The sequence below is a fragment of the Solanum verrucosum genome, unplaced genomic scaffold (assembly GCF_900185275.1).
Source record: "Solanum verrucosum unplaced genomic scaffold, falcon-dt-bn FXZP01000126.1, whole genome shotgun sequence".
NCBI classification, from domain to species: Eukaryota; Viridiplantae; Streptophyta; class Magnoliopsida; order Solanales; family Solanaceae; genus Solanum; species Solanum verrucosum.
The window spans coordinates 377308-449396 of record NW_026020033.1 but is presented as its reverse complement, the minus strand read 5'-3'; the positions used below and the strand labels follow the sequence as shown (position 1 = coordinate 449396).

Sequence of the window (72089 nt, the reverse complement as noted above, 5' to 3'; positions counted from 1 at the left end):
CAAATGATTAGGCATAATTCAAGCCTCAATTTGATCATGCAAATTTTTAAAATTAAGACTACTTTTCCACACTACCAGGACTCTGGTTGAAACAGGGATGGGCCGATGGTCCAGTTCTGCAAGATTTCTCCAGGTTCGACATCATGAATGGTCAATTTGCTGAGATTTATTTCTTCCTCTTCTCCATCCATGGCCACGAACAAATTTATTATTCCTTCTACGATGTGATCAAAGCTTTTTTTGGTACGAAAACCGTATTGTTTGACCCATGATGGTCTCTTCCCGAGGTAGGCTCATATCTGAGTCCATTGGTGCCTCTCTGAAGCTTCAACTGGATCGGTTCAACTATGCCATTGGACTTAGATCCAAGTCCATTCTTAGGCTAATATCCATACTTCAACTTCTCTAATGCAACCAGTTTTGCTGCACTTGACAACTTTGTATTACCTGCCTCTGCTTCCTCACCGACCTTTACAGCTTGCATAATTTTCAAAGTGTGAAAAGTGGCTCCGTCTAACTCGTCAACGACTGGGATAGAATTAACAGAAAGGATGGGATGACTGAGCTCTCCGTGGATGGTAACTTCTATGTGACCCCACTCAAACTTACACATTGGTGAAGAGTGGAAGGAACTGCTCTTGCCATGTGAACTCATGGTCTTCCCAGCAACAAGTTATAGTTGGATGATAGATCCATCACTTGAAATAGGATGGGAAATTCAGTCGGCCCCACCTACAATGTGAGATAGATCTCTCCAATGATAATTCTTTGCGCTCCATCAAAAGCTCTAACTTTCACAGGACTTTCCCTTATCTCTCCCATATTAACACCTAAATCCTTCAGAGTGGTGAAAGGACATATGTTGCATCCAGAACCACCATCAATTAGAACTTGAGTCACAATCTTATCACAACATTTGACTGCGATGTGAAACGTTTTGTTGTGCCCAGCCCCTTCTGCAGGCAACTCATCATCATGAAAAGAAATCTTGTTAGCTTCTACTATTCTTCCAATTGTTGAAGCTAAGGTTTTACTTGTGGTCTCTTTCATAATGTTCACTCCGTCTAACACTTCCATCAAAGCAATCCTATGAGCTTCAGAACTCATAAGCAGAGACAAAATAGATATGTGGGCTGGCGTCTTCTTCAACTGCTCTTCGACTGAATAGTTTTTAGGCTGCATCTTCTTCCAAAATTTTGCGGCTTCAGCATTGGTAACATTCTTCTTTGGATTCTATTTTTTTCCAAGATCTCTTTGATTTAGATCCTTCGGGGCATAACACCTCCCCGACCTGGTCATCCCTTGAGCTACGACAGTGTTGATCATCTTGTCATTAGCGTCTGATCGATATTCCCATGGGACTGCTTTGATGTTATATTTAGGCTTTCTAGCAATTAGAGTGGTCACTACAACTCTTGGGAGATATGTTTGGTCAGTCAGAGGTTCCCTTAGTTGAACAGTGATAACAAGTTGTGCTGAAGATGTTATGGCATCTGGTTTATCTATGTATGGATAGTCAGGTCCCCCATATTCTTCATCTAGAGTAACCATGTTGACTTCCCCATTCTCATGGTTTGGCAAGGGGTTATTGTTCACATTGGGAGGCGCTAGAGTGCATTTGATTACTCCTCTTCTGGTCAAAGACTCGATCTGGTTCTTCAATCCATAACAATCTTCTGGGTCGTGTCTTTGGATTCCTGAATGGTAAGCGCATCGCTTGTTTTCATCAAAATTATGAGGGATTGGATCAGGAAGATTTCCTTCAACTGGTTGCAGCACTCCCGCTGTCCTCAACCTCTCAAATAATTGGCGTAGGGTTCGGCAATTGGTGTGTAAGTGCGAGCATTTCTAGCTTCAAGATTTGGACGTGGTCTCGGTGCATATGCTGGTCTATTTTGGTGGATTGATGCTTGGACATGGACATATGGTCTAGGAGGATTTTGGTATGCTGGTGCTCGGGGTGGATTATAATGTGGTTGGTTATCATATACTTGGTATGGGACGTATGAAGTATGCGCATCAATTTAGGTATTATTGGGGTATCGGTGGGACGGTCCTCATTGTTGGTAAGTGACAGTTGAAACATCCTCCCTTTTTGATGCCACCAATGGAACCCGATTGTATAGCCCTACTTGCAGCTTGCATGCGACCATAGACTGAATCTTCCCAGATTTAACAGCCTTCTCTTTAAAGTCTCCCATCTTGACCAATTCTGCAAACTTCTGGCCCATCATTGATATCATCTTGTCAAAGTAGATACCTTCTTGAGGTCAAATAAAGTACTTAGAGAGCTCACTCTCATCTAGTGGTGGTTGCACCCTTGCGGTCTCAATTCTCCAACGTCGTGCATATTCTTGGAAATTCTCAGATGGCTTCTTCTGTATATTGGCCAATGAGAATCTGTCAGTAGTAATTTTAGTATTGAATCTGAAACGAGTCATAAAGTCCTAAGCCATTTCCTGCCAGTCACGTCATTTGCGAGAGTCTTGGCGGGTATACCAGGTTAATGTTTCTCCAAACAGACTCCGGATGAAGAACTTCATCCTCAGCTTATCATTTCTCCCTACATGACTAACTTGTCACATTATACCCTTAAATGTGTGTGAGGGTCACTTTTTCCATCGAACATGTCAAATTTCGGTGGTTTGTACCCTACCGGCATGTCAATGTCTGCACAAGTCATCATAATCCAGACTCTCCGTTCCTTTAGTAACTTTTAGGCTTTTCAATGCCTTTCGTAGACCCTGAAGTTGGGCATTTATCGATCCATCTTCTTTTAGTTGGGTATCTTTCTCCATTTCTGCATATTGATCGACCTTATACGGGACGTTAAGCATTGTTGGCACTGTAAACGTAGGAGCTCCAACGGCATATACGGGTGGAACATGTGGCTCATAGGGAGCGGCAACATGTGCCCCAAGTATCTACTGCATTGTAGGTATGGTAGGGTCACGATTGGAAAGGTCGGGATTGGTCCTAACTGCGGTTGGAGAAGTTGGTGGAACTCGATCGTGAGAGGGAGTATGTTGAGTTTGTTCTGGCTGATTTGGCAAGCCGACAGAAGACAAGTCAGCCTTTGCGAAGTAGATAGGCGTCTTGAAATTAGGGAAAGTGGTAGCCGACAGTTTGGCCAAGTCTCGCACTTGGCGTAATTCTTCCCTCAAGATCTCGAGTTCTTGCTCCATGCGAGCCATTTTCTCTTCATTTTGGATGTCTGTCATGTTTCGAGAACCTTTTGGGTTCTCAATGGGTATCATTATATTTGCAGCAGCGTTGAACTCGTCTTTATCGCTTATATTTCCTTTGGATCAAAGGTTGTATCGTGAGTCAGCCAGTTTGCAAGTCGACACAAATCAACGTACTTTTGGGATAAATAAAGAAAAGAAAACAAAGAAAAAGGGAAACTATGTTAGTTTGGGAAATATTGAAAGATGTAACAAATATGTAAGTGTAACACATATATACGCCAATTTGGCGACATTCAAAACGCGTCCTAATGTAGAACCTTTTTTTCCTGAGGTAGGCCTACGTTGCAATCAGTTTGATAATAAATTATCCATTTAAACACATTTTAGATTTGGAGCAAACATAACTTCATTGATTAAGATAGTCTTGGATGTTACATTGAGGTAACCAATCAGAAACGTAAGAACTGAAAGTACGGGGGGCCATAAGGCATACAAGAGAGATAGGCCACATGGTACTTTGCGGAGCTTATGAAAAAAGTTCAAAGAAAAAGACCATCGTCATCGTCCCCATCATAATATGGCCCTGGGTGGTACTCTGGAGACTCGTCGGGCCGCGTTCGGGAGACATGTCTATCACCCTTTCATCTTTTAGGTCATAGATGTTAGAATCCGTTTCAAGAAACCTCCATGTGGTCTTCCTCCATCCCTCTTCAGGGTCCTCATTTGGGTCTTCATCAGGGTCCTCCTCCAAGTCTTCTTCGGGATCCTCTTCCGGGTCTTCTTCCTCTTCTTCTTCTTCTTCTTCTTCTTCAACCACCTGGATTAAATAATCGATGGATCCACGAACAATCTAATTATACATGGATGTGGTGAATCCCATGCGATGAAGCACTGATTCTCCAATCCAATCAATTTGTTGGTTCTCTACAAACCCCTAGTTCTCTTGTACGCTTGGATGAGCCATATGACTCACAGTATTTCGCCAAGCGTAATACTCCGACGTACACCATTTTTCCTCTCCTATTTCCAAATCGATCATTTATTCCCACTCAGCTTGCAGATTTCTTATCCGTTCCAGCGAGACTGAAGTGAAAGCATCTTCATGTGACCACATGATTGACCATAACAGAATGTCTTGGATGACTCCAAATTGCCGCATAACCCAAAGAGGTACACATAGTTGAATGCCCCTCAGCCCAATTAACTCGATAAAGAAAAAATATCAGGTCCTCGAAAACGCCACTCGTCTTATCCAAGAAAACTTCTATTGGATGGCATCTCCTATAAGGTTGTTCAGAAATGTGCGCCACTCTTCCCTTCCTGACGGCGCGCCCACCCAATTTTGGAGACGATCTTCATGGCTCTCGATCCTGTTACGTGCACCCATGTAGAAATCCATTGGTGGATCACGACGATAGAAATGTTCTCTCGCCCAAATTTGTAGTTGCATACTGCATCCCCCGAAGAAGTTGTGCCCCCTAATGCAGGTTGTCATCGAACGAAAAACTTTGGCAAGGATCATGGGCACCAAAGAAAATCTTTGTGGATCATTGAAGATGTTTATAACCATCAGCAATATGTTGATGTCGACAAAATTGGACCTCATCGAGAACACCATAACTCCCAGAAAAGCCATAACAAATACTCTCGGTCTCATATGTTCCCATGCTCCGCGAGTACATTCAAATTCACGCTAATATTTATAGTAACCTTCTGAATGCCCGAACCTCTGAAAGAGATAGTCTAACTCGACCTGTCTGTTGTCCACATATCTCAATGACCAAAATATATGCAGATCCAGGAGAATTAAAAAATCACCTGTACATATAGCTGACGGGATCATCGGTAGCCTCCCTCTAACCGGTAGCTCGGTAATACTACTGAACTCCTCTAGTGTAGTAGTGATCTCAAAATCCATGAATTTAAAAGTTATGGTGCTCGGTTCCCAAAATCCCATCAGTTGAGTTACGAAGACTTTGTCGCATTGTGTTCCTAGAAGTGAAAATAATGCTCCCAAGTGCCCTCGAATCTCAGCCCCATGTATTTTGCAGATATTTTGCCATTAATTTTGTAGGATGTGTGGCGTTGAAACGACCATTTGGATATCTGGTAAGTCTTGGTTGAGGTTCATCTGAAAAGAGGGTAAAGGGTGTGATGAGTTTATTTGCTCCAAATCCATTAAGTGTTTTAGTTTGGATAATTTATATCAATTTCACATAAAGTGTATGTCGTCGAGTTTTAAAGAAGAGGGTGGTTTCCTAAACGCAATGGCAATACCTTATATTGTCTTGCCTAAGGCTATGCAACATGACATATTTCTAGAATAAGATTTTTCCTTAGATGACTGAGGGTGGGACTGATATGAGTTTATTTGCTTCAAATCCGTTAAGTGTTTTAGTTTGAATAATTTATATCAATTTCACATAAAGTGTATGTCGTCGAGTTTTAAAGAAGAAACTATTTGACATTTGGGTGGTTTCCTAAACGCAATGGCAATACCTTATATTGTCTTGCTTAAGGCTATGCAACATGACCTATTTCTAAAGTAGGATTTTCCCCTAGATGACTGAGGGTGGGACTGAGTAATTGCGAGAAGGTGCGCTATCTTAATTGCACCAACTCTGAAGCTAAGGAATCCAAAGAGAGTTTTGAATGAGTGAAAGAGCACCTCTCGCGTGTTCAGTTTGTGTATGACCAAAGACTCGATAGAATGTGCAAATGACAGTGTAAGAAAAGCAGTAACAAGTAGTGTTTTAAAACAAATAAGGAACACAAGCTTGGATTTCACTTGCGACCTTTCAGTCAAAACAATATATCAATTTGGTAAAGAAAACAAGCAGAAATAAACAAGTAATCACAAACATTATTCCTAAATTAAGTTTTCTAAGGTTAAAACCTAAGTAAGTATCCCCAGCAGAGTCGCCAAGCTGTCGCACCATATTTCAAACTAGCCAAAACAATTCACAACATAATATGGTTGACACATTGATTTTGAAATAATTATTTTTTGTTTTAGAGTCGCCACCTAAATATTAAGGAAAATATTAGGAAAACAATTTTTTAAATATGTAAACGTAAACTTTGTTTTGATTTGCAAAACCAGTGAAATTCTGAGTAAGAGTTTTGGTTACTCAGGGGGAAGGTATTAAGCATCCTTCAGAGCCTATCCGAAAATAGTTCTTAAACTCAATTAGGAAAATATAATTAGGAAAACTTGTTTATTTATTTGCTTTAAAATCAATGGTAAGTAAATTTTATTAATTTAAGAAAAAAGAGTAAAATACAAGGTATTACATACAGATGTCTATTAAACAAAATTAATAGTAGTATGTTTATCATACGGTAAAAAAAAAATGTACTAAAAAAGTATGACAATTTTGTATGTTGGAAAATATAGAGGTGTCTTATATAAATGTACCAGAAATAAATGTTGAGTTTAAAGGATGTGAAAATTTGTCATTTATATATATATATGGAATTAAGGTGTAAAGAAAAATAAGATAAGATAGAATAGTAGTATGTGTGAATATGTAGTAATATATATGATATATAATTTTGAATAAAAATACATAAAGTGGAATTTCCAAACAAATAAATAAATAAAACAAATAGCAATAATACTAAATGTCAAAATACTATATGAAGTTTGCGATCTTAAATATATTTATTGCACATGTATAGTATATGCATGTATGTTTGTTTTAAAAAAATGAACGTTTATTATTTTATTTACATGTAGGAACAAATTGATGATAAATTAGATGTAGTAAAATAATATGTATATTTAAGTGTAGTGATTTATAAATTATAAAAATAAATAAATAACATTCGTAAAAGGGATAGTAGATAAAAATAATAGGTAATAATGTAGAGAGAAATATAAAATTCATACCTTTTTGTGTATGATATATATATGTATGTACCTTATATTTTGAACCCGTTGACATATCTAAAATCTTAAAAATATCATGTTAAGAAATTAAAATATTTTAGCAATATGTGATTTATAAAATAGATATAGCAATAATAGTAAATATAATTTCTTCATAAAGGGGTGATGTAAAAAATATAAAAATGGGCCTAACTATAGGGACTTTATTCTATGGTTACATTTATTTTTGTTAAATATATAAGCCTACTTTCCTATTTATTTATTTGTTTTAAAAAAAATACTTCCACAAGTTATTTATTTTAAAGTTAATTGTTTTGCCTCATATATCTCTGAAAATTATTTTAGCTTATAAATTAATTTCAAATTTATTTTGGAGTTCTAAGCGATGAGTTAGGCCTAAATGAATAATATTTTAGCCCTTTAAAACTTCAATTGGAAATTTTGGATAACAAATTTTCCTATTCTTTAAGATAAAGGCCTAAGAAAATGTTATAAGTAAAACTTAAAATGTTAACCCATTTCCAAAAATATTTTGGATCATTTGTTCTAAAAGTATTTCCACTAAATTCACAAACAAATGATAATAGCTCACATAAATAATCTTCAAAAGTAAAAGACAAGCAGCTTAATATATCAAAACTTAAGAGTTATGTAGAAATAAGTAAAGGTTAGCCAACATATTCTAAATAATATAATTAAGACTCAAAAGAAAGGCCAAGAGTTATTGGACTCCTAATTTACGAGACTCCAAGTGTTGCGGTGATCCTAATTGCTATAGTCTTAATATTTAGGCCAAAATGAGTTCCAAAGTAGAAACTTCAGCCCTTGTATAGAGCAACAAACAAAAGCTTTGACCTCAAGTGATTTCAACTTCAAACTTCCTCGAAACTTGAATTCAAAACAAAAAATAGTAGGACCAGAAAAGATGAGATGAATATTTTTTGAACTCAAAAGCTTTTGTTACGGTTTTGCCTTGGTGATTTTCCAATCGTTCATGCATTGTTTTTGGACGTTGATGGATAATTTCGAATGAGAACCGAAGTCCTCATTTTATAGTCTATTTGGGGCTCCAAGAATTCAAAATTTGAATTCTTGGAAACGCAAATCTTAGAGGAAACGGCAAAGTAATCATGAAGAGGAAGAAAAATCTCCAAGAATTAACCTTTTCAGGTCGATTTGAGAGTGTCCAGTGACTGATGGGGAATTTTTTTTCGGCGACGCAGAGCCGGTTCTTTGACAGGGAGATGGGGGATCACGTTGGGGAGGTGGGAGAGGAGCTTGGGTGACCATAGGCGTCTGTGGAGAAGACACAACTAGGTAGGGGTCTGAGCAAGGAGCGTGGGCGGCCATGGAGAAAACGATCTGTCTAGGGAAGAAGAAAACGCGTAAGGGGGCTGGGGAAGAAGGAAAATTCAATGTTGATCTAAAGTATAGGGGACGATAGTGTCTTTTTTAGGAGATGAAAAGTCTTTCTCATTTTGGGTTGTCTGATCGTTTGATCGGACGGTCAAATTAATCAAGAGTTAAATATATATATATATATATAGAGAGAGAGAGAGAGAGAGAGAGAAAGAGAGAGAAATGTTGAATTAAATTGGACCCTTCGATTAAATTGGACAGTTGAGATCGAATCTAAAGAAGCACAATCCATGTGCTTCTTATGTGGCACGCGTGGATTGGCCAAATTAAAATGACTGATTGCCAAATTTTGCTCAAATTAGGTCCATTTAAATTATTACTTCTTCTTTATTAAATGACCATAATTTATTAAATTGAAAATAATTATTTTGCAAGACTAGCTTGTTTGATAAAATTAGTCACTCTAAAATTAAAATTAATATAAATTATTAACTCATTAATTAATTAAGCCTTCCTAATTTTGAAAAAATGTACGAAAAATATTTATCGCAATAATAGATTATTATTATTATTATCATCATCATCATCATCATCATCACCACCACCACCACCACCACCACCATCATCATTATTATATTTATCATTATTATTATTATTATTATTATTATTATTATTATTATTATTATTATTATTATTATCATCATTATTATCATCATCATCATCATTATTATTATTATTATTATCATCATTATGATCATCATTATTATTATCATCATCATCATCATCATCATCATCATTATTATTATTATTATTAATCATCATCATCATCATCATGATTATTATTATTATTATTATTATTATTATCATCATCATCATCATCATCATCATCATTATTATTATTATTATTAATATTATTATCATCATTATGATCATTATTATTATCATCATCATCATCATCATCATCATCATCATTATTATTATTATTATTATTATTATCATCATTATTATCATCATCATCATCATCATTATTATTATTATTAAAACTTTAGTTAAATAATTGTGGGGAGCCAAAATTGGATGTCAACACATAGTTTGGCTAGCTTTGGAATATCGAGTTTGGTATAGTTGGACCTTGGTTCAAGCCCCAAAGCTTTCGAACTCATTTCGAGTAGACTTGCGACTTATGGCTAAAACAAAACCTTGGGTGTGTGATCCACCTTTTGTCGGGATGGACTTCATTGGAAGTTTCGACATCTCTATTGATTCCAGATTGTCAAATTTGATGGGGTAGCACATTTTATTTGTGTGCACGGGTTTTTGAACCAATCCCAAGCAATATCCAAGCGGAGTCAGTTGGGACTATGCTAAATTTATTGGAGCTTGATGTTGGTGTAGCCATGTAAGCAGCCTCAGACTGCTTCAATGGTTAACGCTTTAGTGGTTGTTGCTTAAAAGGCCAGAGAGTCGCTTTATCAGAGCCTACCATCATGACCCTAGTCTCTTTAGTGGCCAAGTAACCGCTTTTGCGGCCATCACATGTAGTTAAAATCCATTTTTCAACTTTCATTTCGTTATATTTCCCTCAATTGTGAGACCTTGGGAGCCCTTTTGAGCGTGGGACTTGTTTTGCATTACCGGTATCTTTGGGGAAGTGTTTTGGCATGTTATTAGACTTGCAATTGGCATGTTAAAATCGTAAGTTTCCCTCGAATTTCCTCCATTTTGATTCATTAAAAGTGAATCCTCTAGTCTTGTGATGCATGATCTGGTCTACAACTTTTTGAAGCTCAGATTATACTCATTTTTGGGGCACAAGTTCCTTGAGCTGGTTAGGACCCATTGGCGGAGTAAATTTTGAAATTCATTGTGCAGGTCACACAATACCATATTGGCTCGATTTGTCTGTTTTCTTTTATTGTAAATTTTGTGTCTAAATGGCCGAATTGATGGTGGGTCATTAAGTTGATAGCGTGGAATAATTCAAAGGTGGCACAGAAGGCTAACACTTTAATTTAGATATTTTGGAGCGTGCATGATCAGTTTTGAGATAGGCTATGACTTATTATCCTTCGACTTTGTGGTTGTTCTTGCATGATAATTGGCTAAGTGTGGGGTTATTTTCGAGCATTTCTTGTGGTTTACATCATAATTTCTTTGCCTTAGACTTATTTTTGTTGTGTTTTGCGTAATTGTTGAGATTTTTATGAATTATCGATATCTGATTGTACTCGTGGGTTGAGATTAGGCTTGAATGGTCTTAGTATTATTGTTTAGAAGCCTTAGCCTATGTTTCGCTAGTGTTCCCTTAGAAGTCAGCTCTTTAGAGCTATGGGGTTTGTTTTGCGAGTGGATTAGGGTTAGATGCGACCTTTCAAGCTAGGTTGTGACCTTCGGGTATCCCTTTTAGTATTTAGGTTGGATCAGTGTGGTGAGTTATTATCTAGACTCGTTCAAGACCCTCTTTTTCCTTTGTAGCATTATAGTTGACTAGAGGTGAGATTCTGGGAGGGGTTAGCTATTGTGGTGGCTATTCTGATGTAAGTTTCTGGGATAGGCTAGATTTTGTATAGCTGATCTGATGTAAGATTCTGAGAGTTGCTAGGGCTTGTGTGTGGCCATTCTAATGTAAAATTTTGGGGTGGGACCAGCCCCTCCGATGTAAGATTTCAGGGACTGTTGACTTCTTATAAGACTTTTGACCTACGATTCCAGGAAGGACTACCTATTTCGATGTTTAGATTCTGGGATACATTAGGTTATATCAAGGCATTCTGGTGTAAGATTTTGTGGAGTACTAACCATTTCGATGTAAGATTTTGGGGAGTCTTAGATTCCCATAAGGCTTTCAATAGAATCCACGAGGGACTAGCTCTTCCGACGTAAGATCCAAAAGATGCTAGGTTCAAGGTGTGGGTTTTCAATTCATATTTCTGCCACGTAATATACTCTTTGAGTGTACCTGGTGGACTTATGTGGGTTCGACCAGGTTATTGTTTGCATACTTTACCATTGTTGTGCCTTTATATGTGCCTTTTTGGGTAATTGGGGTCCAACTAGGTTTACAATAGCCTTTATTGTTTTCATAATTTTCTATAGTAGTTTTACTCCATTGCATGTCTAGTTATGACTTATTGTCGTCCTTTCACCTTGTTATACATGCTTTTTAGCCTGTTATTGCAATCGCAAGCTTTGTCAACTTATGATGCCTACTGAGTACCCGTCGTTTGGATTCTCATACTGCACTCTGCAGATGCATATCCGAGCTTTAGTTGCCCGTAGTGATTCTCATGTTACTGTTGCTAATATCTCAGAGATCAAGGGTGAGCTTATTGGCGATCAGAATCAACTCATTTCCATCTGTACATAGCTTTTGACTAGTCTTTTGTATTTTGAGACAACTTGCGTATTTGTTGTATATGTAGAGTATGTACTCTCTTTTTGTAGTATCTTTGTACAGGCATTCACCAAGTTTTGGGTTGGATCTTCTATTTTTTTTCCTGGTTCAAGGGTCTGTATATTTATATTGTTTCCTTATTTTCATTGTTTCTTCTTGAAATGCAGTAGTTTGCTTCTTTTTATCTCTTTCACTCATTGGGCTTGTTATTGTCAGTTCTGGGCTAAGGGCTAGGCTTACCTACTGGTAGGGTTTAGTAGGTGCCATCAAGACCTCCGGTTTTTAGGTCATGATAGGTAAGTCATTCTCCAAGTAATCCAAGCTTCCAAATCATATTCCTTCATTTGATCTTGAATTGATAATAGGAGTACTAACCCTTGAACATAGGGCTTGCAGGAAAATATTTTAAGAATCTCACGAAAGGATTTCTTGATCATTCTTCATCAAGTTAGGTTTGTTCGTCAAGATTTGTAGAGAGTTTAAGGTATATGAGGCTATCATAGAGTGGAACTAAGTTCTTCCTCACGTCCAACATCAACAATTTTAGCTAGTAAGATCTAAGCTAGAGTTTTTAATTACATAGCTACGATCTTGAATTCATCTACTTCTAGTGTGCTTATTTTTTTATTCTACTATTGAAATAATTATACTCTATGTTGTTGATGGTTCATGATTGACTTAGGGCTCATGCAATTCTACCACATGACCGCCCTCTCTTAGTCTAAGTTATTTGAAAATCTTGCTACATTGATTCTTATGCATTATTTTCATAAATAAAGTATATCACCAATTTTAAAGAACCTTCAAGAACAAGTTCAAGAAAGTATATTTAGTTCAAGTGCATTGTTTTAGAAGAGTTTCAAGAAAGAATATTTATCCATCAAGATGCGTATTTTCATAAAGGAAGTATAGACAATCTCTTAAAGAAAGCATGTTCAGCTTTAAACAAATTAACCATATCTCAGTTTTGAGAAAATCATAGCCAAATTTTCAAAAAAATATAGTCAAGCTCTAAAATAAAGTAAAGTTCAGTTATGTTTAGTTCTAATGCAGTATCATTGTATAGACACAAAATATCATATTTTTAGTTTTTCTCCTAAAGTGGGACACTTTTCCTAAAGTGGATATATTTATAATCAATCGAGCACAATGCATGTTCTGGGGGTAGAATTGAGCACTAAGTTGGGTTAGGGTTTAGATCATCCAAACCCAAGAACTATGCCACCAGCATATGATCATGATTGTGCGGTTGGTTCGGGCGACTTCTTAGAAAACCCATGATAAGGGCTCAAAAATTAGATCCATTAGTTCAATTTTTCCTTTACCCTTTCAAGATATTGGATAATGCAGGCAAGATGTTGTATCATCATGAGTCTCACGCGATTGTTTTCAGTTAGAGAAACTTAACAAGAAACGTAAATTATATTATTTTCAGCATTTGCTACTATTGCATACGTATATAGTAGCAAGCTTGGTTGTTAAAGTACATATGTGTGCTTTATTATTGAGTTGACTACTTTGCAGTCAATATTAAGATTTACTTTTTCAGTTCAGCATACTTAGTTTAGCTAGTTGTTTCATTCATCTATTTTACATAGCATACATTACATGTACTAACACCATTCGGTGTTGAGTCATTTTATTATTATGCCAATTCAAGTACTCAATGGATGCATCATTAGGATCACTTTCATCCACCTTTCGTGAGACCTCCTTTCTTTTTGAGGGCTTCAATTTATCTATATTAATTATTTGTTGTTCGTATATATTATTGGTAAAGTATTCAAGTATCATGGGGTCTTAGCTCGGTAACCTATCTTCTATATATTAGAGGATTCATAGAAGAGTCAGTTAAGTTATAACTTTCAGCATTATTTTAAATATATATTGGACAATTATGTACAATGATGCTCCTACTTCAAACCTCACACTTCATCGAAATAGTGGACTACAGCCTTATATATTGGACAATTATGCACAATGATTATCATAGTTTGTAGCTCTTTATAATTGTCTCATTCAATATAGAATGATACTCCATCTAGTTTATATTAAGTGAATTATTGGAGTTTGACATATCTCTTAAGGAAAATACTTAACGATATAAATCAAATGCTACTTTCCATTATTACCCTTTTGATTATTTTCAAATTATTCTATCGGAAGATGTAAAATAGTTAAGAACCTCATAAATATGAAAAAAAATCCCAATAATTTTCCTGAAGTTTGAATAAATCAATTATTTTAAATTATGAAAACAATCCCAATAATTCACTAAATATAAACTAGAGGGAGTATATTGAAAAGTGTCTCTTCATTTACTTTAGTTTAGATTTTTTGAACTTCAAGTGTATTTGTTCAAAATTTTAAGATAGTACAATAATGATCGGTGATGAAAAAGATTAAACGGTGTCAACTATTCAAATGTTATTTATTGTGAAACTCATGAATTGATAAAAAAAACAGATTTGTACAGTTTAGGTAGGCACTTTTATCTTGGCCTTCTTTCTTCCTTTCTTCCCAAAACGTATCCCCCACCCTTTCAATTTTCTTATTATTTGTTGTTTTGGTTAGTATACACACAACAATTTCCCATCTAAATAATTCATTATAAAGTGTTTAAAGGTCTAATAGTATTTATTTCAATATAAGTTTTACTCTTTTTAGTACATATTATTTCCAAACGTATCCTCCACCCTTTCAACTTTCTTATATTTTTATTTTTTTTGTTAGTATAGACACAACAATTTGTCATCTAAATAATTCATTATAAAGTGTTTAAAGGTCTAATAATATTTATTTCAATATAATTTTTACTCTTTGTAGTACATATTGATATTATTTCCAAACGTATTCTCCACCCTTTCAATTTTCTTATTTTTTTATTTTTTTTTGTTCGTATAGACACAACAATTTGTCATCTAAATAATTCATTATAAAGTATTTAAAGGTCTAATAATATTAATTGAAATATAAGGTTTACTCTTTTAGTACATAAACTATTATAAGAATAGTTTTAGATTGAAGGGCAGATCGTTTAATATTTGATGGGCAAATTGGTCTTTTGATTTTTAGTTTTGAGGGTCCCCACTTAAAGAAGAAGTATGATATGATATGATATGATATGATATGATGATATTTGATATTTAGTACAATATTAAATGATTTTTATTTAATTTTTAATTAATTGAATGTTTAATACTTTTATTTAATAGAAGGGTAAAACGATAATCCAACTTTGCACTTTTGATCATATAATATAATATGATATGATGAACTGGTGGTCAAGCTCACATTTGCCCACTATTTGATATGATGAACTGGTGGTCAAGCTCACATTTGCCCACTATTTATTTCCCTAGCTAATTCTCAGAATTGGCTTTTATATAAGTTGGATATCAAAATTGTATATTTTTTTCATGCTAATTTTCATGACAAGGTGTATAGAACAATCACCCAGTTTTGTTTTTGGGGCAGTATGAAAAAGTATATCATTTGAAAAGATTTTTATTTAACTTGACGTAGAGTTTGAAAAGTTCAGTGAGGTAATTCGAATATGAATTGAAAAAGAGCACGTGTGATTTCTCAGTCTTCTGTAGGTAATTAACAAGTGACAATATTTCTTTTGTTTATATTTTATGACATTTTCATTACAAAAGGTGACTTTGTAGGGATTTCTTCTCTTAAGTCCTCATATTAGGTTTCAAACAAAAAAATTGGACTAACTAAAATACTTATTAGGGGTAAAAGTAGCTAGAATTAAGAAGGAAATTATCTTGACATAATGATAGAAATTGAAAATTTGATTGTCAAACCTGTTGGGAAACTAAAATATATCACCGTGACTCATCAAGACATTAACTATACTAAACATTGTTAGTTTGTTTGTGTTCTCACGTATAATCAAACATTGGGCACCCATGGAAAAAATCCTATATAACTTAAAAGAAGTCCACATACTACTCCCTCCGTCCCATTTTATATGTCACCTTTCGGATTTCAAGAGTCAAACAAGTCTATCTTTGACCGTAAATTTTTCATAGATCTTTTAAACATTTTGAATTATCAATTATTGTGACTCATAGTACTTTTTACGTAGTTTACAAATATATAAATTTCATTCCAAAAAAATTGAAGATTTCATGCGCAAATTACCGGTCAAACTTAAACTGTTTGACTCTCAAAAAATAAAAGGTGTCATATAAATTGGGACAGAGGGAGTATGACATTACAAAGAAATAAGAAACAAAATATTATACCTCCAATAAGTATAAAATACGAACACAAAGCTATGACATAGTCTACATGTAAAGATTATGTTGATACATAATCTTTCAACTGGAATCAGGTGGAAGTATCCTATAGAAGCAAAACTCTATTGTGATAACCAATATGTTCTTTGTAATTTGTAACACCTCGAACTAAATGCATCGTGAAAGAACTAAACATATTGGATAGACTCTAATTTTATCTGTGAAAAGATCTAGGAGAACTTGATTTTCACAGATTACGTGAAAATATGAGAACATGTAGTTGATTTATTCACAAACACGTTGAATATAATTCAAGTTGTTTTCCATCAAACAAAGTTGAGCATTGATCAATATTTGTACTCCAGTTTGAGAAGTGTTACAACAAGAATATGAACATACATAAAGTTTCCATGTATATATCAATGAAATTGTTATATGCAACTTATTTAGAGGGTTACGTATGATTACTTACCTTGGAATCTTCTGCAACTGTATTTTTATCTTTCAATCTGTGAATAATAGTATCACAACATTCCTTCGTTTACAATTGATGTGAGGCCAAATATAATATATATATTTTTAATTATTATTTGTTTCACATATAGTATTTTTTTTATTTGTCCTTTTTAGCGTGGATTTTATGGATTGTGTTTAATAGTTTATTTTATTTGTAGGATTAAATTGGTGTGAAGATGAAGAAATTTGGAGCTAAAATGAATTAAAGATGAAAAATTACAGAATGAAATCAAGTAGGCAACTAACAACTTGATGGATTAAATTTAATATAATAATATATAGTACGTATATGCGGCAAAGTGCAGAATTGAAGAGTAAGAATTTGAAGGAAATATGCACATACCACTTGTCAAGTTCTGAAGACATGCATAAATTGTTGAGGCGATACAGTGCAATACGGAAATCCAATTCCTTTAGGTTTTTGGGTATTTCAATTTATTTTAGACTCAATTATTTTATTTAGGATTTTCTAGATCTATAAATATTCATAAGAATAATTATAGAAAATCCATCATGTTTGGTAGTGCAGAATTATCATACTTTTTACGGTTCTTTTATTCTTCTTTTCTTAGACATTAGTAGTTAAAGACCCTTGTTATGGGGCTGTAGCTATGAATGATTGTTGAACATCAATTTTATGTATTAGTTTGGTTATGATTTAGTATTTTGATATTAGGCCACCATTAAAATAAATTTATTTGTCTATTTTTGAACTCAAGAGACGAATAGGTAGATAGACCAGAGAATACAAGGAACACAATCTTTGTTGCATGCCACTGTTTATATTTGTGTTTAGGATTGACACCCCGATGAACGACGTGCTTGGTTACGAAATAGAATGAAAAAATGTTCAACAGTTGAGTCTGTCTATCCCCGCTCAACGATGTAGTTAGACGGTCAACTGGAGTAGGTGGTAAGGGGTCGAGAGTAAATCAGTAATTTGATAACCTTAGGAAATTTAGGAAAAAGATATGATACATGAATTCTTAGTATATCACAGCCTTGGAATTGCCCCAATCATTGTACGTTAATTTTATTAGTTAATCCATGCATTGTTATTTACAAATTAAAATCAAACTCTTTTATCACACTTGAATAATTAGTTAGAGATTAGTGTAATTTAGTAAAATAGTTAATCGACAAGTCTTTTGGGTTTCGTTAATCCGACTCTTTTAGAGCCACTATATTACTTGTGTGACTGCTTACACTTGTGTGCACATTTGGAAGCAACAAGTTTTTGGCGTTGTTGTCTAGGACTTAGAAATTAATTATTTTTCTAGGTTATACTTTTTATTTTATTTACTTAAGTTTTTTTTTTTTTAACAAATATTCTTTTTCTTTTGAATAATTTGACACTCTTATTGATATGGATAATTGGGATAAATGGTGGTTAGGTAATAGGTATCCTTGTAAGTATTGTATTGAACCCCACTTGGATATTGAATGTCATACTATACAAAAGAGCGGATTATGCACACCTACCCAATTTTTTGAATGGAATGTATGCCATATGTGTGATGGTCAAGATGGTCATTGGAATGGTTCTCCTAATTCTTATGCCCTCCCCTGAACCCCCAATATGATTCTTCAGTTATTGGTGATGTTGTCGGTAGCGATTATATGGAGGATACAAAACAAGAGGCTCACATTAGGAATTTATTGGAACAAATATTGGACAAACAAAAGAAAACAATGGAATCCATGGAAATAACTCATTTAGCAATCGCGAAAGAACAATTAAAATTTATGAAACTGCAGGCTAAGTTTGACGCTTATACATTGCAAAGTGCAGACCTAGCTAATACTCAATTAAAGGAAGAGATTGAATCCCAACAAGGAGAAAGTTGTGAAGAAGAAGAGATATATTTCAGGTGGGTTAGTGTGTATCTGTTCGGGTGAAGGGTGAGCCAATCTTGGCTGCAGGAACAAGCTCAACTTCTCAAATTTCAAGAGTCTATCCATGATGATCTAATATACATGAAAACCCAACTAACAGAAGGAAGAGTTGAACTCAGACAAGAAATTGATCAATTTGGCAAAGATATTCAGGACTTGGAGGATCACTTGAACAAAAAGGTTGAGGTGTTTGATGTCAAATCACCAATTGTCGTGGATGATGACCAACTAGTGGATCAAAAAGAGAAAATCCAACCATTCAACTGTATTGTATTCCTTAATGTCAATATTGAGAAGGAGTACAAAAGTGAGAATGTTGATGTTGCTTTGGAGTTGAGCCATCTTGGATCTCATTCTAAATATTTTTCTATATTATGCTTGATTGACGACATGAAATTTGAGTCATCTGAACTGATGGTAGAGTTCCTAGATGAGGAACAAGACCTCTACATCCTAAAGTTTTCAAGTCCACATAGACAAAACGACATTCATCACATAAGGACAAAAAAGTGCAAGATGCAACATCTAGTGCTTGGTTCATTTATCTTATACGGCCACCTCTTGAGCGAAACAGAAAAATCGATGCAAAGTTATGGGTGCAATTCATATGTTCAAAGTAGAAAGAAAAGTGATGAACTTACTTGTGTCGTACCGCGGCGTTAAATCAAACGCTTATTGGGAGGCAGCCAAATTTGTAGTGTAGCTTCTTATTTTTTATTTTTTTTGTGTTGTTTTTGCATATTAGGGTAAGTATGAGTATCTAAAAATTTGAATCAAAGGAGCACGTTTAAGCTTAAGTGTCGGGTGCGTACGACCCTTGATGGAAAATTGAGAGAACATGCTACTAGTTAGGTCTAAAGGCCTTAATAATATTTTCTAACCCTTGTTTTAAATTTTAATTGATGCTTTGGGGACATAGTATCTTTTTAAGTGTGGGGTGGGAAAATGAATTCCTAATTTACTGTTTTATTGAGTCTTTTTTTATAGATGGGTTTCTCGGCTTTTATTTTCGGTTCTTTTTCTGAGGATAGTCCCTTTGAACCGAGTATTTTTTTATTTTTCTAGGAGTAAATTTTCTTTTTATTTTATTATTTTTTGGATAAAAAAAATAAAAGACCTTTTGACTTGTTTGATACTTTCTATTTAGGCCTAATTTTGAGTTGAACTTTTTTGTGAATGCTTGATTGCTAAGGAAATTCTAGACTCTTTGACACCTAGACTCATGGTTGTGACTTTGTAAAAAGCTTATTTTATTTTGTAGTTTGTTATGAAACTATCTCTCTTAGAAGTAGAGTTTATTCATCTTGATTGATACTTGTTCCATGTGGTGATAATTTGTTTATTCCATATTTTACATCTTAGTCTAGAATTTGTCCTACTTATTATTGAAGCGAAATAAAAAGTGTAGTTTTGTTTAGGAGATGATAATAGGTTTTCTTTGATTCTTCTTTTGAATTTTAGCCTTTTCAGATATAATATCACTAGTTAGCCCTTGTGAGCCTATAGTCTTTTATTGGTAGCCATATTTTGCTCTTAACTATTTTGTTGAATTCTAGTTTTTGCACCTTGCTTCCTTGAGCACTATAGCATAGACTTATTATAATTGTTAAATCTAAATAAAAGGGATGGTTGAGTGTAAAAGGTAATCAATGATAGCTACAAAGTGATGAAAAACCCCTCTTTGAAAGAATGTGATACAAAAAAATGATTGAAGCGTCCTTGAGATGATGAGAATTACTTGTTAAATAATTGATTAAGAGAGGGCTGACAATAAAGAGAAGAAAATAATGGGTAATGAAGTGTAAAAGTACAAAGTGTTTAAGAAAGTCTAAGTCACTATTATATAGTTTTCCTACCCATCCTCAAGCCTACATTACAACTCGTTATAGTCTTATTTGATTCTATTCGAGCATGCTTAATTAGTAGAGATGTACATAATGGCAAAGCCTATGGTTCTTTGTGCATACATGTGAGTGTGAGAGTTGCTCTTTGATGCTAAGTCCTTAATTTATATTCAATCTCTTGAATTGAGTGTGTGGACTATTTATTCTGGTGAGAGCACTAGTTTCATAATAGATACGTGATTTTATTAGATTTTTTAACTAGAGTAGGTGAGCAAGCTTGAATTTGATGAGTTCAGAGTCCTTCCTTGAGGTTAGGAGGTTGGAGGTTTGTTGTTTATTTGTATATCTTGCATAATGATCATTAAGTGTACTTGATGTTTTGAAATTTGTGTATGGCCTAATTTTTTTGTATCAACAAAAGTGGTGAGATCCCTAGTTTGATTTTTTTGAGATGAGCTCTAATGCTTGTTCGAGGACAAGCAAAAATTTAAGTGTGGGTGTTGATGTGAGGCCGAAAATACATTTTTAGTTATTATTTGTCTCACATTTAGTATTTTTATTTATCCTTTTTAAACATGAATTTTATGGATTGTGTTTATTAGTGTGTAGGATTAAATCGGTGTGAATATGAATAAATTTCGAGTTAAAACGAATTAAAGATAGCAGATCATAGAAGAAAATCAAACAGACAACTTCATATATTGAATTTAATATGTTGTAAAACTAAAGGAAAATAAGACAAGAAATATAGAAGATGAAAGCAATAGAAATAAGGAGACAAGAGATGAAAGTTTTTCTTATTATTCCAAGTCTTCAAGTATTCACCAAATCTTCAAGTGTGTACAATATGAACCCTTATACCTCCCTAATCTAAGATAGCGTGATGCCACCAATAGTCGATTTATTATACTACTCCCCTTAATTGAATCTCCAGGCCTGCCAAAGACTGCCCACTTACAAAATTGGCCTAATCCTATGCCAATGGACTCATGACATCCATGCACTGAGTCGTCAAATGACGCACATTAAGAAGACCCTAGTGTAACATAGAGGTATACAAAAGGTTAGTCATAAGCATGACATTAAACATGAATATAATGGAGGAGGTTATGGAGATGAAATGTTACAAGAATAATGATCATAAAGGTGGAGGTTATCTTCATAATGGAGGGAAGTAATGTAGTAACTTCTTGTTATAGTGGACATCCACACTATATAATTTTATAACACTCCCCATTGGATGTCCATAGATAATATGCCTCGTTAAAGCCTTAGAAAAAAACCATGTGGGAAAAAATCCTATTGAAGGAAAAAGAGTACACATATCTTTTAATACACTTTGCATGTTGCCTCGTTAAAAACCTTACCAGGAAAATCCAATTGGGATAAAACCATGATTAAGGAAAAGAGTACAATGTGTATTTTTCTCCCCTTGATAAAAACTTTACTTGATATCTCGAAGACGATACATTCCAATCTTATATCACAACTTCTCAAATGTTGATGTTGGCAATCCTCAGTGAATAAGTTTACAAGATTATCACTTGAATGGGTCTTTGAACGTTTATCCCACCATTTTGTTGATGATCATGTGTGAAAAAAATTCTTGGTGAAATATGTTTTGTCCGATCTCTGTTGATTGTATGCTTCCTTCAGTTGAGATATATATTATTTTCATATATGGTGGCTGGAATATCCTTTTCCAAAGGAAAATCACATATTTTCTGAAAATGATAGATCATGATTCCAACCAAACACACTCCCGACTTACTTCATAGATCAATATTATTTCTGCATGATTTGAAGAAGTAGTTACTAATGTTTGATTCTTTGAATGACAAGATATTGTTGTGCCTCCATATGTAAAAAAAATAGCGCACGTGTGATCGAGCTTTATGCGAATGAAATAAATATTTTGCATCTATATAATCAAATAGTTTCTGACTCGGAGATTGATCATTTCAACTTTATTGAAGCTCATCTTTTCTTCTCAAAGTAAATCACACATCTTCTATGCGTTGAGTCACTTGATTTGTTAGTTTCTTGGCATAACTTGAATGATACTATGACAATCCCTTCATATAACATTCGTTGTGTTTATCAAATAATATTCTAGCATTTGCATAACCAAAAATCTGTAAGTGCATTAATTTGTAACACCCCGGAAATCTAATGGCCTAAGTTAGAGCCAAACATGTAGTCTAGTAGCTTAATGGAGTTAAAACGTAAGGTTAGAATCCTAAAATAACCTTCCTAACTTAGTACTAATGTTTTAAGACCTACACGTCAAGGAACGACCCCCAAGGAACTCCCAAGGGTCCTTGAGGAGGACCCAAGTGAAGGCCCAAAAAGCTATCAAATAACAGCACCACCTACAAGTGGGCACTCACGGATCATGGATGGACCTATGCCCCGTAAGTGGGGGTCGTGGGTTGAGACTTAGTCTCCCCACCCTTTCCTTCATCTTCGCCCTCTCTGATGCAAAGCACGAGTGTGCAGGACGAGGCGTGGCCCCACCGACGGTCCATAGGTGGGGGAGTCGTAGGTCACACCTGGGAACCACCTAGGCTCGGCCAACTTAGGGGCTATTGGGTAAAATCCTAATTAATTAATTAATTAAGGGTAGGGATGGTTATTATTAGTTATTTTATATATATTTAAGTACTTTTTACTATTAATAAACCCTTTTAACTCTTATAACTCACAAACTCAAAACTCAACCAACTTCACTCCCAAAATATTCTCTCTCTAAACTCCATTGAAGAACAAAGAAGAAGGTCAAGATTAGGGTTCAAGATCCAAGCTTTGCACTCCAATTTCGTGGGAAAACATCAATTAAGGTATGTCAGACTTGATTCATGGAACACTTTTCTCCATGAAGCCCTTCAACTCTTGATTTCAAAATTGGTAACTTGTTCAAAAAACTAGGGTTTTCAATCTACCATGGGTTCTTTTTAAAAATGATTTTATTATGTTAATTTCATTATATTATGGATGATTTGATGTTTAATGGTGATTTTTATTGTAAAATTCCCCATGAACCCATGAACTCCCCCATGACCCCAATTTCATGAATTGTGATGGGTGTATTGATGCAAGATGATTACTATGAATTGTATCTATGTTAATCTAGTTATTGAATCATGTTTTATTCATGCCTATTGTAGTATATTTAGGTGTAATTGTGAGACATGATTCATGACCTTGAAAGGGGTAAATTGCTAAGGTTTGTACATATTGATGAAAGTTGTGTATGAACTATTGATTCACTTAGAAAGTAAATCTCCTATGGCTAATGTGTAAAATATGGTATTGTTGAAAGGTTGTTCTTCCCTTACCTTACACTTGATTATGTATGAGTAGCCTAGTATGATGATGATGTTGTTGTGTTTATTGAAAGGTCATCCTCATGAGGCACTATGAATAATAATGTGAAAGGCTTACTCAGATGTTATGTTGATTCTAAGGTCGAAAGTCCATCCTCACCTTTAATGAATCTATGAGCTATTTTGATGGATTGTATTGAATGAAGAGTAGAGCATTCCTTCACACATGTAAATGCAATTCAAGACTAATTATGTTTAATTTGGGAAATAATGCTTAGCACCGAGTGGATATGGAAAGTGAGGTAAAGGCCATTTCGCCAATGCAAGAGGTCGGGTCATCTAAGTGAACTTATGAGATGGAAGCTCCTCCACCAATGCAAGAGGTCGGGTTTCTAGAAGCAATCTCCCTATCCCATAACTATGTGCCAACATAGGACTTTAGCTAGTGGATCCACCTAAAGGCTAAACATGTTAGTTCTACCTTAGGCAAGTAGGACACCTTCTTTCGATGTGAGGTTACATGACACAGAATTTCATATAGCTCACATGGTCTATGTTGGTTATGGCTACTCCTCCCTATATGACGAGATAATGAATGAGACATGAGCTAAACTATGACTTCTTGATGAGTTTACTTAGTAGGAGTGGAGGTATGGGACTTCACTTTTACCTTGCACAACTAGACTTAGTAGGATGTTATGGGATGGGTTCTTTTATGTTATGATGAGATATGAATGTATGCATGTATGTTGAATGGATAGTTGATATAAATGACTTTCCTTATGTTCAAGTAATGTACATGACTAGTTCCTTAATTATGACTATTGATTATGATGAGGTCTAAAGGTGATATGTATGACTAAGGTATATTCAAAAGAGTACTTAGTAGGGTTGGTATTATGGGATGCCAATCATACATTGCACAAGTGTTCTTTAATGGTTTCTAAGGTAATGGTTTCACTATGTTAAGAGTATAAATGTGATTATGGCTTGTGTTGTACATTGATTTCCAAACTTGACAAATGCATACTTTTCAACTAAAATGTCATTTTTATCACAATTCAAGGATTTTATGCATTCTTCCATACTTAGTACTTTATGTGCTAACCCATTTCTTCTACATTTTGATAAGTGTAGGTTCCGGCAAGGTGACATACACTCTCCGTTCTTGAAGAAGACTTGGATTGCTTATCTCCAAGTTGTGGTGAGTCCTCAAGTTCAAGGATGGATTATCCATTTCTTAGTTTATATTGAGATTTTTATTGATGTAATGGGCTAATTCCAAAACTTTGTATTCCTATGTTTTAGATGGTGAATGAGACAAGGTCTAGATTCTTATGATTTTCTTTATGAAAAGAAGTTGGACTTCGATTGTAAAAGTTTTAAATTTTCCGCATTATTCTTAAGGCTTTATGTGTATGATCATGCTAAGGGCTTATATGCGACCCCTTCGGGGTCAAGTACGTCGTGTTACGTCTAGGGGGTACTCCTGGATCGTGACACAATTGCACTAATACATGACATTTTAAATCATTTTCATGAGGTTGAAAAGATTCTTTCTTTGTGTTAAGCTATCTCAAAATCATTGGGTACTCGATGGAATTGTTTTAAGACCTTTTAAATCCTTCAAGAATTTTCATATAACCTTCATCGTCTAGTTAGACATGATAATCGTTCATTATACATAGTCGAGTATTTCATCTATTGCGAGACTGAAATAAGTCTAATTCCCCGAGGCACAAACTGTACTTTATATCTTACGGTTATACTTTCACACAATGATTCATCTGTACCACTGACATATATTTTGATCTATGAACTATAAGTTCAAAAGCATCACTTTTCTAAGTGAAACAAAATATACTTGAATAGTGCATTTTATTTGGCCAATCATTTGTTTGTCCACATTATATGACAGATTTGAATTCAAGATCCTCATAACCATTATAGCATTGAGTACTACTTCATATCAAAGATACCGTCGACGGTCATTTTGATATCGATTCCAATACGACATAACTTATCGAAATCTCTTTATTTTTCATCATTTTTAGGTACCTGAACCTTTGCCAAGGTTTTATGAAATGTTATGTCATAATGCTCTTTCAAAGCACTTACCTCATTATCATAACCATATTGATAATTTGCTCCTTTCCTTCCTCGAGGAGTTTTACATTTGGAATCGATTGGTCTATCACGCTTCTGGCATTTACCATAGACTATGTCTTTCAAGGACTATTTATTGGAGCATTTGCAGCTTAATTAAAATATTCGGTCAGCAAATACATCTAGCAAATTATTTGCAACATTTTGCAAATGAATTATCTCTTGAACTTCAAGTTCACATTTTTTTAACGAGGATCTAGATAATTTACCCCACACATAATTTTCAACTGCTAATCATATCTCCCCCTAATGTTAGAAAATCTAACATTTACCCCCAACCTCAGTTGGGGATCCATCTTTGTGTGTGGTGGAGCAATAAAATCATATGTGCACACATCAAATTTTTAGATGGAAATTATTTGGTTCCTAACCCTGAACCAATTGTGATGGGAGAACCTTGTTGGCTTAATGTGTACATGTTAAATAAACTCATCTCAGACTAAATTTTATTTGAGAGATTTGTTCTCATAATCAATGGTCTAGCTATAATTGGAGGTATACAATTTCTGCTAAACCAACCAACATTAGTAACATAATTTTATAGCTTGAAATTGTGCTCTTAATTTAACAATTCGAGCAAACAACCTTACAAAAATCAATTTGTAAGTTGATACAAATGCACATGTGACCATGCAATAGATGCATTTATTAAATCATGATAGTAAGCGGTCCACATGGCAGGTGAACGGGCCCATATTCACCTTTCTATATGTTTCAAATAATTTCAGGGGATACAATTGTAACCTTAGTTGATACATTTATCATTTTGTCATGAGAACAAGCAACAAAAGATAATCTTGAAGAATCTTTTATTTCTTCAAACATATAGCCACGTGAATTCTCAATTTCTTTTGCATCACATTTAAATTGGAATGGCCAACTGGTTATGTCAACTGATATTTATTCTAGTAAACTTCTAGTTTATTTTTGCATGTGATTCCTTCATCATGCCAATATTTTTATTCAACAAAAAAAAAAAGACGGTAACCTTTTATGTAAATATTCATAACTCGCTTTGATTGTAGTAATTTGAAAATATTTAATCTTTCAACAATTTACAGTCTCAATATAATAAAAAAAATTCAATTACTCCGAAACTTAAAAAGTTTCTTTTGAGACTTACTACAACCTCAATATAATGAATTATTTCATTTTCTGGATAATAACAAATTAGTCCTTCCGAAACTCTTAATTAATTTTATGTACTGCCACAAATTTCACAACACCATTCTTATGGTGACCATCTCCTTCAAGGAGAAAATTATTATTATTGTCATGGTTAAAATTATTACATGCAAGACTTATTTCTTGACAACCAGTGACAAATTTGTGTTGCCACACAACAACATTTATTTTGGTCATGACCACAACCTTTATAGAAAAGAATTATTTTTTTTATTTTGTGATCCAATAGTTAATGATAAAACATACCACAATATTTGTGTAGTACTCAAAATATATGACCAAATGACTATTTATGTCAAAATATTTTTTTTTTCAATATCTCAAACCTCTCATAGAGGTGAGATGTGACATTTATCCAACCATACATGAACATGTCTTTATCCATACGAACACAAGTCACATTCTCTTCAAGAAATGACCATAATCATTTGTACATGCTCCATAAGTTTTTATTAGTCATACTTTGACATTATCAAATTTATTTGACCTACCTGAACATCATTTTAAAAGTACTAATTATACTACCACTTTGTATTCCTTTATTTTGATGGAGGATTTATAAAACTTTTCAAATTGGGTTGCACCAACAACAATGTGCCAAATAACCTTTCATATCACTTTGATGGATAAAAATTACCTTCACATTTGAAGGATCATCTTAAGAAACAATGTGCCCAATAACCTTTCATACCACTTTGATGGACAAAATTACCTTCACATTTGAAGGACCATCTTAAGAACCCATAATGTTCTTCCTTTTTATTACCACAATGATGATCATTAACATTTTACCACACTCATATTCATACATTCAACCACTTTTCATTTTCAGACATATTATGCACTGCTACCACATTCACATAAGAGAATGAAACAAATTAATTGGGCAAATTTCATGACTTTCAGTCAAAAGTATACAACTTTATGTTAGTCATCATCATGTCATCACTATAGTGCATTAGGACTTAAACTCAAAGTCTTATTCATATAAAGACGCCTTTGGTCATAAATCAATGGGACTTGAACCCAACTTCTTATTATCATGTTGCACCGAGACTTTACTCGATGTCTTACCACTTGGTGCGGTGAAACTTGAATTCACCGTCTTACCCTCAATCAATGTCTTAATAAACCAAATGCATTACCAAAAAATAAATATTGAATACCATAAATATAATCTCAATTTGACGTAAAATTGAAAAAAAATGAACCAAACTAATTAATTAGAACAACATGTTGGAACCATATAAAGGTCCCAACTTAAAATAAAGTAAAATATTTTAATAGTCCCTCTCAATATTGTTATGAAGATTATCATAATTTACTAACCATTTTAAAACAACCATAAAACAAGCTTTATTTATACAAATAATATATAGGATATGAAGTATACCTTGCAACCGAAGAATTACTAGGATAATTCATAAAAATCAAGAAATACCTACCATTGATTTTTGACGGAGAATGAGCAACTTGTGCTGATAATGTGTTGTAAAACTAAAGAAAAATAAGATAAGAAATATAAAAGATGAAAGCAATAGAAATAAGGAGACAAGAGATCAGAGTTTTTTCTTATTATTCCAAGTCTTCAAGTGTTCACCAAATCTTCAAGTGTGTACAATATGAACCCTTATACCTCTATTTATACAAAAGTTAGTCATAAACATGACATTAAACATGAATAGAATGGAGGGGGTTATGGAGATGAAAGGTTACAAGAATAATGATCATAAAGGTGGAAGTTATCTTCATAATGGAGGGAAGTATAATGTAGTAACTTCTTGGTATAGTGGACATCCACACTATATAATTTTATAACACAATATAATAATATAACACATTATGGTAAAAGAAAAGAATTTAGGCAAAAATTAGATTATGATTTTACTCCTACATTAAATTTAAATGTTATAAATTATTTAATAAAATAAATATCTATTATTCAAAATATTTTAAAGTCTTTTCACCTCCTAAATTTATTGCAAGCTAATAATTAAAGCTAAAGAGTACTCTAAAGAAATTATAAATTGATTTAGGAAGTAAAACAATGATCACGTATTAATTTATTTTCTGTCATATTAATATTGCTTAATGAATCAACCATAACAATCTCTCTCTCTCTCTCTCTCTCTCTCTCTATATATATATATATATATATATATATATATATATATATATAATTCTATTTGTATTTTCTTAATTAATAAGCTAATTTTTCCATTACTTATATGTTATAATATTCTAAAAGTCATCATATTTACTTCAATCTTTCAACCTTTCATTACTTATGATGAGAAGACCAAAAGTCACTATCTTAATTATTCAAACCATTAATGATTTTAATAATGCTGAAAACAAGAATTCTATGAGTCACTACACCTATTAGTATAAATGTATATATCTGTCATGTTTCTTTTTCCTTCCATAGATTTCTCATTTGCATATCAAATTTTTAGTTATTATTGAAGATTTTTATTTGTGCTTATGAGTTTGATGTTATATTTTTCTTTTTATGTTTGGTAATAATTATTATAAAATTAATTATTTTTTTTGCATGTTCATGTTTGAATCGAAGCAAGACTCATATGATTTCTAATCGTATTTGAGCTGTTCATGACGATATTCAACATATGTTCAGTTTATTTTTTATTTTTCTTGCATAACGGATATATATACAAAAAAAGTCGAATAATATATGTACTATTTAAATTTATTATTTGCAATATAAACACTGTACTTTGAGTTAAACGTGCAATCACGTTTCCAAAAACTAGTAGTCTGTGTATGCGGCAAAGTGCAGAATTGAAGAATATGATTTTGAAGGAAATATTCACATGCCACGTGTCAAGTTCCGAAGACACACACATTGTTGAGACGGTACAATGCAATACAGAAATCCAATTCCTTTGTGTTTTGAATTTTCTAATTTATTTTGGACTCAATTATTTTATTTAGAATTTTCTAAATCTATAAATAGTCCATAATAATAATTCTAGGGTTCTTTTCTTCTTCGTTTCTTAGACATTAATAGTTAAAGACTCTTGTTTTGGGTTGTAGCTATGAATGATTTTTGAACATCGATTTTATGGATTAATTTGGTTATCGTTTAAATTATTTTTGTATTTTTGATTTAGCATTTTGATGTTAGGCCACCATTAGAATAAATTCATTGTCTATTCTTGAACTTGAGAGACGAATAGGTAGATAGACAAGAGAATACAAGAAGTGCGATCTTTCTTGCATTCCACTTGTTTAGATTTCTGTTTAGAATTGACACCTAGACGAATACAATGCTTGATTACGAAACAAGATGAAAAATAAATGTTCAACAATTGAGTTTGTCTATCCACTCTCAACGATGTAATTAGACGGTCAACTGAGGTAGGTAGTTAGAGGTCGAGAGATCATGATCATAATATCAACCCTGTAAATCAATAATTTGATAACCCTAGGAAATCCATGAAAGAGATGTGATACATGGATTCTTAGTATGCAGCAAACCTGGAATTGCCCCAATCATTGTAAGTTAATTTTATTATTTCATTCTTGCATTGTTAGTTTACAAATAAAACACACTCTTTTGTCACACTTGAATTAATAATTAGAGATAAGTGTAATTCATTAAAATAGTTAATCGGCAAGTCCTTTGGATTCGATAATCTAACTCTTTTAGGGCCATTATATTACTTGTGTGACTGCAAACACTTGTAATAAGTATAAATAGTGCACATTGTTTGTCAAGAATTACATAACATTTTACAGCTTACATCCTGTTGGAATAGGTAATTGAGAAAGCATTATTTAAGAGATAATTTAAACAAATGCTAAGCCAAGTTATCTCTCCTCTCATCAAGTTTAATTTGTTTGAAAAGTATAGTATATCATAACACAATTCAAAACGTCATCTCCATGATAACGTGTGAGTCTAATATATTTTCAGTAGATAATCTAAAATCTCAAGACCTATGAACACTTCCTTAGGTATGGTGATAATCAGCAAAGAATTGAACAAGTGTTTATAAATTAAATTACAGTAGTTCAGTTTCAAGTATTTGCTTCCAAAATTGCCTGCACAAACACAAGGACCATCAGATGAATAATAAGTTGAACAAATTAGTAAAGAAAATTACAATGTACCTTGTTTAATGATTGTTTCTATCCAAGATACTTCAGTAAGACACCATCATTCCCCAGGACAAACCCCTGGTTATCATTGATAAACCTGCATCACAAAGATTGACTCAGAGTAAATCAGACCTTTCTCCTCAAATTTCATTGTGCCGTCTAACTTTGTTTTCATGTGAAATCAAATTATAGGAAACCAAGGCTGATGATATTATAATACAAAGTGGGAAAGTATGGAGTTATCTTTAGTAGTTTACTCACAGTTTCCTCATTATAGACAGCAAACTAAGTATACCAGCAAGCTTAAAGAATGAAGGTTGGCATATATGGTTTAGAGAGGAATGGAAAATTACGAGGACCTAGAAGAAAGGAGGAGGAAGGGGCAGAATTCAAGATGCTAGAAGAGAGTAGACAGTTCAAACTTGAGACTTTAAGTTGAATGTGAAAAAAGTCACAAATTAAGTAGATAAAATCTTGAAGCTGCGCATTGGAGCTTACTTCACTGAATAAAGATTTGCAGCAATATTATCAGCCGCTTTGTCACGAATCCATGTCTTTCCACCATTGGTGGTCTTCAACAAAATCCCACTGCCACCAGCAGCCCAGGCCTCATCCTGAATAGCAAACATATTTGCATTATCCAATACATTAACAACAGAAAAATGATCAAATATAAAATGTAGGAACTAATTTTAAAACATCAAGTTTTATTATTTACAAAATGACCCTATTTTCCCCACTCCTCCCCCTACCCACCCCTTCTACCGCCGCGGCCATCACCACCACCGTCTCCTCTGCTACTACAGCCACCTCCTCCTCTACCACCAAAGTTTGGGAAGAAAGGAAAAGAGAAGTTTTAAATACTATGCACCCCAAAGTTTTTAATTAATTTAATCAGGTAATGGTATTTGACCAAGTCAATGTCACCAATTTTAATTTCAAAACCTGAAAGACCCCTTCTATTCATTTTTCTCACGTTAGATAGTGCTTAAAGTTAAAACTTTATTTTTGCATATTTTCGATACCCATACATATTTTACACATCAAGACTAACTTAGATTTTGGAACAAAAGTATGCTGACTGAGATACAGTGACATACAGTCATTCCGTGGATAACAACATTTCTTAAAAAGAGAGTTCAGCTCAAGTAAGTGAGCAAATCATACTGACTAACAGCATCGTGCTCCACAACCCTTCCCCAAACGAACAGGAGAAAATAATAAAATTGGTGATTCAAGATATTTCACGGAAATGGTTTTGGGGCATTTAAATGTGAGCATCATTAAGCAATACATCAGTTTTCACCCAAACTCACTCATGTAGTACACAATGTTTTATTTAAGGCAACTATGCACATACCTGTGAGCGGTAGCCAACATCAAGAATGCCAAAACCACGGCTTTGTACTGAAACTTCTTCAAAGTCCTCTGTTAACTGCAGATCAAGGACAACATTGAGCTTCATTATAAAAAAACAAGAAGAAATCAGAATAGCTACGGATAGCAAAAGCTCATACTCTAGAACCAAGTCAAAGGACCAAAACCTGGTCCACTCCATTCTCTGCCATTATAAGACTTTGAGCCCTAGTATTCATTCAACCCATTAGGCTACTTAATTGCTTATCAAACCAGCATTTTAAATATAGCCTCAAGAAAGTCTATCCAGTCAACCTCAGGTCATGTGCCCAGGGTCATTGATATATAATATACTCTCATTAATAAATAGAAGAAACGTAGTACCTTAAGTGAAGGTAGTTAGTTGTATGTATCTTAAACCCGCTGTAGTCTGCTAATGCGTACCAGCTTCGTGTCATTGGGTTTTAAAATTTTACAAGTTTACTAAAACCGTCTCCATCTTGAGTATGAATAACACTTAAAATCTTTACAAGGTACATATTAAACTGTGGTAAGAACGGTTGAAAGAATCAAAAATCCTAGTACCCAATATATGTAGATGAGCCAAAATGTCTCCCGTCATGAGATGGTTATCGATAGCTAAATTCGCTTAACTAAGATACTTGACCACCCTCGTCAAAATGCAGTTAATCTGTGATTTTTGATAAGGATGTTATGAACTCCGGAGTCTTGCTCCAAGCAATTAGCTCAATGGAGATAACATGACAAGTTTTCTATATGTGAAAAAGGAATAGCTTGCCCTACTATCTGTACAGGTCCTCTAAATAGAGGTTACATTACATTCATGTTGACTTAGGAATACCTTCCAAGTAATTTACTAAAAAAGAACAAGAAAAATTTACAATCAAGGATCATTCATGGTAGTGACAGATAATGGGTTTCTTTCATTATTTTAAATAAGAATTGAAATTGGAACATTTAGGTAATGCACAATATTTAATACCAAAGTAAACTTATGAGAAATCAGAAGATCCTAAATATAGTCGATTTACAGAGATTCAATATCGCATCTTTAGATAAGATTCTACCTAAGGAAGTTGATTTCTTCAACTGAGATGTCAATGCAATTGAGCAGGCAAACAAATGTGTAAAGGATAGTAGGATATATTATATTTCATCTTATCCCAAGAAGAAAAATTTATTTCATGCTAGTTTGATTTACATTATTACATACTACTTCTTTCTTTTCTTTTCTTCTAGTTAATGCTACTATGTTCTTGTATTGCCAGACAGTCTGTAGCAGTTGAAAGTATGATCATAATTTACTAACCCCTGTGCCCTTGCTAAGGTATAGCCCTCCACCACGCACAAGTAGCCAAAGACCACCATCAGCCCTCCAGCCCATGCTTTGGATTCTTCTAGCCACAGCTCTGTTATGTGGTTGCCAGTATGCCTGTAATGTATAATGCATAAAACTACATGTATAAATATACAATTATAAGTTTTGAAGTAAAAAGGGAAGAAATTTAAGCGTAACAGTTTATGCTACATAAGGCAATGAACTTCTTAATTAACTTGAACATGAAAAAAGTACGTGTTAAAGAAATAATACCTGCCCTGGCTCCCAGGTCAGGTAGAAGTTGCCACGGCTTGAAACTGCTACATAACGTCCATCAGGAGAGCGATTGACAGTACTGAAAGTTCCTGTATAGTAACTGGCACCACTAATGCCACTAGAAACTGTTCTGCAATTTCATTAAGGATGGCTGTCATTCTCCATATAAAGAAGAAACAAAAATAAGCTTGGCAAGTAATGAATCATGAACCCCCAGAAGATCTTAACAACTTTTAGCCATCACCTATGACCTAAGACAGCATCAAAATTGATAAGGTACTTAAGCCAAAAGCATAAATCTTTGTCACAAAAGGTAGGGTTTAACTCGTCAAAAACAATTTAGCTAGCATCATCTTGTTTAGCAAACTGTCGGTAGTTAAAAGCACAACCAGTAGACTATCGGTAGTTAGCAATTCTCCTGATAAGTAGAAACCAGAACTTGAGAGTAGAGCATATTCAATGATTCAAGAGAGACCCGGATAATAGGTTTACCCAAGTACATATTACCCTAAAGAAGAGTGGAAAACCCGCCTTTCAGTTACTAAGTTTTTGCATTTTCTTTTCCTTTTCATTAATGAAACTCAAACCAAAATATATCTGTTCATTGAGTTTCTCTCATTTCATTGAAGAAGTAGCACACCAACCTCAAATCAAGATTTGACACTTCTGAAGTACACCTTCTCAGAGATTACCTATTAAGGGTAGCGGAGACAGTTTCTTGAATAGCAGCTTTCCAGTTGTATCCCTTGTTTGATGTAATATATATTGCACCTTCATCAGTTACCATTTCTGCACTTTGTTCTCCAGTTGCCTTGATATAAACCTGTATATCAAAATGATTTTCTTTCCTTATGATTAGTAGCAAGAACAAATAGAAGAAAGGTAGTCAGATTGTGTGCCTTGGTATGTAGGTAGAGTTAAATGAACAGATATATCGGCAATCAACATAACATGAAGACCAACACACATTGATATATTCTCTTCTTTTAGCTCAATGTCAAATTAACATTAGTAGAAAGTGGAGATTTCGCAATCACTATTGATCATAGTGGCTATCTTTCTTAACGCCTAATGTCTCAGATCCTAAAAGGCAAGCTTTTATATTTTATTGGGAGTTGCAGCTAGCAATGCCGTTCTTAGACTTGTATTTCCCCATTATTTCATCTATTGTTGGAACACGGCATTGATTGTCTGACCGCTTAATATCCCCATAAACAGCCATCTCAATCTTGTCAAGGTCATTGTCGCTGAAGTTGATGTCTCAAGAATATCCTTTCAAATGTCTTGTGTCAACTGCAACCTTGTCTGCTTTAGATCTATTAACCCTTGTTTGAAGAATTTGACAATTATCTGACACTGAATCACCACCTTTAGAGAAGGGAACAATGTGATCATACTCAAAGCAGAGGCAACCTTGACAGCTGTGGAATCGCTTGCCAATAATGTTGCCAGCTGCATCTTTTCTCCACCTCTCGGGATCTCGACCTGGAACCTTCTCTGCTTTGGACCAGCATTTCTTTCTAGCCTCCGAGTCAAAACTTCTAGGCCTTCCATCACTGTTTCCGCTTGTAAAACCACTGTTATTCACGCTGAGCTGATGCAAAATTGAAGGTTATCTCTTTCTTGCTTCTTCACTTTCATTCTCCCAGCCCAAGGGAAGGAAGTTGAGAGGAAGAAATGATAGTTCTCTACTTTGATGGAAAACAAGCAAGTTTAAAATGAATCCATTTTTTTGATGTATTAATTCAATTTTGCAACCTTGTTATGTATTTCAATATATTCTTAACTAAAACAACAGATTATGAGATCAGTGTGGAGGATATTTACATAAGCAATTAAGAATGTCTTCAGTGGCATGTTACAATTTTGAAGGTAAAAGTGAGAAAGGAACTGTTCTAGTTTTTTGAAATTTCTACAGAATCATTTACAAGACAAACTATAGATATTGAAAAGTTACATCAACACCTGCCCTTTCTAAATCCAGCATGTTTTGGCATACAGTGACCTTGGAACAAAGCATCATACCTCAGTTTTGGTATTGTCTTTCAAGGAAATTGTTCAAAATATGCTTGAGATCTTACCAAACAGTATTTTCAAGCAACAGTTGGTTGTTATGAAGCAAAGTGATAGTATTTTGTTACAGTTGAAGTGCTAGCAAGGAGTTCTTGAGAAACGCACAGAGGAAGGGGTGGGGGAGGAGGGAGGAAAAAAATTTCATCTAAATTTAAAGGATACATAGTGAAGATGAATGCATATCGTCACTACATATTGACAATATGCCTCTAATTTTAATTCATCCCGACTCTACTGACTTAGTCAAGAAGAGGCAGTAGCACGATCTATATAGTGAAGATGAATGCCTATCGTATGCATTAAACTTGCTAAGCAATGAAGCAATCAGATGCCAAAGAGGCAGCAGCACGATCTGATTAAAACAAAACACCCATTGAGCATGTCTCACATATCTTTTCACACTAGCAGGATCACTATAACTGAAGCCGTTGAGTTCACCACCGTAGAACTCAACAGTTACATCTACTTATTCATCACTATACTTAGATTCTTCCCTTTCAAAAGGAACATCGTCTCTAAGGATTCTATCGTCACCTACCAAAACAACTGGAAATGTTTCAAAAGAAAAAAAAGTAGGTATACAACGTTTAAAAAGTTCATGCCCTTCTTTATTCATGCCCGGAAATCTTTGACTTTTTGTAACCTGCTTGCATTATTAGATCAAGTTTACATCCTGCAATGTAGTTATTTCTTGACTGAGCATATGCGAGTTACTACATGAAAGATAACGGTGAATGTCAACAACTCCAAATGGCTTGTAATGGTCATATATGCTACCACAAATAATACTTACTCCCCATGCTTTACATAGAAGAGTATGGATGAAAAATACGGTCATTGGACAATATTTATACAAAAAATTTGTGCAAAACAAAAATAGATAGCCATACTTTGTGTAAAGGTTTCTCGAGTGTTCCCAAAAAGTTCTTTTAGAAATTGTGCCTCAAGAAAGATTTCAACCAATGTTTGTAAGAAAGAATTTTTTGAGAAAAACTTAACCAACCATATTTAATAGAAAAACTATTCACAAACATCAAAATATTATTACGAAGCACTAAAGCGTATGTGCACAGTGACTCATTCCAAGCAAAGTTTTCTACTAAGGTTTTAAACATCTGAGTTATCAATTTACCCAGAAAGTATAATGGGCTGTAACACACATGCTCAAATTTTGAATAAGTACCGAGAAGAATTGAAAAATATTATGCTTACCATGTCACCAGGAAGTTGAGAACTCAAAGGTATCCGCTCCCAGTTTTCACCAGCATCGGAAGTATGCAACAAGATTGCTGGTTTTCCAATAATCCACCCTTCCTTGCCTTTAAAACTGATAGAATTAAACCTATAATTGAAATCTTCCTCTTCGGCAGAGGCTATGGATCTTGGTACCCAAGTGGTTCCTCCATCCTTTGTTTCCAAAATAGTTTGCCTAGTCCCCAGAACAAAACCTGCCAGCCATTGTTCCACCAATAAGCACAAATCTTAAACTCAATGTGTAAAACACACGGCTGTGCAGTAAACAAATATCTTCAAAGGACGATTTCCCGTCATTATTCAACTAAATTAAGAAAATATCCTTAAATATAAAAGCACAAAACAGCGAGGTTGTGCTTGATGATATCTTATCACTTTTAACCAAATTAAGTACAAACCTCGAACTCAATGCACAGCACCATCAACCTATCAATAATGCTTACTATATTAGATGATTTGAGTTTCAAAAAATATATATATTAGCTGATTTGTAATTATTGTTTGTCTGGATTAGTACAATTCTTAAACATTGCGCGCATTAGATCCCAAGGCTGTTGGATATTCTTCTATCTTCAAAGCGATGATTTAAACTTCAGCATTTCTTCTATCCTAAGAAGAACTACTTAAACTCCCCCAATCAGTTAGCTAAATTGAGAACAATTCTTTAACAATTTCCGCAGCATTCTAGAGCTTTGAGAATACTTAGGTCACAATTAATCCATTTTTTAAAGAAGATCTCTTATCCAGTTGTTGTTCTAAAATACAATGAAGTAGCACATATTTATCTTGAAAGATGAATATTTCAGCCCATCATTCAAATTTGAGTAGCACTTTTAAAGCTGAATTCTCCAAATTACAAACAAAGACTGTGAACAGACTATAGACAGTTAAAACATACAATGTTTCCCAAAAGACCTCAGATTATTAAGAGTATTTCAAAACGTTATATGAAGTTTCTTTGTTATCAACTTTTCCCACATCCAAATTTTATATCCAATTATTTGCATATTGAGGTTTCGTCGATATATAGCAAAGAAAATCTATTTAGTTTCCCAACCACATACATAACATACCGTGATTGGGGTCGTCTGGAACGAAAGCAATGTCTAGAAGGACGACACCAGGGTTAATAGGAAGAAAAACTCTTTCCCATTCAGAGAGAGGAGTCTCTTCAGCTTTGGCAGCAGGGATAGGAGAGAGGCTAACTCCTAGTAATGGAGGGAGGGCAATGGCAGCAGCAGTCTCAGCAATCAACTGTCTGCGGTTAATATTAGCTGCTCTGCATAAAGGCAACCGAGGTGGAAAGTTGTGGGGAAGAAGAGGGCGGGGAGTGGTAGTTAGAGGCTTGAGAGGAGTGAAAATGGAGTGAGCCATTCTATTTGCTGGTGCAACACTTTCCATACTCTTTTGATCTTATCACAATGGGAAATTGCCTTTCGCGGGATGTTTCAAGCGTAAGTTAGATGGGAATACATACGAGTGGTCATAAATTCGTTATCACATTTCTCCTCAACAACGTTATCCTATATTTACTATTTACAATCATAAACAACTGGGGATGTAGCTCAGATGGTAGAGCGCTCGCTTAGCATGCGAGAGGTACGGGGATCGATACCCCGCATCTCCATTCTCATTTTTTCTGTCCTTTTTTGTTTTATGTAGAATTTTAATACATTTTTTAAAAACTAGATAATGTTGCCCGTGCTATGCACGGGCCCAATAATATAAATGGTATATTTTGGGGCGATTGTTTGCGTGGATATAAAGGAATAAGTTTTTTATCACAAACCTGTACTTTCTTTGACACTATTCAAGGCACAATAAGACTACTCACATACAACATTTTTGAAATATTTTATGTTGTCAATTATCATGATTTATAGTATTTTTACGATAGATTTACTTAAAGAATGAGTGGAATTTGTTGTATTTTTTTCAAAACATAATTTATGTTGTCAATTATCATGATTTATAGTATTTACGCATTTTTTAAATATAAAAAACCCCCCCAAAAAAAATAAGACAAAAAATTAAAATGGACCCAATATATGTTATTTTTGTTGTCTCAATTTATGTCACACAAATAAAATTTGGAGAGTCATCCAAATTTTATTTTATTTTTAAAAAAATGTTTTAAGTTATTAATTATTGTGATTTATAGTATTTTGATGTAACTTTCAAATAACCAACATTACTGGTCACTTTGTCCTAAAATTTGTGATATGGATAAAATTACAAAATTAACCCTTTTAAAATGTCTTTAAGATATTTTAAGTTGTTAATTATTATTATTTATAATACTTTTTTGGTAATTTTAAAATGATATGTGTTTTTTTTTCTGTTTCAATATATGTGAGTCTGATAGAATTCTGAGAGTGAACCTATTTTATTATATATCTTTTAAATATTTTAAATTGGTAATTATTGTAATTTTTAATGCTTTTTAAGTCATTGTAAATGATATATGTTGCTTCCTTTGTCCCATTTTATATAGTATAAATAAAATTCCCGAAACCAACTAAATTTTTAATATATTTTAAAAAATATTTTAAATTATTAATTATTGCGATTTATAATATTAAAAAAAATGTACAAAACTTGTATCAGCCTAAAAAATGACCATGATAATTCGAAGCCTACAGAAAGCAATATGGTTATACATAATTTTTAAATACTTAATATATATTACTTCGATTGTCTCAATGTATGTAGCATAGATAAAATTTCAAGAGCAATCAAATTTTGTTAATTGTTAAGATTTATAATACATTTTAGGTAGTTTTCAATAATTTCACATTAAACAATACATATTACTCCCTCCGTTTCACAAAGAATGACCTGGTTTGACTTGGCACGGAGTTTAAGTAAATAAAGAAGACTTTTGAATCTTGTGGTCCTAAATTAAAGTTATGTCAAATGTACAAAATTGCCCTTAATCTTGTGGTCTTAAACATGCCACGTGGAAAGCAAAAAGTAAAATGTTACCAAAAAAGGAAAGAGGTCATTCTTTTTTAAATTGACTAAAAAGGAAAGGAGGTCATTCTTTGTGAAACGGAGGGAGTACTACTTTTGTCTCATTTTATGTGACATTGATAGATTAATTTTAAGAATCAGTCAATTTATTTTTTTGTGTTTTTTTAATAAATATTTTAAGTTGTCAATTATCACGATTTATTGTATTTTATACATAAATTTTAACGATAGATTAATTTCAAGAATCAATCGAATTTTTTTATATGTATTTATTTTTGAAATATTTTATGTTGTCAATTATCATGATTTATAGTATTTTTACGATAGATAAACTTCAAGAATCAGTGCAATTTTTTGTATATTTTTCAAAACATATTTTATGTTGTCAATTATCATGATTTATAGTATTTTTATGCAATTTTTAAATATAAAAAAAAAACAAAAAAAAGAAGACAAATAAATTAAAATGGACCCAATAAATGTTATTTTTGTTGTCTCAATTTATGCGACGAAAATGAAATTTGGAGAGTCATTGAATATTATATATTATACTTGGGCATAAACTCCCTTACGCACGGGCCCAATAACTATTATTTTTTGTCCTAATGTATGTGACACAGATAAAATATAGTGAGTTATTTAAATTTAATATGATTTTTAAATATTTTAAGTTGTTAATAATGTAATTTATAATATTTTTACATAATTTGTAAATACTTAATATATATTACTCCGCTTGTCTCAATGAATGTAACATAGATAAAATTTCAAGAGTTAATCAAATGTTGTTAATTGTTAAGATTTACAATACATTTTACGTAGTTTTCAAAAATTTCACATTAAATAATACATATTACTACTTTTGTCTCATTTTATGTGACATTGATAGATTAATTTTAAGAATCAGTCAATTTCTTTTTTTGTGTTTTTTTAATAAATATTTTAAGTTGTCAATTATCACGATTTATTGTATTTTATACATAAATTTTAACAATAGATTAATTTCAAGAATCAATCGAAATTTTTTATATGTATTTTTTTTAAAAATATTTTATGTTGTCAATTATCGTGATTTATAGTATTTTTACGATAGATTAACGTCAAGAATCAGCGCAATTTTTTGTATATTTTTCAAAACATATTTTATGTTGTCAATTATCATGATTTATAGTATTTTTATGCAATTTTTAAATATATAAAAAAAACTAAAAAAATAAGACAAATAAATTAAAATGGACCCAATATATGTTATTTTTGTTGTCTCAAATTATGTGACACAAATGAAATTTGGAGAGTCATTAAATATTATATATTATACTTGGGCATAAACTCCCTTACGCACGGGCCCAATAACTATTATTTTTGTCCTAATGTATGTGACACAGATAAAATATAGTGAGTTATTTAAATTTAACATGATTTTTAAATATTTTAAGTTGTTAATAGTGTAATTTATAATATTTTTACATAATTTGTAAATACTTAATATATATTACTCTGCTTGTCTCAATGTATGTAACATAGACAAAATTTCAAGAGTTAATCAAATGTTGTTAATTGTTAAGATTTACAATACATTTTACGTAGTTTTCAAAAATTTCACATTAAATAATACATATTACTACTTTTGTCTCATTTTATGTGACATTGATAGATTAATTTTAAGAATCAGTCAATTTCTTTTTTTGTGTTTTTTTAATAAATATTTTAAGTTGTCAATTATCACGATTTATTGTATTTTATACATAAATTTTAACGATAGATTAATTTCAAGAATCAATCGAAATTTTTTATATGTATTTATTTTTGAAATATTTTATGTTGTCAATTATCATGATTTATAGTATTTTTACGATAGATTAACGTCAAGAATCAACGCATTTTTTTGTATCTTTTTCAAAACATATTTTATGTTGTCAATTATCATGGTTTATAGTATTTTTATGCAATTTTTAAATATAAAAAAAAAACTAAAAAAATAAGACATATTTTTGTTGTCTCAATTTATGTGACACAAATGAAATTTGAAGAGTCATCCAAATTTGCATTTTAAAAAAATGTTTTAAGTTATTAATTATTGTGATTTATAATATTTTTATGTAACTTTCAAATAACCTACATTGCTGGTCACTTTGTCCTAATTTATGTGATATGGATAAAATTACAAAATTAACCCTTTTAAAATGTCTTTAAGATATTTTAAGTTGTTAATTATTATTATTTATAATACTTTTTTGATAATTTTAAAATGATATATGTTATTTTTTCTGTCCCAATATATGTGACCCGGATAGAATTTTGAGAGTCAACCTATTTTATTATATATCTTTTAAATATTAAATATTTTAAGTCATTTATAAATGATTTATATATTATTTCTACTATATAATCAAAGAGAGTTTATGTATATATTATATTATATATTATATAAACTTCCTTTTATTATATAGTAGAAAAATAAATATATATTATATATATTATATAGTAGAAAAAATGATTTATTATATTATATATTATATAGGGAGTTTATGATAAGACACATAGAATGTCCCATCATAAACTCCCTCTTATATAATAGTAGAAAATACACAAAATACACACATAATTCATTTAAATTTTTTCAAAAAAAAAACAAATCAATCACAAAAAAAAAAAAAAAAAAAAAAAAAAATCAAGAAAAAAATGAATCTCATAGATGATGAGAAGGAAACAGTAACATTTAGAATATAATAAAATTTGGTAAGCAAAGAAAAGCGTAGAAGAGTGTAGAAGAAAGGATTAGAAAACAAAATGCCCTTAGAATATAATAAAACTTTCTATATATTAGTATAGAAGTTATAATTTGCCATTGTATTTTTGATTTAATATCCGTTGTGCCACTGATATTTGCCCTTCTATGTTTGATTTATTTTCCGTTTTGTCACTGGTCGTTGGTTGGCTTCACTTTTCTATTATGTGCCACTGATATTTGCCCTTCTATGTTTGATTTATTTTCCGTTTTGCCACTGGTCGTTGGTTGGCTTCACTCTTCTATATAATAGAAAATACCTCAATTTCTAGAAACAAACAAAATCATCCATCCAGCTTTTAAAATAAATAAATTTGAGTATAAGGCTCATTTTATGAAACATATTTTAAAAGAGTAATATTTCAATATAAATGTCATATATTATATCTCATATACGAGCTACTACATATTAGTATAAATATTTTTTTCACTTTATTTTGAATTTTTTATATTAGAGTTGTGTTTGATTATAATTTTTGCAAATAATATTTGGTTGTTTGAATGTGATAATTTTCTTTAAAATACATGAAATATGATTTAAACATGAAATATAATTTAAATTATGTCATTTTTATAAATATAAATAATTTAGGGTACAATTTGAAAATGAAAGATACAGTGAAAAAATAACTTTTTAAAAAAAATGGAATTTTGGATAAGGAGAAATTACACTTATTTTCAAAATTAAAAACATTCAATAAACGTAAAAATTCTCATGATCAGTCGAGTTCTTAAACACACTAATTATTATAAATGTATTGTACACTAATAATTGCATGTGGAAAATTCAAAATTTTATCACGTCACGGTAGACAATTCAATATGTTATCACTTCATGTAGACATTTACACTTTATAATAAAAAAAAATGTAACTCATTTAGATGTTTAATCAATAATTTATGTGAAGAAATAAACTTAATATAAATATATATATTCTGGAAAAAATTGTTATTATAAATAATAAAATTAAAAGAATTATAATTATAAATAACTTTTACATTATCATATTATCTTGTTGTAACATATTTAATTTTCATGATTTTAAACTTCATACTATAAGGAGGCGTACTTTGCTGCCTAGGGGGAAAGTGATCAAATTTGGGTATGAGACCAAATGGGTGAAATTTAGGTATGAAAAGTTGTCTTATGTCTACTAATATATATTCGGGGTGTTTGGGCATAATGAAAAATAGTTGTGTTATATGATCGATAATGTAGTCCTATACACTCCTTTTCTTTCACAGTGAAAAACTTTCTTTGCTTTTTGCTTGGAAAATTAGGCCTAGCGGAACCTTGTTAAATTTTTGTGTTATTGTGTGCTAGTTAATCCACAATATTTCCACAACATAGTCGTTGGAGTTTCTTCTGAGCTGCAAAATTATACTGCTTATTTTTTAGATTTATCGATCGTGTGCGTGCGTATAACTTGTTAAAATATACAAATTAAAGAAATGCGAGCATAAAACTACATCTTAGAATTATCAAACATTCCCAATTTAGTATATCCTAAGCAAGATCTAGCAAGGTAGGTGATCTTAACAGTGAGGTAACGTGATCGGAGAGTGCTTTCAGGGCAACATCAACAACATCCTCAAATCCATATGAAGTAGAATTAGGGTGTGCATAGGTGAACGTTGGGATCAATTCTATGACAGTCCTCCTCTTTCTTTCTACCTCATCCATTGGAATTTTGAGAAGCTCCTCCTCAATTCTTATGCTATGATTTCGTTCTAAATCAATGTAAACGGAATATGTGGTAGGATCAGAAGGTAAAAACCATTTGTATTGTGAATAGGCGGTGTGATTTGAGAAGAAAACTGGGATACATCCAGCTAGCATGGAATCAAAGGTAGAACGTCGAGTATATGAATCACCTAAGACTTGCAAGCAAAAATTAGATGTCATCATCACTTTAACAACTTCTCTCGGGTTGTGACATTTACTTGGTCCATGTCCACATTTCAAAATCAAACACTTACTTGACTCCTCACACTGTTTTATGACTTTGTCTCTCGTCACAACTTTTTTCTTTCCTGTCCGCGGAGCCCCAACAAATGAAAATAAATGAATCCTATCTATATAACTCATATTATTCTGCCATTCAACCATCTCAGACGAGGTTGATGGATGGAAATACGAGGGGTAAGGAATTCCATATTGATTATGTCCTTCCCAAGGATGTCTTTCAACAACAAGTACTGACATATTATTCTTCACAGGGGACATGTTCAACAACTTGTTGGCACCGAAATCGGCAACTTCATCATTCCTCATGAAATCCCAAGCAGTTCTTCCAAAAGCCATGAAATGGTCTTTACCACTATTCCTCTTCCACCACTTTTGCTCTTGTATATACTCCACCAATTCGACAGCCAATGCATCACGGGTGGTATAATTTGGCTCGCGAAACTTGCTCGAGGCATGGAGGCCCCCATAAAAAGGAACATAAAATAGAGTTGATTTATGTGCATCCTCTGTAAGACAAGGATGGTTCTGAATTCGAGCATGAATGATCAATTCAGCGATGAGTTGATGAGTGGTAAACCAACTAGAACCCATTTGAGGGAGTGGACTTCCGAGACCATTATTTGTAACATGAGGGCACATATCTGTGTAGATATTCAAACTAGTACAATCTCTCAGGAGATCAAAATTGTACTTGGATGGAAGATTGTATATGTAGACAGAGATATTGTCTTTGCATTCTGCTGGAGGAGTTGAGAGGAATACTCGGATTGGATTTGATACTCTTTTGGGCGAAAATACTAAGAGGAAAAGAAACCAAATCATGAAGGAAGTTGTGAAAAGTACGATGACTTTCAAATGGAGTTGAATATCTTTTAGAGATGTGACAACTAGTTTCTTTCCTAATGCGTATTCTTCATCTTTCTCCTTTCTAATAGATTTCAGATGATTTTTTCTCCACATGATGAAGAAACGGATAGAGGGAACGACTAAGAAATAATATCGTAGAAAGACAAGTGATCATGAGGAAAAATGATATATATATATATATATATATATATATATATAGAGAGAGAGAGAGAGAGAGTGTTTAATTGAAAGGAATGATATACTTTGGAATTGTTAATTTTAATACAATGAATTCATTGAATGTATCCATAAAATACTCGTTTTAAATTATTTTAATAAGATAAGATTGGCAATGATGGTAACATACTTGTTCATGGTAAGTGTCATATGCATTCACCTGATATATCTATGATTCAATGTTTGGTCACAGATCGAACGAATGAAATGGCTCATTAATTAGGTTCATTGGAGTGATATTATTTCCATAGCACACTTGTAGAATATTGTTCTATTATGAAATCTAATGTATAATGTAAAAACATTATTATTAAGTTTTTTTTGGTTTTCCACCCGGTGTCCGGAGCCCACGTTGGAGCTCCAACTAAATTCGAATCGCGCACTGCAGGGCCCATTCGGGGGTAGCGCTCACAACAGGATTTTCTCCATACCCAAGGCTTGAACCCGAGACCTCTAGTTAAGGGTGAAACACTCCCACCAGTGCAACACAACCCATGTTGCTTTATTAAGTTATATCTATCTATCGTTCAGTATTCGGTTAGAAATTTTGGCATTATGTTAAGAACGAGAGTAATGGGTAATTAATTAGGTTCATTAGAGTGCTAATATTGCCTTATTCAATAATCTAATCTAATCTATATATACATTATTAAATTATATATATGGTTCAATATTCGGTCAGGGATTTGGGCATTATGTTAAGAACAAACGTAATGGGTCATTAATTAGGTTCATTAGAGTGGCTATTATCTTCTTTAGTATCCTTGTAGGATATTAATCTATCTTGAAATCTAGGGATAATTTTACGAACCTCCCTCTAGTTTTAACTTCATTACCTTAATCATTCTTGTGGTTATATATATATATATATATATATATATATATATATATATATGTTAGTTTTCCTTCTTAAATATTAGTTTCTTCCAATTATTTAATGTATTAAAAGATGTCATTAAATGATCTTTAATAGAGAACAACAGAGCATGTCAAAGCGACTCATTCATCTTCAACCTCTGCTCGCCATAGAGGTTCACTTCTGTAGGGCTTCTTATCAAACAGATGAATATGCTTAACAGTTTAACTTATCAAATATCATCTTTTAAATATATTAATCCTCTAGCCAATCAATAAGATATTTTGGGTTCGGTCTCGAATTGGTAATTATTGGATGGTTATTGGGCGGTGTATTAACTGAATTATTTCATGCTCCATTCTTTCAGTTTCACTCACCAATATATTGATCTCCAATCAAATAAATTATTTTTTCTATCTCTACTTAAGGTGATAATTCTATAGTTGTAAATTGCAATGAGAAATACATGAAAGCCTAAGTTTTGAGTATGAATGAACATTAACATTTATTTAACAAATATTCACTTGTACAACAACTTAATATCACATTACAAAAATACACTTCAAATTAACATTTTTATATACAAGAAGTGAAGATTCTCAAAGCTCATCCTATTCATCATAAATGAACTGCTTGCTCTGAAATGACCTGGACCAATAGGGAAATCCCAATTCATTGGGCCTTTCGATACAATCAAATAGAATGCCCCAAGGGCGCCATATATGATCCAAACTAGCTAGCTAGTAGACTAGTAAGAAGTTCAACTTAAGAAATACGTATCAAGTTGTAATGACCCTCAAGGTCATTAATGTGTTTTTGCATACTTTTACTATTTTTCCCCTTTCCGTATCTTTTTTTGTAGTTTTTGTGTGGTGTTGGGTTGGGTAGCATGCTTCTCGAGGTGGTCGGGTGAGTTTCAAGTTGATTTTGCCCTTTTGGAGGCTTTTAAAGTGAAAGTGTCGACTTTAATCAACATCCAGAGAATCTGAGGTCGGATGAGGTAACTATCAGTTCCGTTAACTCCAAAAGAGTAATTTTGATTAGTGGGATAGTTGGTTTGGGTTTCTAGGTTGTTATTTTGAGTTTGTACTGTTAGGCGTTTTAGCTTTGAAATTTTGGTCAAAGTTTGATTTTGGTCAACATTCTTGATAAACGCATGATTAGCTCTGAAATTTTGAGTTTGGTCTAAAACAACCTTTGGTTTGGTTCCCGAAGCTTTCGTGATGAGTTTGTGGCTTTTGGCGTTTTATATGGTATTTCTTGGTAAGTATTGACTTTGGTCAATTTTTTTACGAGATGATCTCCATTGGTTGTTTCGTCAATCCGTTGAGTTTGGAATGTCATTTATGACAAGGTAGCATAGTTTGTTTTCGTCAACGGGTTTCTGAACAAATTTTGAGCCCTCATCGGGGGATTTTTCACTCTTAATGAACTGCTGATGTAGTGCTACCTCTTCGCATTCGTGGGCCCTTGGCCGCGTTCATGGAGAGAAATCTTTGTGGCCTCCGCATTTGCGTAGGTCTCACTTCGATCGTGAAAGGTTGCGTTCCAGACCTTCGCGTTTGCGGACATCTTGCCATGTTCGTGAAGGGTTAGTTTCCCAAGCCTTCACTCCCACTGGCCTCTTGCCGTATTTGTGAAGGATCATCTTTGTTAGACACCGCATTTGTGGGAGGCAACCACATTCGTGAAGGCAAATTAATTGGCAGTTGTAAGTTTTTAGCATGTAATTATTCATATCAAGAGATAGTGTTTTGGCGATTTTGAGACCAAATCTTGGTGGAATTTTGTGATTTTTGTTGGGTGGCATTAGGGAATTGTGTGGCACATACTGGGATCGTCGAATTTTCTGCTAACCTTTGTAATTTCCGTAATTTCCTCTTTAATTCGCCACTTTTTCCTTTGTGAGCTAAATATTGGTGGGGCTATATTTTAGCTTATCTTTGCACGAATTGTGCACATTTTAGGGGCACAACTTCCTTAAGCAGTTTGGGACCTTTTGACAGAGTTGATTTTATGACTCCTTGTGTGGGTCCCATGGTTGCATTTTTGGGTTTGTGTTTCGATTTTAAATTTTTATATTAATATGGCTATTGTTGTGCTTGTTTTTATGTTCCCATCACATTTTTGATAGCTTGGCAGTGTTTCCAGGCTCTTTTGAAGGAAAAAGCACCCAAGTAATCGTTTGTGTGAGGTTTTGTCCTTGAGGTAGGTTATAGTTTCCATTTTCGTAGACTTGGCTCAATTAGGTTGATTATATTTTGAGTAGTATCGCATGATAGGTTGGAATTTAGGATTAGTTTAGGCTTACTTGATCCTTAGTCGTCTTATGGTCATTATTGGGTTACTTAGTGTAGTTCTAGCCAGAAAAGCGTTAGTCTAGGTCGATCCTTGTTGTTTGTATCATTTAGTATCCTTAGAAATGACTCCTAGGTGGCGTGAAATTTAGATTGTCGTGTGGTTGCTTGGGTTTGGATTGTTTGATGGCTTCTTTGGTACTTTTGAGATTATGAATTGCATTGATATTGATTGTTAGGCTTGAGGCTGTGAGCTTGGATTAGCTGGAGCTTCAGCTTAGTACGTTCTTATTATGACAGGAATTACCTGAATGTGTAATAAGTGTGTCGTGATTCTGATGTTGGTGTTTGAGAATTATGATGATTTGAGCATGGAAGTTACATTTGATTACTTATCTTTAAAGAGCCTTGGAATTGGTAAAAAGGGAGTTCATTCAGGTACTTTGGTAGTGTCACGACCCGAATTCGGGCCATGATAGTGTCCACTACAAACCACCGAGTGGACAAGCCTAAATCCAAATAACAAGATGTGGTAGACACAATTTATATAAAACATAAATAACTAAAAGCGGAAGACAAGGATAATGTATATAGAAAAAAGGGTCATATATATAACTATAGTATGATCCAAAATGTACAAGATAGGCCAAAAAGTGACGAAAATACAAACTAACACAAGATACCAATCCCGGACTTGGTGTCACATATACAGGAGCTACGAAAAACAGAAAGCCATAAATATATACAGAGAACTGACTAGTACAAAATATAAAATGAGAGTCGGTACAAAAGAAAGTTCAAAAAAAGGCTCTGAACGTCGGGAGCTCACCACAAATCTGAGTCTGCGATCGCCAAGGGAGATCCGGACACTCATTGAGAGTGGCTCGAACTGGGAGATGCATTAGAAAAAGATGCAAAAGTGCAGTATGAGTACCAAAACACAGGGTACATAGTAGGCATCATAGGCCGGCCGAGCTCAGAAAGATCAAATATATAAAAGAAGCACAATGATACTATCAAGTCAAGGGAAACTAAGGAACAACAAGAATATAATAGAGAACATGCAGGTAATACCAAGCAATTCCACATAAAATCAAACAAGGATTAATAAAGCTCAACACAACCTAAGGGTTCAACCTAAATCATGCAATACTACCCAAATAAAATTAATCCAACTAAGCCGAGTCTAAGAAAAAAAAAGCCATAACATACCTTTAGGCTAAAAGCCGCACACAAAATATAACTAGGGCGATTTTCCCTTCCAGATAGGCTCAAATTGCTGCCAAGCTATGAAGAACACAAAGAGAAAGTTAATACAGATCCAACTATACCCAAATTTCGGATCAAAATTGGGTTAAAAATCGACCCTCAAATCAAAGCAACTGAAATATGAAAAGATAACCATCATAATGTCCTCCCCAAAATAAAAATTAGATGCCTAAAAGATGAGCGAAAACGGGACTTAATTCGGAACTCAAATGGCCAAATCACTACAATTTAAAGCTTAGAAATTAGGGATTTTAAGGTCGGAAATGAATTGGAATTACAAAATTAAAGACTTTAAAGAGTAGAGGAAAGGGAAATGAAGAGAAATACCTTGAAATGGTTGAAAATGATCAAGATTTGCTCCAAAGTGCCCGAGGTAGAGCTCTCAAGAAGATGGGTTTTCTTTTAAAAATAAAGGGAGAGAATGGGATTTTAATCCCAGGGATATTCGCAAAAAGCGGCCAAAAGTTCGCTTAAGCGGACATCGGTTAAGTGTCCAGAGGCTTCGCAAAAGTGAACCCCACCTAAGAGTCACCCTTTGCTTAAGTGGCCCTTTGGTTGCTTAAGTGGCCTTCACAAAAGCCAAGGGTTGGTCGCTTAAGCAACCTTCGTCCCACAAATGTTGTTCACTTAAGTGGCCCTTTGGTCGCTTAAGCCAACTTCACTTAAGAGATCAAGGGTTCGCTTAAGAGATTAAGGGTTCGATTAAGCAGAAGCACCAGATAGCAAATATTTTCAGAAAAAGGTTAACTATCCAAAAACTTCGAACAAGCCCACAGAATTCATTCGAAGTCCAAACGATGTAAACCAAAGTGAAAATCACTTGGAAACTACATTCCGGACTCAAAAAATTTGACTAAATAACATTCTGAGATTATTCCATCCAAATGCAGACCAAAGTCAACACTTCAACAAAGAAACACAACAAAACGCCAAAAGGCTAAAGACTCACCTCGACACCCTCAGAAACAAAACCAAAGGTCATTCTAGACCAAACTTGGCACTCTGGAGCTAACTGCATCAGCGAAATTTGATTCTGAGCATATTTACCAAGAAAATTGACCCAAGACAAACTTTAAGGAAAAACTCAAAGGCTAACACGCCTAGTTGCACCAACTCCAAACAGAAGCCTAAAAACCTGAATCAATCATCGCACTCAACCAAAATGACCCTTTTGGAGTTGATGGAACTGACAAAATTTTGATTCGATGTTAGAATCTCCAGATGTTGACTTAAGTCAACTCTTTCAAGCATTAAGCTTCTAAAACTCAAAACTTGCACCAACCTCAATCGAATACCTCAAGGAGCGTGCCACCCAACCCAAAACTACACACAAGCTACTATGAAGCTACGGGTGGAAAAATAGGAAAAGCACGCATAAAACACAAAATGACCCCGATGATTATTACAACAAATACCACTAAAAGGACTTTTTTCACGACCCAAGGGTACCCCCTAGATGTAACATGGCGTGTATAACTCTGAAGGACTCCTTACAAGTCACTTAGCTCCCATAATATAAGAAATAGAACAATAAGAGTAAAATAATAGTCCAAGTCAAGATCATTTCATAAAACGAAAAGCGGAAGTCTAAACTCTTGTCTCATCATAGCCATCTAATACAATAAAATGAAATTGGGCCTAGCCCATACATCATGTTCAAAAGAGAAATACAAGAAATAGAACTAAACAATAAACTCCGTCCTCGAAGCATGAGGACTCACCAAAACTCGGGAATCAATCAAATCACCCACTAGCCACGAAACTAAGCACCTTGAATATCGGACCCTACATTTGGGAAAAATATAGGCAAGAGTATGTGTTAATACAAAACAATGTACCAAGTATGATAGTCATGCATAAAACATTTAAATCATGCTAAAAGGGGACATTTGGTTTCATGACATGCAATTGACCAAGCTAAACATAATATGAAAGATTTATAAAACATAAGTCATAAATCATGGTCAATGCAAGCTAACTTCATCTTTAAAAACCTTTGAACTCATATGCGATACTTCTTGAAGTAACCTTAGTTCATTATTACTTATGGGGAAATTAGCCTTAACTAACATGTAAGACCATGTGAGCTATAACATGGAATCCAGTGTCTACCCCACACCAAAAAGAGGTGTCCTACTTGACGAAGGTAGAACCTTGAAATTCTATCTTAAGTGGATCCACTAGCTAATCAACCTATGTGGGCACATAGTTATGGGATAAGAAGATTGCTACTAGAAACTCGGCCTCTACTAAAAGGGGAACTTCTATCTCTTGAGATTACTTTGGAAACCCGACCTCTACTACGGGAGAGCTTCCATCTCACTATCAATATCCACTCGGTTGTAAGAATAAATTACCACGGAATAGTCATTTCTTACTTGACTTCCTTACTCATGAAAAGGTGCCCTTGGACGACCGATTCAAGCTAGTTTCATTAAGATAGCTCTTTGTCTTTGATTCAATTAGGTGAGAAAGCCTTTTAACCTAAGAATTCTTTCTATGTGAGAAAACCTTTCATATCATGCTAGTATGTGTTTTATGAGAATATCCTTTCACAACACAACATCATCATTGGTACTTTACTCTCAAAGCACCCTTAAAACATTTGCATACATTTCATAAACAATGCATAAGTCCATAATTTACCCCTTGAGGTCAAAACCCACTCTCAATCATAAAGTTTTAGAAAACATGGGTTAGATATGGATTTCATCAGAAATACATGTAAAACTAGTAATACATGCTCAATTTCATAAAACTCTTCCTTGAAGATCAAAATCCCACAACATATAGTTCATAACTTGAAAACATGGAGGTCACATGGATTCATAGGGGAATCCATCATAAAAGCATTGCAATTCATCAATTCATGCATAGAAGATCATAATTAAATCATTTAAATCAATAATGATAAGAACCCATGATAATTGAAGAAAACCCTAACTAACAATTGGGGAATTCTACCTTTTGAGATAGAGGAATTTGGGAACTCCATAGATGAAAGGAATTCATGGATGAAAACTATCATACCTTGAGTCCAAATTCTAGCCTTCAATGGAGGAATTGGAGCCTTCGCTTGAAACCCTAGGTGAATCATTCTTCTTCTTCTTCTTCTTCAAGTTTCTAGAGAGAGAATATTTGGAGAGGAATTTGGTTTTCTTTTGTGAAATTGAAAGAATAAATTAAATGGGTTAATTTGGGGGTTGAAAAAACTTATTAGGGGTTCTAAATATAGGCAAAACAACATAGTATAGGAATTAATTAATTAGGAAAAGACCCAACTGCCCAAAAAAAAATTGATAGTAGTCCACCGACCTACCAATCCACTGACCCATCTACGGACCGTCGCCCAGACCATGGGTCGTGGTTGGCCCCTCGTCGATGCCACCTGGAAAGTCTAAAAAGCTGTTATTTTGTCCTTTTTGAATACGGGGTGTTACAATATCTCTCCCTTGGGATCATTCGTCCTCGAGTGAGATTTATACTGGTTCTAGAAGAGTAGGAGAGGAACTAACAACCCAACCTACAATGCAATGCATACAACCAAGGAGGAACTATCGACTCTAAACTAGGACCTTCTCAAAACATCATAAGAGGGGTGAAACGAACTCTATCAGCCCATTATGCATGCAATGCACATAAATAAGAAGGAAACATCAAATCCAAGCTCATCATACTCAAATGCATCATAAGGAAGTAGGAACTACATCTATCAACCCAATATACCTGAAATTTCAACATTACTGATTTTCAAGGAGGAACTACTTTTTCCAAGCTAAAAGCATGCTTAGCACAACCTCATGGAGCTCATATGCAATTTACTCTCAAAAAGCATATCTAATGCATGTTCATCAATTCATTTCATGAAGTCTATAGGCAACTCATACCCAATGCACAACAACATGAGGAAAATCTATCATATAAACTCATTTTCTTTCAAACACAAGTTTTCATGAACATGTATCACATAAGGAAATCATGGAAACACATAAAACACATGACTCCCAAAACAAGGACAACTTAAGAGCAACTCATTACCTCAAGCTAGAATAGGAGTAGAAGGAAAGAGATGAGGATATCGAGACTTCATATCCGCCTCGGCCTCCCAAGTAGCATCCTCAACTAATTGATTCCTCCACAAAACCTTCACGGATGTTATTTCCTTGTTTCTCAACTTTTTGACTTGCCGGTCTAGAATCTTAACCAAAACTTCCTCATAAGAAAGACAATCATCAATTCCCAACACTTCTAGGGGAACTATGGATGTCGGATCACTAACATATTTCTTAAGCATAGAGACATGGAAAACAGGATGTACCGTTGCCAACTCATTTGGCAAGTCTAACTCATAAGCAACCTTACCAACATGCCTCAAAATCTGATATTGGCCTACATATTAGGGATAAGCTTCCCCTTCTTACAAAATTTCATTACACCCTTCATGGGTGATATTTTCAATAATCCCAATCGTTAACATCAAACTCTAAATCACTTCTCCTCACATCGGCATAAGAATTTTGCCGACTTTGAGCCGTTTTCAACTTTTCCCTCATAAGCCGAACTTTCTCCATGGCTTCCTGTACCACTTCAGGACCTATTAGGGCAACTTCACCCACCTCAAACCATCCTATAGGAGACCTACACCTTCTACTATATAAGGCATCAAATGGAGCCATATTGATACTTGAGTGTTAATTGTTATTGTAAGCAAACTCAATCAATGGCACATGGTCATCCCAATTGCCCTTAAAATTGATTGCACAAGCCCTAACATATCTTCCAAAGTTTGGATCGTACGCTCCGCTTGCCAGTCGGTTTGGGGATGAAAAGTCATGCTAAGATTTACCTTAGTGTCAAACCCCTTTGGGAATGACTTCCAAAACTGAGAAGTGTACCTCGATCGAAAATTATGGACAAAGGCACTCCATGCAACCTTACCATTTCTCTAAAGTACAATTTGGCATAGTCCTCCGCCGAGTAGGAAACCTTGACATGGAGGAAATAAGCAGATTTCGTTATTCGATGTACTATCACCCAAATGGAGTCATGTTGCCGTCGGCTGCGAGGCAAACCAACTATAAAGTCTATATTTAAGTCTTCCCACTTCCAAGTAGGAATGCTAATATCTTGGGACAAACCTCTCGATTTCTGATGCTCAACCTTTACTTGTTGGCAATTTGGACACTTAGCCATAAATCTCGCAATATCTTTCTTCATCCCATTCCACCAATAAACCTCTTGTAAGTCACGGTACATCTTGGTGCATCCCGGGTGAATGAAATACCGCGAACTGTGGGCTTCTTCTAAAATTTGCTCCCCCAAGTCATCCACATTTGGAACACATAAACGACATTGGTATCTAAGTACCCCATCTCTCCCTTGGGAGAAAGTCTCAACGAATTTATTAAGCACCACATCTTTCAATTCTACCAAAATTGAATCAAGACCTTGCTTGGCTTTCACATCTGCCACAAAAGACGATTCGGAACCATTGTGGACCGTAAGACCACATTTGGTTGAGTCCACTAATTGAACACCTAATCGAGCCAATCTATGAACATCTCGAACCAACTCTTTCTTTTCTTCTTCAACATGAGAACCACTACCCATAGATAATAGACTAAGAGAATCCGTTGCCACATTAGCTTTGCCGGGGTGATAAAGGACACTTATGCCATAATCTTTCAGTAACTCAAGTCACCTTCTTTGGCGTAGATTCAAATCTTTTTTATTAAACACATATTGTAAACTCTTGTGATCGGTAGACACATCTACATGTACTCCATACAAATAGTGTCTCCAAATCTTTAAAGCAAAAACGACCGCTGCTAACTCAAGGTCGTGAATAGGATAATTCTTCTCATGGATTTTAAGTTGCCTTAAGGCATAGGCAATAACTTTACAATTTTGCATAAGTACACACTTGATCTTGGGCGTATTTATGCGCCTAATAACCAATTTATCCCATATATATAGATAAGTTGATAGCATTTTTCGTTGTCGGAATTAAGTTTTGAGAGTCTTTTGATGTCGCTTCTTCTAACCAATATGATTAGATGTTTCAGGGTAAAAAGCAAAGAAGAACGAGCCAAAATAGGGAACCTCGACAGAGGTCGGAAAATAGAAGACGGAGTTGCAAAGAAAAAGGGCCAAGAAGCTGGAGAACACACTACGATGAAGCATCTCTGCATCGTGGAGCTAATACGCGTATGCAGAAAAGGAATTCCACTTAACAATGGAGTGCGCAATGGGAGTGCGTCGCGGAGAGGTTTATGTGTGTGCAAATATAGGCGAAAGAACAGGTACGCGTCGCGGACCTTGACACCAGAAATTGGCCACGTGTTTTATTTTAGACTATAAATAGTTTAAGTGTGTTACTTTTATCATTATCAAGTTTGAAAAGATGGGAGCACATTATTTTGGGTGATTTGGCTAACACCTTCTAGGGTTTGTCTTCTACTCTTTCATTTTGGTAAACCCTTATATGATCCTCAAACATTATTTGATAATATTTTGTGTTATGAGTAGCTAAAGTCCCTTATTCTAGAGTTGTAGTTACGGTTAATAGTTTAATACAATTTGTTTCTAGTATGAGAAGGGTTATCTTATGATTTGTGTTTGCATTCTTGTTTAACTATTTTAATGCATAATCAACATTAAAATAAACTCATTGTCTGCTCTTGAACTCGGAATATGAATAGAGGGATAGACCAAAGAATGTGGGAAGTGTGTTCATTCTAGGGTAAAGTCTAGAATGTTTTGTATATAGAATAGTCTTATACTTATATACCACGCTTGGTTAATATGCAAGATGAATGCTTAATGCTCCGTCCTTGGTTCATGTCTAATCCCGCTCAACGATGTAGTTAGGCTGTCAATGGTGGTAGGCGATTAGAGGTCGAGAGATCATGATCGTAAAATGAACCTTGCAAATCCATAATGAGGTTAACCCGTCGAATGCTAGGATAAATCAATATTACACTGGAGATCGATCTATGCTACAACCCTGGAATACCTTTTTGAATTGTGTAATTTTCTTGTTTGAAACCATTTAATAAAAGAAATTAATTTTTTATAGTGTCTAATTAGTAGTTATAAACAAATTTCTAAAATTATTTGTCACCTGAGTAAATTTAGTTTAGACATAAGAGAATTGTTATTTGTTGATTTGAAGTCCTTTGGGTTCGATAATCCGGCTCTAAAGAGTCGTTGTACTACTTGAGTGACCACGTGCACTTGCGTGTGCTTTTGGGCGCAACAAGTTTTTGGTGCCGCTGCCAGGGACATTAAAATCGGCAGATATCTAAGTTTTGAGTGTCTAAATTATTTGTACAAGTGTTGACAACTTGATCTTGGCTCTTCATTTCGCAGGTTGTGTCAGGTTTTCACACTGGAAAATGACCAGGATGTGGTAGAGCCTCTAGCTGAATCGGAGAGATTTGTTCATTACCGGAGAAGGCAAATATTACTCACCTATCATGTTCCTCTTGTGGCAAGTGAACCAGAAACTTCAGAAGAAAGGGAGGATCAAGACCCACCGGCAGTGATGGCAGAAATGAAAGTGAGGGATGTGGCAATCCCACAAACCACCAATGTTACCTCAAGTATTTAGAAACCTGCACCTGGTGGGAGATTTGTATTGAAGCATAACATAGTGCAACTACTGCACACAAACGAGCAGTTCACTGGTCTATCTCATGAGGACCCACGATTGCATATTCAGAATTTCCTCGAGATCAGTGACACATACACTCCAACTGGAGTGAACTCTGATTATTTGAGGCTCACATTATTCCCCTTTTCTCTGCTGGGGTAAGCAAAAAGATGGCTGAACTCTGATCCTGCAAATTGCATAACAACTTGGGATGATCTTGCCTGAAAGTTTTTTATAAGGTTTTTCCATCCGGTAAAACAGCCAAGCTGAGAAGCGACATATTAAGTTTCCGACAGAAAGGAGGGGGAAACTTGTACCAAGCTTGGGATAGGTTTAAGTCCCTGTTGTTAAGTTGTCCACATCACCATCAAGCTAACGAAGTGTTGTTCCATACCTTCATTGAAGGGTTGGAACCAAACACAAAAATTTTACTTAATTCTGATGTAGGTGGACAAGCTTTGGAGAAGACATATGCTAAGATGTTTACATTGCTTAGTAGAATTTCACAAGGTAACCCCGAGTGGAATGGCGGATGAACTAAACCGGTCGTAAAGAAGACTGCTGGAGCATTGGAAATGGATGCAGTGACAACTTTGTCGGCACAGATCGCATCAATGCAGAATATGATGACTACTCATTTTAGCAACATGTCACTAGGACAACAACAAGACCAAGTTAATATGGCACATCAACCACAAGCTTGGTGTGAAGTATGTAGAGGTGGAGATCACAGTTCTGAGGTATGTGGAGCAAACCCAGAATCTTTTCATTTTGTAGGTAATGCTCAACGAAAGGAAATCACCAGAGCTATGGAAATACCTACAACCCGAGCTGGCGGAACCACCCAAACTTTTCATGGAGTGGCAATCAAAACCAACATCAAGGACAGAACCAATACAGACCACAGAGTAGTGGACAACAGTACCATAAGCAAAGCCGTGGAAATCAACAAAACCATTGTAACCAGCAGGCCGCCAAGCAAGGTGATATGAGTGTGGAGGACATGCTAAAATAAATCATGGAGGATCAAGCTAAATTGGCAGCAGATGTTCGAAACAATCAATTGGCGACTCACAATTTGGAGAAGCAGTTTTGGCAGTTTGCTAGTGCCCAAAATTCCCGACCACAAGGGGGTTTGCCATGAAATATCAACCCAAACCCGAAGCAGGTAATTGTTGTGAGTACTCAGAGTGGTCATTCATTGGAGGAGTTGGCGCCAAAGGCAAAAGTTGCTGAAGAAAAAAAAACATGTGGATGAAGCAGAACCAAGTGAACAAAGGGTAAATGAGGAACCAAAAGCAAAACTACCTCCTCCTTTCCCACAGAAATTCAAAACACAAAAGGAAGAGGAATGTTTTGGTAAGTTTATTAAATTACTCAAACAGGTACATGTTAACTTGTCTTTGATTAATGTGTTGTAGGGCATTCTTAAGTATGTCAAATATGTGAAAGATGTGGTAGCCAACAAGAGTCGATTGGCTAAGTATGCAACAGTAGCACTCACGGAGGAGTGCAGTTTTAAGATCCAGAATAGGCTCCCAACTAAGTTGAAACATCCAAGGAGTTTCACTGTTCAGATAAAAATTGGCAAATGTGTTGAGGCATGAGGTTTGTGCGATTTGGGCGCAAGTATCAATTTGATGCCTACTTCCACGTTTCTCAAATTGGGAATAGGAAGGCCCAAGTCCACAACCATTATGTTGTAATTCGCAGACCGTTCGGTGTCAAGGCCAAATGGTGTTATTGAAAATGTCTTGGTTCAAGTGGGAACTCTGATTTTCCCCGAGGACTTTGTCATTTTGGATTTTGAGCCCGACCCAGAGGTCCCATTTATTTTGGGACGCCCATTTCTAGCAACCGGAGGTGTATTAATTGATGTGGCGGCCGGTAGACTAACAATGAGGGCTCATAACAAGGTCAAGGTATTTGATATTTACAAGGCAATGAAGTTGCCTGCAATATATGAGGAGTTGTCTGCAATTACAGTTATTGATGAGGCAATGGCAGCTAAATATGTTGAAGCCCAAGACCCTCTAGAGAAAGTGTTAATTAGGCAAGACATTGAGGGAGATGTTGAAGCCCAGGAGTTGGATAACGTCCTAAATGTCCCGAATGTGAGTATGTTTCACAAATTTGTGGAGCCATTAAACAGAGTCCTGGGACCACCTCCCAAACCTTCGATAGAGGAAGCACCAAAGTTGGAGTTAAAGGCTCTCCTTTCTCATCTCAGGTATGCATTCTTAGGTGACAATGAATCTTTACATGTAATCATTTCCTCTGCCTTGTCCGAATTGCAGGTTGAGGCATCTCTGAAAATATTGAGGAAGAGGAAAAGGGAGATAGGTTGGCAGATAGCTACATACATGGCATCAGCCCAACTTTATGCATGCACAGGATATTCATGGAGAAAGGGCACAAGTCAATTGTGCAACCGCAGCACAGGCAAAACCCTGTGATGAACGATATGGTGCGCAAGGAGGTGATCAAATGTCTAGATGCGGGTATTGTCTATCCAATTTTGGACAACAAGTAGGTCAACCTAGTTCAGTGTGTGCCTAAAAAGGGAGGCATGACGGTGATCACCAATGAAAAAAATGAGTTGATTCCAACCAGGACAGTGACAGGATGGCGAATATGTATGGATTACAGAAAATTGAATGAAGCCACCAGAAAGGATCACTACCTGGTTCCTTTTATTGATCAGATATTAGACAGGTTGGCTGGGAAAGAATATTATTATTTTCTGGATGGCTATTCAGGATACAACCAAATTGTGATTGCACCAGAGGACCAAGAAAAAAACTACATTCACTTGCCCGTATGGGACATATCCTTTCAAAAGAATGTTGTTTGGGCTATGCAATGCTCCAGCCACCTTCCAAAGATGCATGATGACTATCTTTCATGAGATGGTTGAAGATTTTGTGGAAATATTCATGGATAACTTCTCAGTATTTTGGGAGTCTTTTGATAGGTGCTTGGAGAATTCAGACAGGATGTTGGCTAGATGCGAGGAAACTAATCTCGTCCTAAACTGAGAAAAATGTCATTTCCTAGTGAATGAAGGGATTGTGTTGGGCCATAAGGTGTCAAAGAGAGGGCTGGAGGTTGATCGTGCCAAAGTGGAAGTAATTGAAAAGCTACCTCCCCCAATTTATGTTAAAAGGGTGCGGAGTTTTTTGGGTCATGCTGGTTTCTAGAGGAGATTCATCAAGGATTTCTCTAAGATTGCAAGACCCATGTGAAGTCTCCAAGAGAAGGAACTGATATTTGTATTTGATGAGTAATGCATGCAAGCTTTTGAAGCTTTGAAAAAGAAGTTAATAGATGTCCCAATCCTAACTTCCCCAAATTGGGAGCTTCCTTTTGAGCTGATGTGTGATGCAAGTGATGTGGTTGTGGGAGAAGTGTTGGGGCAAAGGAAATAGAAGGTGTTTCACTCAATATATTATGCAAGCAAAACACTGGATGCGGCCCAAACCAACTACACAATGATTGAAAAAGAAATACTAGCCTTGGTCTATGTTTTTGACAAGTTTAGATCTTACTTAGTAGGTACTAAAGTTATTGTTTATACTGACCATGCAGTTTTCAGGTACTTGTTCAACAAGAAGGATGCAAAGTCGCAGTTAATCAGGTGGACTCTATTGCTGCAAGAGTTTGACATTGAGATCAAGGACCGAAGAGGTTCTGAAAACCAGATTGCAGACCACCTGTCAAGATTGGAGAGTTCATCACATGTGGGAGAGCTAGGTCAGATTATGGAGGAATTCCCTGATGAACAATTATTGGCGCTAGAGGTGATCGAACTACCATGGTATGCAGACATTGTTAATTATTTGGTTAGCGGATTGTTTCCACCAGGTGCAACCGCACACCAAAAGAAGAGGCTTATTTATGATGCTCAGTTCTACATATGGGATGAGCCTTATCTCTTCAAGCAAGGGTCAGACAAAATGATGAGGAGGTGTGTGCCTCAGTCCGAGATGAGACAAGTGATGGATAGTTGCCACTCGTCTGTATATGGGGGTCATCGTGGAGGTGAGCGCACTGCGCATAAGGTGCTCCAATCAGGTTTTTTCTGGTCTACTCTATTTAGAGATGTTGCAGGTTATGTGAAAAGTTGTGATCAATGTCAGAGGATGGGGTCTATTTCCAGACGACGTGAGATGCCCTTGCATAACATCTTGGAGGTTGAAATATTTGATGTCTGGGGGATCAACTTCATGGGGCCATTCCCTCCATCGAATGGAAATCAGTACATACTTGTGGTTGTGGACTAGGTGTCAAAATGGGTTGAGGCAGTGGCATTGCCGACCAACGATGCTAAAGTGGTATTGAAGTTTCTAAAGAAGCACATCTTCACTCAGTTTGGAACTACTAGAGCAATAATCAGTGATAGAGGGACACACTTCATAAATCAATTGGTGAAGAATATCTTAGCTAAATATAGAGTCAGACACAAGGTAGCTACAGCATATCACCCTCAAACTAGTGGCCAGGTAGAAGTGTCAAACAGGGAAGTGAAGCAAATTCTACAGAAAATAGTGAATGCCCAAAGGAAAGATTGGGCAATGAAGTTTGATGATGCATTGTAGACATACATGACCGCTTATAAGACCCCAATAAGGACTTCTCCCTATCACTTGGTGTTTGGTAAAGCGTGTCACCTTCCAGTTGAATTCGAACATCAGGCGTACTGTCAATAAAGAATTTGAACCTGGACCCGGAAATAGCCGAAAGAAAAAGGATGGGTCAGCTACATGAATTGGAGGAATTTCGGCTCCATGCTTATGAAAATGCCAAGCTCAATAAGGAGAAGACCAAACGATGGCATGATAAGCATATTGTATCTAGACTTTTTGAGCCCGGGCAAAAGGTATCATTGTTTAACTCTAGATTGAGGTTGTTTCAAAGTAAGTTGAAATGAAAATGGAGCGGACCATTTGAGGTGGTGCGCAGACCGACCACGGCATTGTAGAGTTATGGAATGAAAGAAAGCAATCCACGTTCATTGTGAATGGACAAATAGTGAAGCGTTATTTCAGACAAGAGGTGGATCGAGAAGAAGAAAGTATGGAGTTGAGCAATGAATGAGGGGGAGATGAATCGTGCCGCGACGTTAAATCAGGTGCTACTCATGAGGCAACCCGAGACTTTGTGATTTCAAAAATATTTGCATTGTAGTTTGTTTTAATAGGTTAGTTTAGTGTAATTTTAGTTCTAGGGTATTTCATTTATCAAAAAATTTATAATTTGTAATTCAAAAAAAAATGGGGGGAGTAAACCAGTGGAGTCCACGACAGGAGCGCGTCGCGGACTTGTTTCTTCCAGTTGATGGATGCCCCAAGCAAAGCTGTGAAAACATCAAGGCAAGTCCGTGACAGCTCTGTGTTGCGGAAACGGTTAATATAATTAAATTAACAAGGGTGGATTTCCAGTGGAGTCCTCGATCTCACCGCATCGTGTACTTGTTCCCCTTCTTCATTAATTCTCCCGTGTTTCGAAGCAAAAATCTAGGCATGTCCGCGACAGCTCCCCGTCGCGGACCTGGTGATTTTTTCAGGTATTTTCAATTAAAAAGTCGGGTTTTACCCGGCTTATTGGGTAAAAACCCAACACTCATTCCCTTTTAATCCCCAAATCCATCCATTTAACCCCATTTTCTATTTTAAATTGCTTTTTTCTCCTTTCCCCTTTAACCCTAACTCCTTCCAAGAACAATATCGTGTCCCGAAGTGGAAATTTCTCCCCAAGTTCATCACTTTTTGTGGGTCTAAGCACGCAAGGTATGTATCCTACTCTTTTATATCTTTCTTTGGGATGATTCACAAAAGTTAGGGGTAGTATTTATGCAGGTGATGGATGAGTTATTGTGATATGTTTAAATTGTTGCCTATTTGTGGTTTTCTGCTTCTTTATTGCTATGGTTGATGGAAAAATCTATTGGAGTTCAATGGGATGATTGTAATGAGGAAAAATTTGTATGGGGAAATTAATAATTGGGGGGTTGTGAAATCTTGAGTAGCAATTTGGTGATGATGGAAGTGATTGAAATAGAAGAATGTGCGTTGGTTCGAATTCTTGAGTAGAATCTGAGATGTTTGGGTTTGTATGTTTAGGCTGGGGTGAATTGTGTGAATCATATGCCGAAAATGACATTGGGAAATCTGAGTACCGTGTTGTTGTGAAGTTGTGCTCGAGAGTAAGTGTGGAGTGGCCCTCCATTATTGAGTCTCACTAATTGATAAAAGTTTTGTCTAATTGCAGGTTACCATTTCTAGCACAAAAAGGTCGGGCAAAGCGGTGGCGTCTAGCAGGCGTAAGAGAGTAAGAACGGGCATCACCATTCCCTTGACACCCACAGTCCCAAGAGGACAAACTCAGAGCTACGGGGCCAAGGCTGTCACATCAAAGGGCAAGAAATGGTACAAATCACACATGGAAGTCAAGTACTTCTCGGATGTGATACTTGATGATGTCAACTTAGAGAGGGAGTTCCCACACATTATGCATCGCCAGCAAGAGGTGCGCATGGGTTTCATCTTTCAAGATCCATCAGAGTACAATGTTAGTGTGGTGCGGGAATTCTACGCAAATTGGAATCCCGATGCCCGTTCTCACTTGTGACAGTGCGGGGCGTAGAGGTCCCTCGGACACCTGCAGCGCTAAATCAAATCTTAGGGACTACAGATGCCTCTTCTGATGTGCTCATGGGGATCAATATCAGTCCTTCGTATCAGCAGATTCTACATGTTTTGTGTGGGGCGTAGTCCTCTGTGAAATGGATTCGGCATGGGTATCGTGGCTATCACCAGTCATATCCTTATGCTCACATGATTCGAGATTCCCGGGTGTGGGCAAAAATTGTCATGAATTATTTGATACCAGGGCTGTATTTTACCGATGTGACGAGAGATCGAGTCTGCTTGGTTTATGCTCTGATGAAGGATGTCCCTATAAATGTAGGAGCGGTGTTGGAATCGGCCATGCGAAAGGCAAGAGTACATTGAGGTCGAAGGTATGATTTTGGGGGACTAATTACTAATTTGTGCAGGTGAGCTGGAGTTTCAGAGGAGAGTGTGGACTACATGGCGCCTCTGTTCACCACACCCTTAGATGTCACAAAGACAAAGGGGCTGAAGAACATGCATGGACCCACCCTCACTACAGCATAGCGCAACAGAAGGGATGAGATGATCACGGTGCGCATGTTTGGATTGGAGATGTTGCGTTATAGAAATGGATCCCTAGCTTCAACTCAGGAGCAGTTGGATGAAATTAAAACGAAGTACCCCCTGAATGAACATGCTGGGACTCGGACTTGCATTTATAGAACCCGTATGGGATGATGTTCCAACTGATGAGCACAAGAGGCAAACTATGTTGGATAGTGAATCCGATTCTGAAGCAAAGGAGGGTGACCTTTTGGCTCTTGAGGGCACTGGTGGTGATGCCGACATAGATGAATGATTAGGGAAGTCCACCCGCCTTACCTCGCTTTCTCTTTTAATTATGTTACACTATAGACAGTGTTGAGTTTTAAGTGTGGGGGGGACTATATATGTGTAAATAGTTTTTGTTGGCGTTTGCTATTTTGTTTTAGGTTCCTTGGTAGTTGTTTTCGGTTCTTTAGCCAAGGACAGTCCCGTTGAACCATAGAAAAAAAAACAAGATTTTGTTTCTTAGGATTGAGTGAGTGTCATGGTTGAGTCAAGCCGCCTTATGATAGATGGATTACGACCGTCTTAAGGGTAGTTTTCGTCATTTGGGTCTGTAGGGTTGGCTTTTGGCTAAGGCTGCACAACTACTTTAAATTATATTGAAAGTTGAAAACATTGGATGACTTTGTGTTAAGACATCTAGGCTCTTTTATGTGACTCTAATTGGCGTGTGATTTGTGTCAGTGACTAGGAAGTAGTATATAGTGACCAGTTCTGAGTTGAATGTGTGCCAAGTGTGTAAGATTTGTGCATTCCTTGCTATTAATTGAGGTCCAGACTTGTGCGGTGTGTCTGCATAGCGAAAAAAAGGATTAGGAATTTGGGAAATGACATAGGCAATTCTTTGATACCCCTGATTGTGCCTTCCTGTACCCACCTTGATGTATATCTCTAGTTAACCCCTTCGAGCCTTGAACTTATTCTTTGGTAGCCTATTTTGAAGCTAATATCCATTCCTTATCTTTCCTATAAATTTGATCAAAAAGATCCTAAGTGTTTTGTGTGAACAAGAATGAAAGAAGCGGAAGTTCAGTGGTAAGCCCCAGCATAAGTTTGGCTCGTATAAAAAAAATCAATAAATAAATAAACTTTGATGAATGAGGTTAGAATGAAAATGGTGGGAAGAGGTGAATGTAAATGCTTTGCAACAAAGGGTCAATGGTTCCAAGAAAAGGAGCTTAAGGAGGAGGTTATTGAAAGAAGGTCCAAAAATGAAGTTTCTTTTGCATTAAAGCTCTTGGGGATGCAGTCACTATTTATATCTGAAAAATAGTTCCTACCCGTCCCCTAGCCTGCATTACAACCCTTAAAAGACCTAATTGATCTTGAACTTCCGTATGCTCAAAAGTAGTGAGGTAGTACACTAAGGGCAAGCCTATGGTTCGTTGGTTGTGGCATGTGAATTCTTTTGAGAGTGTGAGCGAAATTGCTTCCCGCACCTATTTTTGTATGAAAATATTATGTGTGAGTAAATCAGGGTGTTCATTTGTGGTGAGGGCACATGTTCAATTAGGTTTGACAACTGATATATTTGTGGATCCAAAAGTTGTGCATGAGTTTGTTGCGTTATAAGAATCTATTCTTAAGGCTAGATGGTCTTACTTGAGTCGTGTTAAGCCTAACCTTAGTGCCAAGCCCCTTCGAGAATGACTTCCAAAACTGAGAAGTAAATTGGGTACCTCGATCAGAAATGATGGAAAAATGCACTCCATGCAACCTTATCATTTCTCTCAAGTATAACTTGGCATAGTCCTTCGCCGAGTAGGAAACCTTGACAGGGAGGAAATGAGCAGATTTCGTTATTAGATGTATTATCACCCAAATTGAGTCATGTTGTCGTCGGCTGCGAGGCAAACCAACTATAAAGTCCATATTTAAGTCTTCCCACTTCCAAGTAGGAATGCTAATATCATGGGACAAACCTCCCAATTTCTAATGCTCAACCTTTACTTGTTGGCAATTTGGACACTTAGCCATAAATCTCGCAATATCTTTCTTCATCCCATCCACCAATAAACCTCATGTAACTCATGGTACATCTTGGTGGATCTCGGGTGAATGGAATATCCCGAACTGTGGGCTTCTACTAAAATTTGCTCCCTCAAGTCATCCACATTTGGAACACATAAACGGCATTGGTATCTAAGTACCCCCATCTCCCCCTTGGGAGAAAGCCTCAACGAATTTCTTAAGCACCGCCTCTTTCAATACTACCAAAATTGGATCAAGACCTAGCTTGGCTTTCACATCTGCCACAAAAGATGATTAGGAACCATTATGGACCATAAAACCACCTTGGTTGAGTCCACTAATTGAACACCTAATCGAGCCAATCTATGAACATCTCGAACCAACTCTTTCTTTTCTTCTTCAATATGAGAAACACTACCCATAGATAATCGACTAATAGAATCCGCTGCCACATTAGCTTTGTCGGGGTGATAAAGGACACTCATGTCATAATCTCTCAGTAACTCAAGCCACTTTCTTCGGCGTAGATTCAAATCTTTTTTATTAAACACATATTGCAAACTCTTGTGATCGGTAAACACATCTACATGTACTCCATACAAATAGTCTCTAAATCTTTAAAGCAAAAACGACTGCCGCTAACTCAAGATCGTGAATAGGATAATTCTCCTCATGGATTTTAAGTTGCCTTGAGGCATAGGCAATAACTTTCCCATTTTGCATAAGTACACACTTGATCTTGGGTTTATTTATGCACCTAATAACCAATTTATCCCATATATATAGCTAAGTTGAGAACATTTTTCGTTGTCGGAATTAAGTTTTAAGAGTCTTTTGATGTCGCTTCTTCTAACCAATATGATTAGATGTTTCAGGGTAAAAAGCAAAGAAGAACGAGCCAAAATAGGGAACCTCGACAGAGGTCGGAAAATAGAAGACGGAGTTGCAAAGAAAAAGGGCCAAGAAGTTGGAGAACACACTACGATGAAGCATCTCTGCGTCGTGGAGCTAATACGCATATGCAGAAAAGGAATTCCACTTAACAGTGGAGTGCGCGATGGGAGTGCGTCGCGGAGAGGTTTATGTGTGTGCAAATATAGGCGAGGGAACAGGTCCGCGTCGCGGACCTGGACACCAGAAATTGGCCACGTGTTTTATTTTAGATTATAAATAGTTTAAGTGTGTTACTTTTATCATTATCAAGTTTGAAAAGACGGGAGCACATTATTTTGGGTGATTTGGCTAACTCCTTCTAGGGTTTGTCTTCTACTCTTTCATTTTGGTAAACCCTTATATGATCCTCAAACATTATTTGATAATATTTTGTGTTATGAGTAGCTAAAGTCCCTTATTCTAGGGTTGTAGCTACGGTTAATGGTTTAATACAATTTGTTTCTAGTATAAGAAGGGTTATCTTATGATTTGTGTTTGCATTCGTGTTTAACTATTTTAATGCATGATCAACATTAAAATAAACTCGTTGTCTGCTCTTGAACTCGGAATATGAATAGAGGGATAGACCAAAGAATGTGGGAAGTGTGTTCATTCTAGGGTAAAATCTAGAATTTTTCGTATATAGAATAGTCTTATACTTATATACCACGCTTGGTTAATAAGCAAGATGAATGCTTAATGCTCCATCATTGGTTCATGCCTAACCCCGCTCAACGATGTAGTTAGGCTGTTAATGGTGGTAGGCGATTAGAGGTCGGGAGATCATGATCATAAAATGAACCTTGCAAATCCATAATGAGGTTAACCCGTCGAATGCTAGGATAAATCAATATTACAACGGAGATCGATCTATGCTACAACCCTGGAATACCTTTTCGAATTGTGAAATTTTCTTGTTTGAAACCGTTTAATTAAAGTAATTAATTTTTGATAGTGTTTAATTAGTAGTTACAAACAAATTTCTAAAATTATTTGTCACCCGAGTAAATTTAGTTTAGACATAAGAGAAATGTTATTTGTTGATTTGAAGTCCTTTGGGTTCGATAATCCGGCTCGAAAGAGTCGTTGTACTACTTGAGTGACCACGTGCACTTGCGTGTGCTTTTAGGCGCAACAACACCCTAGCCCAATTCTCGAGGCATCACGATAAACCACAAAACCATATGTCCTTTTCGGTAAGGTCAACACCAAAGCAGAAGTAAGTCTATCTTTCAACTCTTGGAAACTCTTCTCACATGCTTCCGACCATATGAACTTAGACTTTTTTTGAGTCAAAGTCATCAAAAGAGAAGCAATATAAGAAAATCCCTCAATAAACCTTCTATAGTAACCGGCTAAACCCAAGAAACTTCTAATATCCGAGGGAGTTAGAGTTATAGGCCAACTCTTGACCGCATTTGTCTTCCTAAGATCTACCTCAATACCCTTACTCGAAATAATATGACCAAGGAAAGTAACGTACCTTAACCAAAATTCACATATTCTAAACTGTGCAAAAAGTTGTTGGTCCTTAAGAATTTGCAACACGATCCTCAAATGATAAATATGCTCATCCTCACTCCTTGAGTAGATCAAAGTATCATCAATGAACACAATCACAAATATGTCAAGGTATTGTCTAAACACTCTATTCATCAAATCCATAAACGTCGCCGGAGCATTAGCCAATCCAAACAACATTACTAGAAACTCATAATGACCATACCGAGTTTGAAAATCCATCTTCGGAATGTCATCATCTTTCACCCTCAGTTGGTGATAACCTCATCGAAGATCAACCTTAGAGAATTAACACACCCCTTGAAGTTGGTCAAATAAATTGTCTATCCTTGGAAGAGGATACTTATTCTTAATAGTCGCATTGTTCAACTGTCGATAATTGATACACATACAAAGAGAACCATCCTTCATTCTAACGAACAAAATAGGAGCACCCCATGGAGAGATACTCGGTCGGATTGAACCCTTATCCAACAAGTCTTTCAACTGTTCTTTTAACTTCTTAAGTTCTGTCGTAGCCATACGATAAGGGGGAATAAAGTTAGGTTACGTATCAGAGAGAAGGTCAATACCGAAGTCTATTTTCCTCTCGAGAGGAATACCGAGTAAGTCATCTGGAAACACTTCCGGAAACTCATTTACAACGCAGACCGACTCGAGAGAAAGGGTATCGAAATCTACATCTTTCACCCTTACTAGATAGTAAAAGCAATCCTTACAAATCATTTTTCTAGCTTTAAGACAAGAGACAAACTGACTCTTAGGCATATAATTCCCCCCTTCCACTCTAGCACAGGCTCATTTGGAAATTGAAACTTGACTACACGAGTTCTACAATCAGTAGAAGCATAGCATGAGTTCATCCAATCGATAACAAGAATCACATCAAAGTCTAACATATCAAGCTCTACCAAGTCAACAAGAGTAACTCTATGGGACAAGGAAAATGGACACTTTCTATATTCCCTCTCAGCCACAATAGAATTATCTACAGGAGTAGAGACAGAAAAAGGTTCTAACAACACATCCAGAAAAACATAAAACCTCATAGCCACATATGGCGTCACAAAAGACAAGGTAGCACCGGGATCAAGTAAAGCATATACATCAATTTGGAAAACTTTTAACATACGGGTAACCACATCCGGAGAACTCTCTTGTTCACCTCTAGTCTGAAGAGCATAAAAGTGGTTTTACTTAGGAGCATTGGAATCCGCACCATTAGTAGTATCTTCTTGCCCTCTCTTCCTTTAGCCGTCAGAATTGGGCAATCCCTCATTTTGTGACCACTTTTACCACAATCGAAGCAACCATCCGTGTCGGCTAGGCACTTACCATCGTGCTTCCTTCCACACTTAGTACAATTAGGCCTAGGAAATGAAGATCCATTACCATTACCTCCTTGAGGCTTAGGGTTAGACACCCTATCTTTGTTGAACTTAGGAGGAGCATTGGAGGAACCTTGACCGGAAAGCCTTTGTCGGAATCTTGGACGACCTTGTTCATCGGACCTTGTGTTAGAGAAATTACCATCACTGGTCTTAGCCCTTTTTACCTCTCTAGACCTTTTCTTGAGTTTCTTCTCCTCAATTTTTTGCGCATGTACCATGAAACGAGAGATGCCCATTTCATGTATGAGCATTGCGGTTCGGCACTTTTTATCCACCATTTCGGACACACCCGAAACAAACTTACTCATCTTAGTTCTAGAATTCGTAACCATTGTTAGAGCATATTTGGACAATTGAGTGAACTTTAGAGAATAATCCCTTACACTCATACTTCCTTGTCGAAGGTTAATGAACTCAAGCACCTTGGCTTCCCTCATCTCAAGGGGAAAGAACCTATCAAGAAACGCAACCTTAAACTTCTCCCAATCAAGAGGATCCGCATCTTCCGGTCTCCCTTCTTTCCATTAGTTGTACCATATTTGAGCCACACCTTTCAATTGATAAGTGGACAACTCCGCCTTTTCCACCGATGTAACTCTCATGATCATTAAAACCTTATAGACCTCATCGATAAACTCTTAAGAATCTTTCTCAACTTTGGAACCATAAAACTTCGGAGGATTCATCTGTGTGAAGTCCCTCACTCTTGAAGCTGCCAA

At 35.3% G+C, this 72089-nt stretch overlaps 2 protein-coding genes, 1 non-coding gene and 1 pseudogene across 3 annotated transcripts; 1 reads left to right on the top strand and 3 right to left on the bottom strand.

Moving 5' to 3' along the window:
* Positions 1-30895: 30895 nt before the first annotated feature.
* LOC125821600 (photosystem II stability/assembly factor HCF136, chloroplastic) lies at positions 30896-38885 on the bottom strand. The gene is made up of 9 exons (XM_049501019.1): positions 38516-38885; positions 37401-37636; positions 34808-34938; positions 34113-34245; positions 33831-33953; positions 32505-32579; positions 31643-31758; positions 31157-31241; positions 30896-31087 (listed from the first exon to the last, which is right to left on the bottom strand). The coding sequence occupies exons 1-8, from the start codon at positions 38841-38843 to the stop codon at positions 31175-31177; spliced, it is 1209 nt and encodes a 402-aa protein (XP_049356976.1). The 5' UTR covers positions 38844-38885; the 3' UTR covers positions 30896-31087; positions 31157-31174.
* LOC125821596 (uncharacterized) lies at positions 35077-35727 on the bottom strand (annotated as a pseudogene).
* Positions 38886-38996: 111 nt separating the features above from the next.
* Positions 38997-39069, top strand: TRNAA-AGC (transfer RNA alanine (anticodon AGC)). The gene has a single exon. It is a non-coding gene; the product is annotated as a tRNA-Ala (tRNA).
* A 5641-nt stretch (positions 39070-44710) lies between these two features.
* On the bottom strand, positions 44711-46132 carry LOC125821607 (probable xyloglucan galactosyltransferase GT17). Its single transcript, XM_049501024.1, has one exon. It carries the CDS (start codon positions 46130-46132, stop codon positions 44711-44713), a length of 1422 nt encoding a protein of 473 aa, XP_049356981.1.
* Between the last annotated feature and the right edge of the window lie 25957 nt (positions 46133-72089).

What these genes read in the sequence shown, in the direction of transcription:
- LOC125821600 (XM_049501019.1), bottom strand. Translation starts at nt 38,843, where the DNA reads ATGGAAAGTGTTGCACCAGCAAATAGAATGGCTCACTCCATTTTCACT. An exon ending in CTCAACTTCCTGGTGACATG is followed by an intron (nt 34,939 to 37,400) that starts GTAAGCATAATA and finishes TTTGATATACAG; the next exon opens with GTTTATATCAAGGCAACTGG. An exon ending in GCAAATCTTTATTCAGTGAA is followed by an intron (nt 31,242 to 31,642) that starts GTAAGCTCCAAT and finishes TTTGTGATGCAG; the next exon opens with GTTTATCAATGATAACCAGG.
- LOC125821607 (XM_049501024.1), bottom strand. Translation starts at nt 46,132, where the DNA reads ATGTGGAGAAAAAATCATCTGAAATCTATTAGAAAGGAGAAAGATGAA.